This window comes from Papio anubis, chromosome 3 (genome assembly GCF_008728515.1).
Source record: "Papio anubis isolate 15944 chromosome 3, Panubis1.0, whole genome shotgun sequence".
NCBI lineage: Eukaryota > Metazoa > Chordata > Mammalia > Primates > Cercopithecidae > Papio > Papio anubis.
In genome coordinates, this window is record NC_044978.1 from 28,333,308 (window position 1) to 28,405,396 (window position 72,089).

At 35.6% G+C, this 72,089-nt stretch overlaps 1 long non-coding RNA gene across 1 annotated transcript; it reads left to right on the forward strand.

Annotated features, from left to right (window-relative positions):
- The first annotated feature begins 22,737 nt into the window (after positions 1-22,737).
- LOC108586138 lies at positions 22,738-57,571 on the forward strand. The gene is made up of 2 exons (XR_001902994.3): positions 22,738-25,607; positions 53,848-57,571. It is a non-coding gene; the product is annotated as an uncharacterized LOC108586138 (long non-coding RNA).
- The last annotated feature ends 14,518 nt before the right edge of the window (positions 57,572-72,089 follow it).

The following is a 72,089-nucleotide window of genomic DNA, read 5'->3' on the forward strand; positions in this document are numbered from 1 at the left end:
CCCAGGAGGCATTGACAGACACCTGATACAGGAGAGCTCCGACTGGCATCTGGCAGGTGCCCCTCTGGGACAAAGCTTCCAGAAGAAGGAACAGGCAGCAATGTTTACTGTTCTGCCGCTTCTGCTGGTGATACCCAGGCAAACAGGGTCTGGAGTGGACCTCAGGCAAACTCCAGCAGACCTTCAGCAGAGGGGCCTGACTGTTAGAGGGAAAACTGACAAACAGAATGGAATAACATCAATAACAACAAAAACCCCATCCAAAGGACACTCACATCAAAGACCAAAGTTAGATAAATCCGTGAAGATGAGGGAGATGAGGGAAAACCAGCACAAAAATGCTGAAAATTCCGAAAACCAGAGTGCCACTTCTCCTCCAAAGGATCACAACTCCTTGCAAGGGAACAAAACTGGCGAATGAGTTTGACAAATTGACAGAAGTAGGCTTCAGAAGGTGGATAATAAACTCCTCTAAGCTAAAGAACATGTTCTAACCCAATGCAATGAAGCTAAGAACCTTGACAAAAGGTTAGAGGAATTGCTAACTAGAATAACCAGTTTGGAGAAGAACATAAATGAACTGATGGAGCTGAAAAACACAGCACGATACCTTCATGAAGCATACACAAGTATCAATAGCGGAATCAATCAAGCAGAAGAAAGGATATCAGAGATAGAAGATCAACTTAATGAAATAAAGCATGAAAACAAGATTAGAGAAAAAAGAATGAAAAGGAACAAATGAAGCCTCCAAGAAATATGAGACTATGTGAAAAGACCAAACCTGGTCTTTTTTGATTGGCATACCTGAAAGTGATGGGGAGAATGGAATCAAGTTGGAAAACACACTTCAGGATCTTATTCAGGAGAACTTCCCCAATCTAGCAAGACAGTCCAACTTTCAAATTCAGGAAATACAGACAACACCACAAAGATACCCCTTGAGAAGAGCAACCCCAAGACACATAATGATTGAATTAACCAAGGTCAAAATGAAGGAAAATATATTAAGGGCAGCCAGAGAGAAAGGTCGGGTTACCTACAAAGGGAAGTCCATCAGACTAACAGCGGATCTCTCTGCAGAAACCCTACAAGCCAGAAGAGAATGAGGGGCCAACAGTCAATATTCTTAAAAGAAAACAATTTTCAACCCAGAATTTCATATCCAGCCAAACTAAGCTTCATAAGTGAAGGAGAAATAAAATCCTTTACAGACAAGCAAATGCTGAGAGATTTTGTCACCACCAGGCCTACCTTACAAGAGCTTCTGAAGGAAGCACTAAATATGGAAAGAAAAAACTGGTACCAGCCACTGCAAAAACAACCCAAAATGTAAAGACTATTGACACTATGAAGAAACTGCAACTAATGGGCAAAACAACCAGCTAGCATCATAATGACAGGATCAAATTCACACATACCAATATTAAACTTAAATGTAAACAGGCTAAATGCCCCAATTAAAAGACACAGACTAGCAAATTGGATGAAGAATGAAAACCCATCAGGGTGCTGTATTCAGGAGACCAATCTCATGTGCAAAGACACACGTAGGCTCAAAATAAAGAGACGGAGGAAAATTTACCGAGCTAATGGAAATTAAAAAAAAAAAAAAATGCAGGGGTTGTTATCATAGTATCTGATGAAACAGACTTTAAACCAACAAAGATAAAAAAAGAAGGGCATAATGGTAAAATAATCAATGCAACAAGAAGAACTAACTATCCTAAATATATACACACCCAGTGCAGGAGCACTCAATTCATAAGCAAGTTCTTAGAGACATACAAAGAGACTTCGCGTTCCACATAATAATAGTGGGAGACTTTAACACCCCACTGTCAATATTAGTCAGATCAAGGAGACAGAAAATTAACAAGGATATTCAGGACTTGAACTCAGCTCTGGACCAAGCAGATCTAATAGACATCTACAGAACTCTCCACCCCAAATCAATAGAATATACATTCTTCTCAGAACCACATGGCACTTATTCTAAATTGACTAAATAATTGGAAGTACAACAGTCCTCAGCAAATGCAAAAGAAAGGAAATCATAACAGTCTGTCAGACCACAGTGCAATCAAATTAGAACTCAGGATTAAGAAACTTACTCAAAACTGCATAACTACATGCGATCTGAACAACCTCTGCTGAATAACTACTGGGTAAACAAAGATATGAAGGCAGAAATAAATAAGTTCTTTGAAACCAATGAGAACAAAGACACAATGTACCAGAATCTCTGGGTCACAGCTAAAGCAGTATTGAGAGGGAAATTTATAACACTAAATGCCCACAGGAGAAAGTGGGAAATATCTAAAATCTACATCCTAACATCACAATTCAAAGAACTAGAGAAGCAAGAGCAAACAAAATCAAAAGATAGCAGAAGACAAGAAATAAGTAAAATGAGAGCAGAACTGAAGGAGATAGAGACACAAAAAACCCTTCAAAAAATAAATGAATACAGCAGCTGGTTTTTGAAAACATTAACAAAACAGACTGCTAGCCAGACTAATAAAGAAGAAAACAGAGAAGAATCAAATAGACACAATCAAAAATGTTAAACAGAATGTCATCACTGATCCCACAGAAATACAAACTACCATCAGAGAATACTATAAACACCTCAATGCAAATAAACTAGAAAATCTAGAATAAATGGATATATTCCTGAACACATACACCCTCCCAAGACTAAACATGCAAGAAGTTGAATCACTGAATAGACCAATAATAAGTTCTGAAATTGAGGCAGTAATTAATAGCCTATCAACCAAAAAATCCCGGGACCAGACAGATTCACAGCAGAATTCTACCAGAGGTACAAAGAGGAGCTGCTACTATTTCTTCTGAAACTATTCCAAATAATAGAAAAAGAGAGACTCTTCCCTAATTCATTTTACAAGGCCAGCATCATCCTGATACCAAAACTTGGCAGAGACACAACAAAAAAAGAAAATTTCAGGCCAATATCACTGATGAACATGGATGCAAAAATCCTCAATAAAATACTGGCAAACTGAATCCAGCAGCACATCAAAAAGCTTATCCACCGCAATCAAGTTGGCTTCATCCTTGGGATGCAAGGCTGATTCGACATATGCAAACCAGTAAACATAAGCCACCATGTAAACAGAACCAATGACAAAACCCACATGATTATCGCAATAGATTCAGAAAAAGTCTTCAATAGAAGTCAACACCCTTTCATGCTAAAAATTCTCAAGAAACTAGATATTGATAGAATGTATCTCAAAATAATTTTAAGAGCTATTTATGACAAATCCACAGGCAATATTATAATGAATGGGCAAATGCTGAAAGCATTCCCTTTGAATACCGGCAAAAGACAAGAATGCCTTCTCTCACCACTCCTATTCAACAGAGTATTGGAAGTTCTGGTCAGGGCAGTTGGGCAAGAGAAAGAAATAAAGCATATTCAAATAAGAAGAGAGGAAGTTAAATTATCTCTATTTGCAAATGACATGATTGTGTATTTAGAAAACTCCATCGTCTTAGCCTAAAATCTCCTTAAGCTGATAAGCAACTTCAGCAGTCTCAGAATACAAAATTAATGCGCAAAAATCACAAGCATTCCTATATACCAATAATAGACAAACAGAGAGCCCAATTATGAGCAAACTTCCATTCACAATTGCTACAAAGAGAATAAAATACGTAGGATACCACTTACAAGAGGTGTGAAGGACCTCTTCAAGGAGAACTACAAACCACTGCTCAAGTGAATAAGAGAGGACACACTCAAATGGAAAAACATTTCATGCTCATGAATAGGAAGAATCAATGTTATGAAAATGGCCATCTGCTGAAAGTAACTTATAGATTCAATGCTATTCCCATCAAGCTACCATTAACTTTCTTCACAGAGTTAGGAAAAACTACTTTAAATTTCATATGGAACCAAAAAAGAGTCTGTATAGCTAAGACAATTTTAAGCAAAAATAACAAAGCTGGAGCCATCAGGCTACCTGACTTCAATGTATACTGCAAGGCTGCAGTAACCAAAACATCATGGCACTGGTACCAAAACAGATATATGTATATATAGACCAATGGAACAGAACAGAGGCCTCAGACATAACATCACACATCTACAGCCATCTGATCTCTGACAAACCTGACAAAAATAAGCAATGGGAAAGGATTCTCTATATAATAAATGGTGTTGGGAAAACTAGCTAGCCTTATTCAGAAAACTGAAACAGGACCCCTTCCTTACACCTTATACAAAAATTAACCCAAGATGGATTAAAGATTCAAACATAACTCCTAAAACCATAAAAACCCTAGAAAAAAACCTAGACAATACCATTCAGGACATAGGCATGGGGAAGAATTTCATGACTAAAACACCAAAAGCAACTGCAACAAAAGCCGAAATTGACAAATGGGATCTAATTAAACTAAAGAGCTTCTGCACAGCAAAAGAAACCATTATCAGAGTGAACAGCAACCTACAGAATGGGAGAAAATTTTGCAATCTATCCATCTGACAAAGGACTAATATTCAGAATCTACAAGGAACTTAAACAAATTTACAAGAAAGAGAACTAATAACCCCATCAAAAAGTGGGCAAAGGATAGGAACAGATACTTCTCAACAGAAGACATTTATGCAACCAATAAACATATGAAAAAATGCTCATCATCACTGGTCATTAGAGAAACGCAAATCAAAACCACAAGGAAATACCATCTCATGCCAGTTAGAGTGGCAGTCACTAAAAAGTTAGGAAACAATAGATGCTGGAGAGGATGTGGAGAAATAGGAACGCTTTTACACTGTTGGTGGGAGTGTAAACTAGTTCAATCATTGGGGAAAACAGTGTGGCGATTCCTCAAGGATCTAGAAATAGAAATACCATTTGACCCAGTGATCCCATTACTGGGTATATACCCAAAGGATTATAAATCATTCTGTCATAAAGACACATGTGCACGTATGTTTATTGCAGCATGATACACATGCACACGTATGTTTATTGCAGCATGATTCACAATAGCAAAGACTTGGAACCAGCACAAATGCCCATCAGTGTTAGACTGGATTAAGAAAATGTCACACATATACACCATGGAATACTATGCAGCCATAAAAAAGAATGAGTTCATGTCCTTTGCAGGGAAATGGATGAAGCTGGAAACCATCATTCTCAGCAAACTAACACAGGAACAGAAAACCAAATACTGCATGTTCTCACTCATACGTGGGGATTGTGCAGTGAAAACATATGGGCACAGGGAGGGGAATATCACACACCAGGGCCTGTTGGGAGATGGGGGGCTAGAGAGGGATGGCATCAGGAGAAATACCTAATGTAGATGACTAGTTGATGGGTGCAGCAAACCACCGTGGCACACATATACCTATGTAACAAACCTGCACGTTCTGCACATGTATCCCAGAAATTAAAGTATAATGAAAAAAGGGGAGAGGAAAAAAAAAAAAAAAAAAAAGAAATCCTGTCATTTGCAACAAAATGGATGAACTTGGATGACATCACAGAAAGACAAGTACTCCATGATTCCACATCTATGAGGTATTTAAAATAATCAAACTCATAAAAAGAGAGTAGTGTGGTAATTGCTAAGGGGTGTGGGGAGGGGTAAATAGCTAATTGCTCTTCAATGGGCACAAAGTGTCTATAGTTAAACAACACTATTATTGTGTAGTAAAAATTTTGTTAAAAGTGTAGATCTTATGTTAAATGTTTCAACCACAATAATAAAAAGTAAACAAATAAATAAAAAGGACAAACAAAAAGCTGGCCTCTTGCCTCACCTCTGGGCAATGCGGGAACATTTTTAATGAGTAAGCCCTCTGGGGAAGTCAGTGAGCAGGGGAGTGTCTGGGCTGTATAGGCACTTGCAAGAATACCCACAGCTACTAAACAGTTCATTTTATTTACATCCTTAACATTACATATTGTTTATATCACAGACACACACACACACACACACACACAGCTCTCAGAAGACCGTTTCTATAGTTAGTACATTTCCACTTTTGTGTCTTTGCTCATTCTCTCCTGAGAAGCATGCATCCTTCTATTATTAGCTGGTAAAGTATCTGTATATTTTAAAGATGTTCTTGTCTGTAAAAGACAGAAAGTGACAACTTAATCTTCCTTAAAACTAAATTAAAATACAGGTATATATGCATGACCTAATGTATAAAAAACTAAAATACAAGGGCCAGTGTGAAATGATACATTTATATATATCAAAATTAACAAAGAATTAGTATTGAGAATAAACAAAATATACATTTAAATGTAAAAAGTCCACAAGCTTATAGAAAACTGGTGAAAATATATGACTAACAAATTCACGTGTTGACATTAAATATACATAAAACTGCTTGTCCAACTTGGTATTTTAAGAAGTGAAAGTAAAAGTCATGCTAATTCAATCTGCACACCATTGTGATGGTAGAAAAAGAAAAAGTAAAAACAATGCCAAGCGTTGTCCAGAATGTGGGCAAATAGGATCTCCCTGGAAATACTGGTGATAGCATTAATTAGTAAAAGCAATTTTGAAAATGTTTTTAAAATACTTAGAAAACTGGAAAAGGAATCTGTTTTACCAATAATCATTTTTATTTCTAGGAAAATAAAACTTATATTAGAACCTGGAGATTAAATATAATGTTATATATTGCAGCATTCTATCTGCTATCCACTAATTATTATTTCATTTTTTTTTTCTTTCTTTTTTGAGACTTAGTCATACTTGCTATTCGTATCTCCAGCTGGTGTATTTTCCCACATAATTACTCATGGAATGTAGCTATTTAAGATTATAATTCAGTTCCCCACATCAATAAATCATTGTTGATATAACTTTGATGAACTATTTTATATTAAAATATATTTATATTATAAACATCATATACATCATATGCAAATAAATAATATACATTGTTATATGATAAATAAAAATCAATATGTTTATATTATGTTACTGTAAAATAAATTAACAAATATGTTAAAATATGTATTAAATAGTAAAATATTTTTATGTATCATTAAATGCAAAGCAATCTCTTTATTCATAATTACATTTTAATTCAGTATTGCATTTATTCTCAAATTACTATTATAGATGACATGTACTATCTCCTCCACACTGGGTTACACAAAAACATACTACAGATTTCAAAACACGTTAGCATAGCTATCTTAAGCAAATCTGATTTGTTTCACTTAGATTTATTCAGAGTCAGTGCTATGAAACTCTGCTTACAAATAATACTAGCAAACTTCACAATTATCACTGTCTCCTGATACAAAATGATACCAGTTAGAGAGTTTTCAATCTTTACCAACCTGTGAATAAAAGAATAAAAAATTTTATGGCTGACCCACTCTGGAAACAAATATATTTTCCTTCCATATCTATTTTTCAGCTCATGAGAAAATAAGTTTGTAACATATTGTCCTGCAGAACTAGCCTAAAACTTGTTCTAAATCCATTTTAACTTTTAGATGTAAACAAGTTACAAATAAATACATGTTTATATTTATGTAAGAATAATTATTTTTACTTATAGCTTTGCCTGAAATCTCTTTAAACTATTTCCGAAAGTGAGAAATGTATCTGTGCTTGAAAATTCTCAAATTTCTTAAACTCTTAAATTCTGTCACATCTGATCATATTTATACCTATTGACTGGTTGGAGCCATATTTTTGTTTGCACTGGGGAGCACTTCATTTATGACACTTGGCAAGTTTCATCTGAAATGGTCTAGATCCCTGATTATCTTGTAACTACACCGCCATTGCTTCACTCAGGTTTTCTACTTCTTAGTCCAATTCTCATAATTTATAATTTCTTAGAAATTTATTATTTCATTAATAATGTTCTTATCAGTGCATTGGCATAAGTTAATTTTATAATCTTAGGTTGGGTGTAATTTGTTTTTGTTATCATTGCTCAAGTTATTTTTTTTCTCTCTTGATTCTGAAATTCCATTTATTTTTATGCATTTCAGATAAATGCCTTTTAATATTAAATATCTTATATATGTTAACACATTTCTCAGGAATTTAGAATAAATATTTAACACCCTTTAGAATATAAGAAAATAATCATATTTTCCTTCAAGATACGGAGGTGTCTTTTGGGGACACTGATGGCAGGATGCTACTTTGGTATTATGGCTTTTTGTTTTTTGTGGGTTTTATTTCTAGAAAATATAAGGCGGAGGGGTCTCATTACATACGAGGTACTTTGCTCTCTAGTCATTGAGTAGGGGATGCTTTATTTATTTTTGATATATAAACATTTTATATATATATGCATATGTAGATATATTTCTCTCTCAGGCTACATGAATCTTGGCTGTCTTTCTCCCGCCCCAAATCACATATTCATTTACCTGCAGCTATCACGAGCAAGGAGAGTGTGGATTCACAATATGAAAGATGTGACTCTCTTGGAATCATACTGTATACACTTTAGTACTCTTGGTCTTGAAACCTTTTCTCTTTCTTCTTCCACACCTACTTATGACAAGAACTATTAATGCCTCTGGCACACACTGCTAGTTATCAATCTAATATCCATTATAGCTTCCTTCATTACTAATAGAAACTATAAAAACTTCAATTTAGTCCAGAGATACAGTGGGTAAAGCTAAACAAAGAAAATGAAAACTATATATCAAGGACTCTTTTCTGAGAAATATTGCCATAGGACAAAATTTTGGCCAAAAAGCTGTACAAAAATTGAAAACCTGTTTAAAATAGGGTCAGCTGACAACTCTCTTCTATTTTCATTTCCTTTTTCTAACTGCCAGTAGCATGCTCTTGATTCCTGGAGGTAGAGGTGTATTCCTGAGCCCATAAAGCAGAGACTCAACACTAATGACAGTGGAACAGAAAATGGAAAAGTCTACCACATTAATGAAATCATGAAATCCTGGGGTTGCTACATCAGCCTTATCTCTGAGAGCTTTGTCTTGGAGAAAAATAAAACCCTCAATTGTTTAAGCTATTATTTGTTCAAGTTTTCTATTAGTCATAGCCAAATGGAATCCTGCATTTCCATATGTACTTTTTTTCTTATTGTTTTAAAAGTTTTCTTAAGGTGTAATTGACACGAGTTAAACTGTACATGGTCAAAATATGCAATGTGATATTTGTTACATATGAAACCATCACTGCAATTGAAATACATGCATCCATCATTTCCAAAAGTTCATTCACCTTTTTTATTCCCACTTACCCCTGCAAAATCCCCATTCCAAAACAATAATTGATCTTTATGTCACCGTATAAATACTTTCCAAAGCAATTGTACAATGATACATTCTCACGAGTAGTGTATGAGAAGTTGAATTTTACCACATTCTAGTCAAAACTTCCGTTTATGTTTTCTTTTTCCATTTTGATTTTCCATTTGGTTATAGGATTCCTTTCAATTTAATTGTTTTATCTGTTGTGAGTTATGAAACAGTGTTTATTTTTCAGTATAGAAAAATATCATTTCCCTGAACTGTTTATAGACAAGATTATTGTTTCCCCCATTGAATTTGCTTTGCACCACTGCCAATGATCAGTTGACTGTATATGGGTGGTTCTATTTCTGTACTATTTGTACTGCTGTACTGATTGCTAAGATTTTAATTGGGATTGCTTAGATATTAATTGGGATTGCTGAAATCTATAAATCAATTTGGGAAAACTCTCCTACATACCTTTGCACAGTATTTCCAGTTTTATTAGCCTTTCTGAACTTCCAACTTCTATCCTTAATTTAGAGAGACTACAATACTGCTTTCCTAGTAGTCTGTCTACTCTGTCTGCTCTATTTTCCTCTCTCAGTGAATACTGTTCTTTTGTATACATTTTTTATACATTTTATACACAAAATACACAACTGCAACTAATTACACATTTTGTCTCTCTTAGTGTTGTTTTTGTAGGGAGGGTAATTTTAATCCCTGATCCTCTGTATTCATCCATTATACATACGTTTCATTCAAGCATTTCATATTGAACTTTCATTCTCAGTAATAAATTATCTGTTTTCTCTATTTCCAGGATTCCCCCAAATTTCTTGTCCAGTAAGCATTGCACTTATAGCTTTCTGAAAAAGCTATAGATATTTAAATTAAAAAAAAAATTAATACCATACATTTGAGTAGGCCAGGTAGAGCTAAGTTATGTGCTCAGTCCATCATTTTGAAAGTGTGTATATTACAATGAACATACATATATATATATATATATCTGTATATCCACACACACATATTTGTAAATATTCATAGACATAACATTATGCTTTTTTGACAATTATGACTTATAGTTCTCATTTGATTCAAAACTCAGTAAAGTGACATTTTTACTGTATGTTTCAAAATCAGAACTTAGCAAAGAATAAGAGTTTGGATATTTTAATTTTAGTTCTATATCTGCTACTAATTATCCGTGTGTATTAAATGGTTCACTTAAGTGCTCTGGATCTATATTCCTGCTTATGAGAGTTAAACAGTCACTAAATTTCTGTGTAGCACTAAGTCACTAATTTTCTAACAGGAAATGGTTGATGATCACTTTAGGGGTGAGATCCATCTGCTTTATATCCTCCAACTGTAAGATACTTTCCTTTATAAAGATATAGATCTGTTGTTTAAATTGAGAGCAGGGACACTTTCAGAGTTTCTTCACAACAGGCTTGTATTTTTGTTCTTTTTTCAGTTTATCTGATCCATTACTTTTCCTTTTCAAGCTTTTACTGCTTTAGAAGTACTTGTATTTAATTTTACTCTATATGAATTGAACTCAACATATTACGTCTCCAAGGAAAAATTTGAAGTTTTAGTTCTCATTGTGGTATAAAAGATTGATCTCCTGTTACAGGGATTTCAAATATTGGTTGGAGAAAAGTTGCTTTGGAATTAAAGTGGTTTTCCAGAGGCCACAGAAAACATGTCATGTAGATAAGAATTTACTTATATGCAGTATGATTCTTTTCTGCTGGGGATACAGAAATCATGGTTTGCCTTATAGTGATACACTATTATAGGATTTTATGATCTCATTAATATTAAGTTAATTTGGGACTCTATAACTCAATAGATGTTTAGAAAACCTACAAAACATATAGATGATCCTAAAAATAATACTTCTGAAAGCAAACAAAATGTTAAAGATAAATTGGAATGACAAAAATGGAATCAGCAAGAGGTAAGCTGTAGGAAAAAATGCAGTTACATTTTAACTGCATTTTTAAAGAGCTTGGAATTAATCACTTGCATCCCCACAACAGGAGTGTATTAGTTTGTTCTCACACTGCTATAAAGACATACCTGTGACTGGGTAGTTTACAAAGAGTTAGTCGGCTCTCAGTAGCGCAGGCTGTACAGACTTCTGCTTCCAGAGAGGCCTCAGGAATCTTACAATCATGGCTGAGGGTGAAGGGAAAGATGGCAGGAGAGCGTGAAGGAGAAAATGCTACATACTTTCAAACAACCAGATCCCTCATGAGAACTCACTCAGTATTATGAGAACAGCAAGGGAGAAATCTGCCCCCATGATCCAATCACCTCCCACCAGGTCCCTCCCTCAACATCAGGGATTACAATTCAACATGAAATTTGGGGGGGAACACAAAATCAAACCATATTAAAGAGGAAACTGGATAAAATAAAAATCAGTGACTTGTTTGAATCCTGAATTTGTGGGGAGAATTGCCAACTGAAAATGTGAGAAACCAGCACATCTTGAAAGAAATACCCTAGATCTGCTTTACTGGAAATGAAGCAGCTGGAACTCTAAACAGGTAGGAATATTAAAAGAGTAACTTTCATCATTGTTAGTGGTTGAGTATGGATTAATATGAGACTGAGAAACTGCTGGGGGGGGTCTCAGTCTTTCTACAAAGCCCAACATATTCTCAGGGTGAAAATATAAGAAAGATCCCCTCTTGGTTCTGGCAGGTGCAAAAGAAAGGTACTCATTATAAAATAGACCAAGAGATTTTTCCATCACAAAAGCTTAAACTTTAGGGGAAGGCGTTTTTCTAATGCCTTATGACAGCTGCAGGAAGGGCATTTCTCCTGCCCCAGCTCTTTCTATCCTTCCTGTAACTAACTAAAGGAAAAAAGTAGCTAATAGGAATCAAGTCAAGGAAATTGACAGTACACTGTAGACCAGAGTAGAGGTCTGTGGAAAAAAAAATATTATACCACTGGAGAAACATTTATGAAGGTTACTATCCTGAGACACAGGGCCATTTAAACACTGGCTTAACAGGAAGATTATAAAATACTCTTCTTCAATACATCTTTTTCTACACTAACTGGGTGCCAATTTAATAACAGATAATTACAGTTGAAAGAGCTGTAGAACTTGAACTCTTTCTGAGGAGCAGTGCTTCATGGAAGTTCAAAACCAAGGGAAAAGACAAAAAACAAGGACACTAGACTCTGACACCTACAGTTAGAACAAACAGTAACACAACCCAACTCCTAGCATAAAACTTCACACTAAAGGCCTTTTGAACTTAGTTCCCAGAATTAAGTACATCATGCCCAGTTTTAAACAAAATATATATATATAACAAATGCTAAAACACAGAAGATACATGGTCTGAGGATACAAAACAAATGAGAAATAAATTCCATTATGTCAGATATTTTGGAATTATCAGACTGGGAATTTAAATAACTAAATATGTTAAGTGCTCTAATGGAAAAAAGTGGACAACATTAGAGAACAAATAGTTAATGAAGGAAGAGAGGTAGAAACTCTAACCAAAAATCAAAAGGAAATACTAGAAATCAAAAACAAGTCTAATGGAGAATGTCTTTGATGGGCTAGCCATTAGACTTTACATAGCTGAAGAAATAATTAGTGAACTTGAAGATAGATCAAAAGAGACTTCCAAGCCTTCCAGAAGAAAATTCAAAGAGATAAATAAAGAGAATGACAGAGTGACAATATCAAAAGTGTAGCATATGTGTAATTAAAATGTCAAGAGAAAAAAAGAAAGAAATATTTGAAATAATAGTATACATCAAATTGCAGATTCCGGAAGCTCAAAGAATACCAAGCAGAATAAATATCAAAGCACAAAACAAAACAACAACAATAAAAACCAAAAAAAGAAACATATTTAATCATATTCAAATTGCAGAGAAGCAAACACAACAAATAAATGCTGCCAGATTTAAAAAAAAAAAAAAAATCCTAAATGTAGGATAAGAATAAGAATTACAATAGCCTCCTCATCAGAAGCCATGCAAGAAAAAAGAATGAGCAGAAGTCTTTGAAGTGCTAAAAGAAAAAAATCCATCAACCTAGAATTTTTTTTTGCCAGCAAACTTATTCTACAAAGTTGATGGGAAATAAACAAACAAAAACAGAGGATTTATCTCCAGCGAAACTGCCTCACAAGACGTTTTAATAGAAATAGTTTAGGCAGAAAGAAAATGACATAGATCAGAACCTGTATTTAAAAAGAAGAGCATTAGACAAGGAATGAATGAAGGTAAAATAAAATATTTATTTTTCTTATTCTTATTTGATTTAAAAGGTAACTCTTTAAAGTGGTAATAGTACCTCTGTACTTGATAATTATAGGATATAGATAAGTGAAACCAATGTGTCACTATTATAAGTGACGGGAGAAAAAAGTTAGGAATACTATGGTGGAAAGTACCTACACTGCAATAGAGTGTTATTTGGAGGTGAATTTAGATTAAATAAAAATATTTATTGTAAACTCGAGGTCAGAACAAAAAAATTCCGAAGGGTGTGAAACAGGTATGAATAAAAAGCATTTAAAATAAAATCATAGAAAATATTCAATTAAAACCAGGGAAGGAAAGAGTGAAGGAAACAAAACAAATACACTGTATGGAAAACAAAAACATGAGCAATGTTATTCTAACTATAACAAGGATCATTTAAAAATGAATGGTCTAAATACACCAACTAAAAGGCAGAGATAGTTAGAGTTGATTAAAAAAAGATTCAATTATGCTTTTTCTACATGATGCTTACTTTAGATATAAAGATGCAAGTCCAAAGTAAAGTGGTGGAGAAATGTATACCATGCCAATACTATGCAAAACAAAGCTGAAGTAGCTATATTGATTTCAGACAAGTTAGACTTTGTAAGATGGAAGGTGATCAACAATAAAAGCACCAATGCCTAATGACAAAAAGGTCAATTCTTCAAAAAGACATCATTGAGAGGTGAAGCCAGGTGGGCTTCTGGGTCAGGTGTGAACTTGGGGAACTTTTCTGTCTAGCTAAAGGATTGTAAACACACCAATCAGCGCTCTGCATCTAGCTAAAGGTTTGTAAACTCACCAATCATCACTCTGTAAAAACGGACCAATCATCACTCTGAAAAATGGGCCAATCAGTGCTCTGTAAAATGGACCAATCAGCAGGATGTGGGTGGGGCCAAACAAGGGAAGAAAAACTGGCCACCCAAGCCAGCAGTGGCAACCCACTTGGATCCCCTTCCATGCTGTGGAAGCTTTGTTCTTTCACTCTTCGCAATAAATCTAGCTGCTGCTCATTGTTTGGGTCCGCACTACCTTTGTGAGCTATAACACTCACTGTGACAGTCTGCAGCTTCACTCCTGAAGTCAGTGAGACCACAAACCCACTGGGAGGAATGTGCCAACTTAACAGCTGTAACACTCACCACAAAGATCTGCAGCTTCATTCCTGAAGTCAGTGAGACCACGAACCCACCAGGAGGAATAAACAACTCTGGACGTGCCACCTTTGAGAGGTGTAACACTCACTGTGAAGGTCTGCAGCTTCACTCCTGAAGTCAACGAGACCACGAACCCACCAGAAGGAAGAAACTCCAGACACATCTGAATATCTGAAGAAACAAACTCCAGAGACACCACTGCGAGAACTGTAACCCGCACTGCGAGGGTCGATGGCTTCATTCTTGAAGTCAGTGAGACCAAAGACCCACCAGAAGCAACCAATTCCGGACACATTTTGGTGACCACGAAGGGACTATTGCCTTTCACCAAGCAGTGAGTACCATCGGACCCCTTTCACTTGTTCTTCTGTCCTATTTTTCCTTAAAATTTGGGGGCTAAATACCGGGCACCAGTCTGCCAGTTAAAAGTGACTAGTGCGGCCGCCAGACTAAAGACACGGGTGTTAGGCTTTCTGGGAAAGGGCTCTCTCACAAACCCCAACTCTTAGGAGTTGGGAGCGTTGGTTTGCCTGGAACAAGCTTCTGCTTTTCCTGTACTTTGGGGCTGAGCCAAGGGTTGACAGGAAAGCCATTCAGCTCTGAGGTCTTGACAGCAAGTTGGTTGACTCTGCGGCCATGAATGGAACTCTCAAAGTTGTGTTACCCAAGTGAGACTCACCGTCTATCCTATTTATCCTGACCCTTGCTTCCTGGGTCCTAATGCCTGCCAGACAAACTTCCTCCTGCCTCTATTCTCCAAGGCTAATTCCACTTCAAAAAACCATTTCCTGTCTCTGGTGCTTTTCTAGTTTCTCCTGTAAGAATGATTTCTAGTATAAACTTCAAGACTCTGTTACCTTCTTTAGGCACCCGGGCTCACCAATCAGAAAGACATAATTTTTCCCCAAAGCCCCATCACAGTGGGGACTACCTGGAATTTTAGGATCCCTCCTCAGACAAACAGGCCGAACAAAAGCTATTCCTAAAGCTAGGATATGGGGAGCCTCAGAAATTGTATTCTTCCTATTCATATAAGTGAGGACAAAAGTCATCACTCTTCCAACTCTGGGGATCCCTTCTGTCCCTCAGGGTATGGCCCTCCACTTCATTTTTGGGGCATAATATCTTCATAGGACACAGGTAAGGTCTCAATACTAACAGGAGAATGCTTAGGAATCTAACAGGTATTTGAGAATGCATCAGTAAGGGCCACTAAATCCGACTTTTCTTGATTCTCTTTGTGGTCTAGGAGGACAGGCAAGGGTGCAGGTTTTTGAGAATGCATCAGTAAGGGCCACTAAATCCAACTTTCCTCAGTCCTCCTTGTGGTCTAGTGTTTCTGCTGCTGCTTCAGGAAGCACAACTATTCAGATCAGCAGGGTCCAGGGACTGTTGTGGTTTCTTGGGCAAGAGATGTTTCTACTGCTGCATTGGTGAGCGCAACTATTCTGATCAGCAGGGTCCGGGGACCACTGTGGGTTCTTGGGCATGGGGAGAAATAAACAAAGCAAAACTGCAGGCGGTTTTGTCTTTCAGATGGGAAACACTCAGGCATCAACAGACTCACCCTTGAAATCCATCCTAAGCTACTGGGACCAGTTTGACCTGCAAACCCTGAAAAAGAGATGGCTTATATTTTTTTCCTGCACTGCGGCCTGTCCCCAATATTCTCTCTGATGGGGAAAAATGGCCATCAGAAGGAAGTATAAATTACAATACCATCCTGCAGCTTGACCTTTTCTGCAAGAGGGAAGCCAAACGGAGTGAAATACCTTATGTCCAAGCTTTATTTTCATTGAAGGAGAATACGCAACTATGCAAAGCTTGCAATTTACATCCCACAGGAGGACCTTTCAGCTTACCCCCATATCCTAGCCTCACTATAGCTCCCCTTCCTGTTAATGATAAGCCTCCTCTAATCTCCTCTGCCCAGAAAGAAGTAAGCAAATAAATCTCCAAAGGACCACAAAAACCCCTGGGCTTTCAGTTATGTCCCCTTCAAGCTGTAGGGTGAGGGGAATTTGGTCCAACTTGGGAACATGTCCCCTTCTCCCTCTCTGATTTAAAGCAGATCAAGGCATATCTGGGGAAGCTTTCAGACAATTCTGATAGGTACATAGATGTCCTACAGGGTCTAGGACAAACCTTCGATCTCACTTGGAGAGATGACATGCTATTGTTAGATCAAACCCTGGCCTTTAATGAAAAGAATGTGGCTTTAGCTGCAGCCCGAGAGTTTGGAGATACCTCTTATCTTAGTCAAGTAAATGATAGAATGACAACTGAAGAAAGGGACAAATTCCCGACTGGTCAGCAAGCCATCCCCAGTATGGATCCCCACTGGGACCTTGACTCAGATCATGGGGACTGGAGTCACAAACATCTGTTGACCTGTGTTCTAGAAGGACTAAAGAGAATTAGGAAAAAGCCTGTGAATTATTCAATGATGGCCCCATAACTCAGGGAAAGGAAGAAAATCCTTCTGCTTTCCTCGAGCAGCAAGGAGAGGCCTTAAGAAAATATACTCCTTTGTCACCTGACTCACTAGAGGGTCAACTGATCCTAAAAGATGTTTATTACCCAATCAGCCACAGTTAACAGGAGAAAGCTCCAAAAGTGAGTCCTGAGCCCTGAACAAAATCTGGAGGCATTATTAAACCTGGCAACCTCAGTGTTATATCATAGGAACCAAGAGGAACAGGCCTAAAAGGAAAAGCAAGATCAGAGAAAGGCCTCAGCCTTAGTCATGGCCCTCAGACAAACAAACCTTGGTGGTTCAGAGAGGACAGAAAATGGAGCAGGCCAGTCACCACGTAGGGCTTGTTATCAGTGTGGTTTACAAGGACATTTAAAAAAAAAAAAAGATTGTCCAATGAGAAACAAGCTGCCCCCTTGTCCGTGTCTGCTATGCCTAGGCAATCGCTGGAAGGTGCACTGCCTCAGAGGACAAAGGTTCTCTGTGCCAGAAGCCCCCAACCAGATGATCCAACAACAGGACTGAAGGTGCCTGGGGGAAGTGCCAGCTAATGTCATCACCCTCACTGAGCCCTGGGTACGTTTAACCATTGAGGGCCAGGAAATTGACTTCCTCCTGGACACTGGCGTGGCCTTCTCAGTGTTAATCTCCTGTCCTGGACGGCTGTCCTCAAGGTCTCTTACTATCCAAGGAATCCTGGGACAGCCTGTAACAAGGTATTTCTCCCACCCCCTCAGTTGTAATTGGGAGACTTTACTCTTTTCACATGCCTTTCTTGTTATACCTGAAACCCCCACACCCTTATTAGGGAGGGATATATTAGTCAAAGCTGGATCTATTATCTACATGAATATGGGGAATAAGTTACCCATTTATTGTCCTCTACTTGAGGAGGGAATCAACCCTGAAGTCTGGGCACTGGAAGGACAATTTGGAAGGGCAAAAAATGCCCACCCAGTCCAAATCAGGCTAAAAGATCCCACCACTTTTCCTTATCAAAGGCAATATTGCTTAAGGCCTGAAGCTCATAAAGGATTACAGGATATTGTTAAACATTTAAAAGCTCAAGGCTTAGTAAGGAAATGCAGCAGTCCCTGCAACACCCCAATTCTAGGAGTACAAAAACCAAATGGTCAGTGGAGAGTAGTGCAAGATCTTAGACTCATCAATGAGGTAGTAATTCCTCTATATCCAGTTGTACCCAACCCGTATACCCTGCTCTCTCAAATACCAGAGGAAGCAGAATTGTTCACTGTTCTGGACCTCAAGGATGTCTTCTTCTGTATTCCCCTGCACGCTGACTTACAATTTCTCTTTGTTTTTGAGGATCCCACAGACCACATGTCCCAACATATATGGACAGTCTTGCCTCAAGGGTTTAGGGATAGTCCTCATCTGTTAGGTCAGGCACTGGCCAAGATCTAGGCCACTTCTCAAGTTCAGGCACTCTGGTCCTTCAGTATGTGGATGATTTACTTTTGGCTACCAGTTCAGAAGCCTCATGCCAGCAGGCTACTCTAGATCTCTTGAACTTTCTAGTACAAGGGTACAAGGCGTCTAGGTTGAAGGCCCAGTTTTGCCTATAGCGGGTCAAATATCTAGTCCTAATCTTAGCCAGAGGGACCAGGGTCCTCAGCAAGGAATGAATACAGCCTGTACTGTCTTATCCTCACCCTAAGACATTAAGACAGTTGTGAGGGTTCCTTGGAATCACCAGCTTTTGCCGACTATAGATACAGTGAGATAACTAGGCCCCTCTACTCTAATCAAGGAGACCTAGAGGGCAAATACTCATCTAGTAGAATGGGAACCAAGGGCAGAAACATCCTTCAAAACCTTAAAGCAGGCCCTAGTACAAGCTTCAGCTTTAAGCCTTCCCACAGGACAAAACTTCTCTTTATACGTCACAGAGAGATCTGGGATAGCTCTTGGAGTCCTTACTCCGACTTATGGGACAACCCCACAACCAGTGGTATACCTAAGTAAGGAAATTGATGTAGTAGCAAAAGGCTGGCCTCACTGTTTAAGGGTAGTTGCGGAGGTGGCCATCTTAGTGTCAGAGGCTATCCAAATAATACAAGGAAAGAATCTCACTGTTACTCATGATGTCAATGGCATAATAGGTGCCAAAGGAAGTTTATGGCTATCAGACAACCACCTACTTAGATACCAGGCACTACCCCTTGAGGGACCAGTGCTTCGAATATGTACGTGTGTGGCCCTCAACCATGCCACTTTTCTCCCAGAGGATGGGGAACCAATCGAGCTTGACTGCCAACAAATTATAGTCCAGACTTATGCCACCCGAGATGATCTCTTAGAAGACTCCTTAGCTAATCCTGACCTTAGCCTATATACTGATGAAAGTTCATTTGTGGAGAATGGAATATGAAGGGCAGGTTATGCCATAGTTAGTGATGTAACGGTACTTGAAAGTAAGCCTCTTCCCCCATGGACCAGCACCCAGTTAGCAGAACTAGTGGCACTTACCCAAGCCTTAGAACTGGGAAAGGGAAGAAGAATAAATGTGTATACAGATAGCAAGTATGATTGTCTAACACTACATGCTCATGCTGCAATATGGAAAGAGAGAGTTCCTAGCCTCTGGGGGAACCCCCATTAAATACCACAAGGAAATTACGGAATTATTGAATGCAGTGCAAAAACCCAAGGAGGTGAAAGTCTTACACTGCCAAAGCCATCAGAAAGGTGAAGAAGAAAAGACAGAAGGAAAACACTGGGCAGATGCTGAGACCAAAATTGCTGCCAGGCAGAACCTCCCATTAGAAATACCTATGGAAGGACCCTTGGTATGGAACAACCCCCTCCAAGATATTAAGCCCCAGTATTCCCCGAATGAAGCAGAATGGGGACTTTCGCAGTGTCATAGTTTTCTCCCCTCAGGGTGGTTAGTGACAGAAGAAGGAAAGGTACTTATACCCAAAACCAGCCAGTGGAAAATGCTTAAAACCGTCCACCAAACTTTTCATATGGGTATTGAAAACACTAATTAAATGGCCAAATCCCTATTTACAGGGACAAGTCTCCTCCGGATCATCTGACAGGTAGTCAAAGCCTGTGAGGTGTGCCAAAGGAATAATCCCCTTGGTCCATCATGAAGCCCCTTTGGGGGAACAAGGAATAGGTCACTATCCTGGAGAGGACTGGCAGTTAGACTTCATCCATGTGCCTAAGTCAAAGGGATTTCAATACTTGTTGGTCTGTGTTGATACCTTTACAAATTGGATAGAAGCTTTCCACTGCAAGACAGAGAAGGTTCAGGAAGTGAATAAAGTCCTAATTCATAAAATAATACCTAGATTTGGGCTTCCTCAAAGCTTACAGAACAACGATGGTCTGGCTTTTAAAGCCATGATAACTTAGGGAATTTCCAGGGCACTAGGGATACAATATCACCTTCACTGTGCCTGGAGGTCACAATCCTCAGGGAAGGTTGAGAAGGCAAATGAAACACTCAAGAGGCACTTAAGGAAACCAACACAAGAAACCCATCTCCCATGGCCTACTCTTTTGTCCATGGCCTTGTTGACAATCTGAAATTCTCACAAAATGGGACTTAGTCCATATGAAATACTGTATGGATGACTTTTTCCCACAAATGACCTCCTGCTTGATCAAGAAACAGTCAACTTGGTCAAAGGTATAACTTCTTTGGCAAAATATCAAGAAAACCTTAAAAACCTACCTGAAGGCTGTCACAGAAAAAAGGAAACAGAGTTGTTTCAACCAGGATATCTGGTGTTGGTCAAATCTTTCCCCTCTACCTCCCCATCTATGGATTCTTTGTGGGAAGGACCATACTCCTTAATCCTCTCTACCTCTGCAGTTAAGGTGGCAGGAGTGCAATCTTGGATTCACCACACCCGAGTTAAATTTTGGACATCCCCTGAGGAACCTGTGGGACCGTCAGCTCAGGAGTCCCAAGATCAGCCAGACCAGCCTTGATACACGTGTGAACCATTGGAGGACTTGCATCTTCTATTTCAGAAGGAAACATCACAGACTAAAAAAGCTGCTACCACTGATCCTGAAGAAAAACACCTTCCTCCTTAAAAAAGATAAGTGAAAACCTATATAATCTTTAACACCTCTCTGTGCCCCTTTAATGGAATCCTTTTACTATTTCATCATATTATTAAGCAGCATACTAACCATACTCTTCGCAGTAAGGCTATATACTATAGCTCCTGCCGGGATGAAAATAATATAGAACACAGAGAGCCACTCAGTTTGTTCCCAGTACCCCTTTCCAGCCACTCACCGGAGCTATCTTGGGAAGCACTCTAGGAGTATGGGAAAAGGAAAACAATAAGCACACACCATTTTATCATAAACAACCAGTTCTGTCTATCCAGCCAAGGTATATTCTTCTTATGTGGAACGTTGACCTATATCTGCCTCCCCACTAACTGGACAGGCACTAGCATCTTAGTCTTTCTAAGTCCCAACATTAACATTGCCCCAGGAAATCAGACCCTATCAGTACCCCTCAAAACTCAAGTCCATCAGCACAGAGCCATACAACTAATACCCCTACTTATAGAGTTAGGAATGGCTACTGCTACAGGAACCAGAATAGCAAGATTATCTACTTCATTATCCTAACTACCACATACTCTCAAAGGATTTCTCGGACAGTTTACAAGAAATAATGAAATCTATCCTTACTCTACAATCCCAAATAGACTCTTTGGCAGCAGTGACTCTCCAAAACTGCTGAGGCCTAGACCTCCTCACTGCTGAGAAAGGAGGACTCTGGACCTTCTTAGGGGAAGAGTGCTGTTTTTACACTAACCAGTCAGGGATAGTACGAGATGCTGCCCGACATTTATAGGAAAAGGCTTCTGAAATCAGACAACACCTTTCAAACTCTTATACCAACCTCTGGAGTTAGGCATCATGGCTTCTCCCCTTTCTAGGTCCCATGACAGACATCTTGCTATTACTCACCTTGGGGCCCTGTATTTTTAATCTCCTTGTCAAATTTGTTTCCTCTAGGATCAAGGCCATCAAACTACAGATGGTCTTAGAAATGGAACCCCAAATGAGCTTAACTAACAACTTCTACTGAGGACCCCTGAACTGATCCACTGGCCCTTTCACTTGCCTAAAAGGTTCCCCTCTGGAGGACACTACGGCTTCAGAGCCCCTTCTTTGCCCTATCCAGCAGGAAGTAGCTAGAATGGTCATTGCCCAATTCCCAACAGCAATCGGGGTGTCCTGTTTGAGGGGGGGGATTGAGAGGTGAAGCCAGCTGAGCTTCTGGGTTGGGTGGGGACTTGGGGTACTTTTCTGTCTAACTAAAGGATTGTAAACGCACCAATCAGTGCTCTGTGTCTAGCTAAAAGTTTGTAAATGCACCAATCAGCACTCTGTAAAAATGGATCAATCAGCACTCTGTAAAATGGACCAGTCAGTGCTCTGTAAAATGGACCAATCAGCAGGATGTGGGCAGGGCCAAATAAGGGAATAAAAGCTGGCCACCTGAGCCAGCAGCAGCAACCCGCTGGGGTCCCCTTCCACACTGTGGAAGCTTTGTTATTTCGCTCTTTGCAATAAATCTTGCTGCTGCTCACTCTTCGGGTCCGCACTACCTTTATGAGCTGTAACACTTACTGCAAAGGTCTGCCCCTTCACTCCTAAAGACAGTGAGAACCACGAACCCACTGGAGGGAAGGAACAACTCTGGACGCGCTACCTTTAAGAGCTGTAACACTCACTGCGAAGGTCTGCAGCTTAACTCCTGAAGTCAGTGAGACCAAGAACCCACCAGAACGAACCAATTCTGGATATACCATGATCTTAAATATTTATGTATCACAACAGCTTCAAAATACATGAAGCAAAACTGATAGCAGAAAAAGATAAATCCAGTATTACAGTTAGAGAATTCCACATTTTCCTATCACTAATGGTTAGATCAAGTAGGGAGAAACTGTATAACAACAGTCTAATAAGAAAAATCAAGCAAAAAGTGAAATATTTCATTGTCATGAGTTGGAATACCTCAATATTGTTAAGATATCAGTTGTTTATAACTAGATGTAAGGATTAAAGATAATTTGAATAACTATTCCAGAAAGATATTTTACAGATATTAATAAAATGACTCAGAAAGATAAATGGAATTGCAATTAAAATGATTATAGTTAGGAAAGCTAAAAAAAAAAGTGAACAAGAGTCAGCATAGCATCGTGATTAGGATCGTGGACCCTGAGCCCCACAGTTGAGGTTTGAATCTGGCTCTTCTGCTTACTATTTTACCAGTGGTAGTTAGGCTTTTATCACTTGGAGGCTACCAAAACTGAGTAGACAAAAAGCTTATTATATTTTTGAAGGGACTATCTTTTCTAAAGTATCTGAAAGAAAACATGACAATTCAGGACCTAAAACAAAGCTTGTGTCTGCAGATGTCTCTGCATCATGTGAGCTTTAAAAAGCTTCACACAACCCACAAAGTAGGTGATATGGTAAGGCTTTGTCTCCCCACCGAAATTTCATCTTGAATTGTAATCCCCAGGTGTTTAGGAGGAGATCTGGTGAGAAATGATTGGATTAAGGCAGTAGTTTCACCCATGGTGTTCTCATGATAAAGAGTAAGTTCTCACAAGATCAGATGCTTTTACAAGGCAGTTTTCCTGCTCTTGCTAGCACTCTCTCACCTACTGCCATGTAAGATGTGCCTCTTCCCCTTCCACCATGATTGTAAGTTTCCTGAGGCCTCCTCAGCCATGCAGAACTGTAAGTCTATTAAACCTCTTTCCTTTATATATTAAACAGTCTCGGGTATTTCTTTATAGCAGTGTTAGAATGGACTGATACAGTAGGTATTTTGTAAAGTCCCTTCAGATACAGCAAAAGTAATAAGGAAAAAGAAAGAAACTTCAGGAGGGCAGAGTCAGGGTCTTTGTAGAACAAGGTTTCTAGTCCCGAAAAGAGGGCCTTAGAAAGGATTTTCCTGCCTCCTTCCTCACTAACTTTTCTGCCAAGAGACATTCAGAATTTCAAAATTTCTATAGATCAGTATTGCTCTCCTTCTTCACTTATCCAAGTGGATGTATTTATTGTCAATATATTTTTCCTGTTCCATCAATACCAAATGGGTATGAGATTGACTGTAAGAAGACGGAGCAAACTCATGCCTTTATTCCATAAGGGTCTAAATCAAAGTGGTACCATCTGAGCCTAAGGAAGTGATAATCGCACCTACCCAAGATTTCCTGAACTTTAAATCTGATGCAGTGATGTAGTTACTGAACTGGACTTTGTGGAGTTTTTTTTTCCACTGGGGGTGAAGTGGGTATATTTTACCTTTGGTCATAAGAAAAGTGGATTGTCATTGGAATTAATGCAGTTCATCGAGTATTTTCAACTACGCTCTCTGGGTACAAGGATGATCTTCTTAACTTTATTAATACTGGGTGGTGCTGAAGATACGACATGTGCTTTAAGATATGAGAATTACTTCTTGGCCAGAATATTTAATTACTGGTTTGAGATCCTTCAGAGACTTCTGTTGCTCTGCACAGCAACCAGGAACATGCAAATTGTTTATCACCCCAAATGAATTAAATGAGCATAAACTACGCATATGTCACCAGATATCATATGCAAAAAGGCATTTGTCATTTTAAGCACTGGTAAAGATTTTGTTTTTTTTGCCACAGCATAACCTGGCCTATGCTGATTGATACAGGAATGATAGATAGATGACAGGTAGGTAGATATACTTCTATCTATATATGTGTATGTATGTGTATATACATGTACATATTTAGTTCAATAGAACTGTATATGCTTACATGTAGGTATGTTTATAGAGATAGGTGTGTACATATATTTAAGATTAAGAAATTCGAATATATTTATAGCTAACCGGAATTATTTTTTAGAGACAGAACACAGAATTCTTCAGAGAAAGACCTGTAAAACTGCTAGAATTGTGCCTTGCAAAAAGAGAGGGTAAGGGATTTAAAGTGTAAGTGTAGACACTGGACTCTATAGCTGTCTGGAGAGTTTATCTGTAACAACATAATGCAGCTGTGAGGAAAGAGAAAAGTGGTGCATTATGAACTAAGCAGCTATTGCAGGGAGCACACAATAGCCTTGATAAGAACAGTGAATATAGAGGTGAAAAAAGTGGCTCAAGAACTATGTGGGTGGAAATTTCAGAAGTTTGTAGAAATTGAGTCTATGTGTTGGCATAGAAGTACTTCGAAGTGCTTCTGAATTTCTAGTACAGGTAACTGAGAATTTGTAACATTGTTGATTTAGGTTAAACACAAAAGGAAGACAGGTTTGGTGTGAGAAAGAAGGAAGATAAACAGTGTACATGGAAAACATTCAGCAGCATGAAGTATTGCTGGCTGAGTAGAACCAAACGATCAAGTTATTTTGAAGGTGAATTAAAATTACTAATACGATTCATTATCATCAGGCATATCACATAAATTTCATTGATTCTTCTTTCAAATGAATGAATACATTTCTTTCTACATGTTTTACTTCTTTAAACTTATTTTATAATCATTGAACAAAAACAAATGCATAAATAAATCTAAGTATGTTACTTTTTTCTTTTCCTTGCTTTTGAACTGTTTTATACCCTCGTCACTCCTTCTCTTGTAAAGCTAGTTTTCATTCATTCACCCTTTTTTTCTAACCATCAGAACAATCACATAAGAACAATTATATTTCTCAATGTATAAAATATCAAAGAATCAGAGATTAGGAACTTTGTCCAGTTCCTAATCTGAGACAGCTAACAAAGTTCAGAGGATGATTTCAAGCTCAAATCTGTACAATTCTGGATCCCATAATGGTTAACAGTAAGCTGTGCAATCAAACGCCTTACAATACTTTGTATTTTTATCATTGAGAAAGGCTTCCACTAGCATTTAGCCATTTATGCCATCTTGATGAGTGTTTACAAGTTTTCTGCAAAGTTCTGCATCACTCTGAAGAGCAGCACATACTTCACTAGATAAGAAGCTCTTCATCTAATCACTCCAAGAGGATTACTTATCATATGGCAAGCCAGCTATTGTCTCCATAGTTTCTATTATCCTACCACAGCTGTCTTGTTGGAAACAGCTGCCTATATCAAAAGTAAAGCCAAGATTGTAGCAAACACATTTACTTTTGCTCATGAAGATATCTTGTTCTCCTGTCATAATGAATGACAATTGTATTAACATTTGGATAATGAGTTTTTAGACATAATGGAACTGATGTGGTCTAGGTGTTTATGTCTTCTATATATATATAGAATATATCCCTATGAGTGCTTGTTAAAAATAGGATTATTCTAATATCATTGTAACCATTAACGCACATGACATTTTACATTGTAAAGTGTGAAGAGCTTTTTTACCATAAATCTCATTGGAGAATGTAGAACTCATAACAAACCTCTGAAAGCTATTATGTAGGTAGGTAGCATACGTATTTGGAGATGAAGAACAAATAATTAATTTTATCGGGCAGAATATTTGCCTTTAAATTGCGGCTGTATGTGAACCATTAGGAAAAGCAATCACTCTAAGAAGACTCTTCTTTTTGAGTTAGAAGTACAACAAACAAATATGTGAATTCAATCAACTAAATAATAAATTTTAAAAAAGAAAAAGAGCAGCTATATGAATGGACAGGTCAAAAATTAAAACTTCTCAAGTGTTATTCTTTTATAGAGGTAGCTTCATTTCATTTTGCCAGTTTAAAAATTAATCTTCACATTGTATATTCATTCTCATATTAAACATGTTATGTTAAGCAGGCAAATATCCAATTCTCAACTTATATTAATATTGAAATTGACAGAGCTATCACAGAAGAAAATAAGTACACTATGTATAAGTATCCCAGCATGGAACAATAAATGATACATTTAAACATGAAGAACAGATAGCCTAAAGGTCTGTGTGACCCCATGCCACTTATCTCCAGAGTAAAACCAATCAATGTTACAAAGGTAAAATTATATATTTTGGAAGATAACCAGTAGTGTCGTGTTTAGTTTGGTGTTTCCAAATTTAGGGAATAAAAAATAAATTCGCATATTTGGAGATTTTCTATCACACATTTTTTTCACAAAATAAAACCACAATATGGGCCGGGTGCAGTGGCTCACGCCTGTAATGCCAGCACTTTGGGAGGCCGAGATGGGCGGATCATGAGGTCAGGAGATAGAGACCACCCTGGCCAACATGGTGAAATCCCATCTAAAATACAAAAAAAAAAAAAAAAAAAAATTACTAAAAAATTTACTGAAATACTATATATATTTATTGGCTGGACGTGGCGGCATGCGCCTGTAGTCCCAGCTGCTCAGGAGGCGGGGGCAGGGGAATCGCTTGAACTTGGGAGGTGGAAGTTGCAGTGAACCAAGATCTCACCACTGCAATCCAGCCTGGAGACAGAGAAAGACTCCATCTCAAAAATACAAAAACAATCAAACAAACCTCCCCGCCCCCCCCCCCCCGCCAAAAAAAAACCACAAAATAATTCACAGTAAAGAATACTCGATCTTATAGAGTCTCACTCTGTCGCCAGGCTGGAGTGCAGTGAGGTGAGATCTTGGTTCACTGCAACTTCTGCCTCCCAAGTTTAAGCAATTCTCCAGCCTCAGCCTTCCGAGTAGCTGAGATTACAGGCGCATACCACGCCCAGCTACGTTTTTGTATTTTTAGTGGAGACGGGGTTTCACGATGTTGACCAGGCTGGTCTTGAACTCCTGACCTCAAGTGATCCATCTGCCTCAGCCTCCCAAAATGCTGGGATTACAGGCGTGAGCCACTGTGCCCAGCCAGCTCAATTTCTTTCGCACTGTTTTTTCTAAGTTTTCCTTCTTATCATTGATGAAATTTGTGAGAAGCTATTTATTATCATTTAACTATTACTATAAATAAATTTTATTTTTTAAACTTTCTTGCTTAAATAAGAAATGATTTCCATAGTATTTTATTCAAACTTTAATTTGTAAATAATATTCTAAATCACACTTGCTGAGTATTTTCATGATATTTTCCAGTGCATTTTGTATACTAATTTTACTGGTGTTTAAAGTACTTGATTTATGACACCAATAAATATAGAACACATTAGGGTTAATTGTGGGGGAAATATTCCTAAATTGTTACTATGTTGTACAATTTTATTTATACCTCTTATTGGTAAAATATTTCTAAACTTTGTTCACGTTATTATTAATCATATATATATATAGGGAGATGGAAGTCAAGTTTCATTTTTAAAATATTTATATGCAGTTAATATGGTAACACTTATTTCAAAACACAGTGACCTTCCTGGTGCTATCCAATGCTATTTTTATCACAAATTTATTCTCCATATGTGGGAAAGATAGTTTCTGGAGTTTATATTCTGTTCTTTTGGTTTCTTCATCCTGCCTTATCATGAAAAGGCACAGTTTAATAAATCTAACTTTATCCTAGGGCCTAGTAAACAATATTTTTCTCTGCAAAAGTAATTTAGCTACATTTGGCCCTCTGTCTTTTCATTTTTTGTTTGTAAATAGCTCGTCAAATAGAACCAAAAAATACATTAATAAAAATCATTAGGATTTTGACTGATTGCATTGCGTCTATAAGGTAATTATGGAAGTATTCTTATCTTTACAAGATTGAGTTCCCAATAGACAATCAAATCATGGTGTGTTTTTCTATTTATTTAAGTATATAAAAAATTTCCTGCAATGTTTCTTAATTTTCAATAGATAGATAACTTAAAGAGTTTTCGTTACATTTATTTCTAAGTATCTTTTAAAATAACATTTAATAAATGTTTGTATATAAAAATATCATTTATGCAGAAATGTAACAGACTAAATTTCTGCTTGTTTTAATTTGTGGATACATATTTTGAATTTTCTATTCACATAGTTATAGTACCTGCTAACATGGTCCTTTTGTTTCTGTTAAAATTGTAATTTTTAAAAATATGGAATGTTTCATATACTTAATATTTGGTATCTGTGATGCTAGTGAGTATCTTTGTCTCATTCATGATATCTGACAGAACGTTTAAAAATGCCCTATCAAGTATGTTTGCTGTAGTATTTTCTTAATAGAAATTCTATATCAGATGAAGAAATTGAGAGTCCGTTAGATGATTTTCTGTATATCTTGAAGTATTTCTGATTTTTGTTTTTTAATGTGATAAATTCTCTAATTACATTTTAGCATTAATAAAAAACTTAACAGAGCATGAATAAATCCAATTTACTTATATTGCTGTGTAAATATATTTTCTCTATTTAAAAGGGACCAATTTCTTTATATTCTATTTAGGGACATTTCATCTATGTTCATGAACAATTGACCTCTAATTTTCCTTTCTTGTAATATCCTTGTCAGATTTGATAGCAAGTGCATGATGGACTGAGAAAACACATTGGGACATTGGGAGAAATACTTCTTTATATTGTTTGGAGGAATTGTTGTAAGATTTGCATTAGTTTTTCCTTAAATGTCTGTTGAATTGACCTGTGAACAAATTGAGTCTAGAATCTTGTGAAAAGGTTTTTAATTAAGATTTATTTTACTCAGGCCAGGCACAGTGACTCACACCTGTAATCCCAAAACTTTGGGAGACTGAGGCAGGTGGATCACTTTACACCAGGAATTTGAGACTTCAGCCTGGCCACGGAGAGAGATCCCATATCTAAAATAATAATGCTAGAAATGATAATAAAAAGAAAATAAAATGATTTATGTTATTTAAAACTTATAAGACTTTATCTTTTATATTTTTGGACTGTTTTTAGTAGCTGCATTTGCTAGGAATAATCACTTTTATTTCTATTTTAAAATTTATTCATCCAATTTTCTTTATATTTTGCCTTTATGGCATTTAGGATGTATTGTGATGCCTCCTTTGTCATTACATATTACGTCTTTTCTTTTTTTGATTCCTGATCCATATACTGCATTTTTCATTAAATTTTATTATTTTTAACAAAGTTTCTTTAGTGTTCTTTTTATATTGCTTTTATATATTTTAGTTAGATTACCTGACTATAAGCTACTTCTCCTTCCTACTTTTCATTCATTAGTGTTCTTTTTCTTATCTTGTTGAGAATTATGCTTAGGTCAATGACTTTAGCCTTTCTTCCTTTCTAATATATGCAGTTAAGGCCCTAAAATTTCTTTGGGCCTTGCTTCTTCTCAACCAATTTCATTAGTTTTGCTGTATTCTATAATTTTTAGTTAAGTTTTTATTGAAGTATAATATTTATGCAGTAAAGGGCTTTGAATTTACTTATCTTTCATATAGATATTACTTTTTATAAATGTGTACATCCATGTCAATATAATACAGTTCAGAATATACAATATTTCCAGAATTGTCAAAGATTCCTTTGTACTGCTTTCTAAGCAATGGGGCCTTACAGAGATAATCAATAGTTTGATTTCTACCACTATTTTATGTGTGTGTGTGCTGGAACTTCAAATGAATATAATACACTCTTCTGACTTCATTGCAATATAAATTTTCTCTTTGTGCTAGATAATCTGTGTGGATAATATAATCATGTGTTAAAGCTATACTCAACTACCCTAACTCTGTTCAGCTTCCTGACCTGCATATAGCTTTGCTAAAAATGTATTTAGACTCTCCCATAAATATATTTCAAAATATGATTTTTTTAATCTAAGAGAATAAAATTCCTTTAAAACTTTTAAAGTTTCCTTTAAGGCTGTGTTTTTTTCTTTTCTTTTCTTTTTTTTTTTTTAATCATTCATTAATTTAGAACAAGGGTCCCAAGAAGCACTTATTCCGGCCTCTAGATAGAACATTGCTTCATGGCAAATTCATGAAAACTCTGAGGTGTTCCTATTTAATTATAGGTCAGCTTTCTCCTTTTCACCTCATATTGGTCAGACTGTCATTCATATATATTTTTAGATTCACAAGGTTATTAAAGTGTTAACTGAAGCTTAGATGGGAACTACCTTCTGTATGCAACAGTGGACATTTTAGAAGTTGCTACATGATCCCCTTGGTAAGCTGTTATGTCATCACAGGCAAAAGTAAGTGCCTTCCCTTTTAGAACACAGCCATTATTTGGTGATGCTTTTGTCAGAATCAAAATAAATCTGTCAAAATTGAAGAAATCATACCTGCCACGAACCAAATTGAGGGACTTATTTGAAATAAGTTGTAAAATAGGCAATGGGGAGGGGTTTGATTTCACCATCAAGAAGGTGATACACTTTAAATCACATTTCATTGTTAGACAAAAGTCAGAATGCCATTCTAAGCAGCACTAAAACCTTTTTTTGTTATTGTGATGGAGAGCTCCATGCAGCTTATAAATCAGATATAAATTTAGTGCACAAAGGCAGACCATATACCCTCTTCACGTATCCAAGTGCTGTACAAGAAGAACAAAATGCCATCAATCTTCAAAATCTATAGTACTGTAAGGTAAATTGCTAGTGCCTCATTCCTGCACTCAGATTTTTCATCTCAGGTGCCAGGGCAGTAAAGTCTATAAAGAGAGCATTATTCAGAGTCTCTTATTCCTATTCTTTGTCAGTTCTTTATAACTTTTATTCAAAACTTACTACCATCCTCCTTCCTGCCTCTAGAGTTATATTCATTATCTCTGATTCCAAATTACTGAGTGAAGGATCAAAAGTCTGTGACTGAGGCAAAGCAAACAGATTTCAGTGACTCATCTGATAGAGCACAGCAAACACATAACCAGGGTGACCATGAGTCCCAGTTTGCTGGAGGCAGGTCTGGTGTATGCCTTTTGTTCCAGGGTCCCAACTGTCACTCTTTGTCCCACAACCCCTCAGTCTGAAAAGTGCTACCTATGGTTTAAATGCTGGTATATGTAGCCTCCCTAGCCATAACTTGAAATTTATATGGGGTCTATGAGAATTCCTCTGTCTAATATATAATTTATTAATTAGGTGCTTGAATTAATATATGGACAACCATTCTCACATATAATGTGAATCATGGATTCTATTGGAATCTTTTCTACTTTTAACAATTTCCTGTTTCCAGATGAAAGAATAATGAGACAGCGGAATGTTTTTCTTTATGTTGCATGTACTTCATTATTAATGGAAAAATCCCTATAAACTTCAGTGGGATACATTCTTAGAAACTTTTTAGTTATGCTTTACGTGTTTATATTATCAGGCATACTGAAAAAGAGATTGCAATCATGAGGAATTTTGGATAACAAGTAAATTTGAATTTTATTTTTGAAATATTGATAGTCACAGAAAAAGCCCTTATTTGCTTAAATTAATAAAGTTATTTTATATTTAAACATTATTCTATTTCAAATTTGTGTAATGTAATTTACATAATCAGTTATATATATTTAGAGTGCTGAATAAAAATTAAACTATATCTAGCTATATTCACATAAAATATTTAAGTAAGCACCAAAGAATAAAACATTACAATTCCGAAAGTTGAATAGTTTTCCTATGGGTGTTTAATCACATACGCTGTTGTTGTTAGGAAAGCTAAGGTTATACAATAGCAAAATGCTATAAGTGAAAAGTACATCATTGACATTCGATGATATTGAATTTAATATACCAACTAGGTATTTCTAAAACACCCATGTAACACCTTTAAGTCTTTTCTTGAATAATATACTTTCCTACCCACTACAAAGTTTTTGTTTTAATGACTTCTCTCCGGTGCCCAAATCTGAGAAAGCAGGGAGGCCTGAACGTGTGAGAGTGTGAAGCCACTGTGTACCAAGTGACAGTCAGGAGTTTGTGGACTTGCCAAACAAGGAGATGAACTTAATTGGCCAAATCTTGCCCTTAATTGAAATCACGCTGAAGTCAATGAGAATTGCTTTAACTTAGGGCGACATTAAATGCTCAATATTGATGTTTCCTCTTCATTACTGTAGCTCAAACATCAGTCCTGGAAAGTACAAGGGAGCATTTTGAACCCGCTGCATACACACATGAAGCCAAAGTAACAAAAGCTGTTCTGGTGGAAGAATCAGGTCATAAAAACTTACTCTCTGAATATATAAGATAGTCCCATTCCCAAAACATATTTTTGCCTTTTGTCATGTAAAATAACATGTTTTGCTCATTTTTCTACTTTTATCTACCACCTCTGTATATATGCATATTCAGATTTTTGTTTTTGTTTTTGTTTTTGAGATGAAGTCTCGCTCTGTCACCCAGTCTGGAGTGCAATGGCGTGATCTGGGCTTGCTGCAACCTCCGCCTTCCGGGTTCACGTCATTCTCCTGCCTCAGCCTCCTGAGTAGCTGGGACTACAGGCACGTGGTACCCCGCCCAGCTAATTTTTGTAGTTTTAGTAGAGACGGGGTTTCACCGTGTTAGCCAGGATAGTCTCCATCTCCTGACCTCGTGATCCACCCACCTTGGCCTCCCAAAGTGCTGGGATTACAGGCATGAGCCACTGCGCCCGGCCTCAGCTTTTATTACAACTATTACGGCTTTTTATCAGTCTCCTTGAAGTTATCTCTCTTTTATACCTACCTTCTACTCCCTAGTGCATTTTTTCTTACATTTTTAGCTGTGACACTTTCACTGTGGGTTTTCCATTTTTGTGGTGACTCAGAGAATGTCCCTTTTGACATCCTTATCCTATTCTTATCTCTCCCAGCAATATTCACTCTTGCTTGTTACTCAGTGCTTCCTACCCAGTGGCTTTTTTATGTCTTCCAGCTGTGGAGAGCATGGAAAATCCTTTCTGTTTTTCAGATTAAGCCACAGTCTGAGGCAGGCACTCTGTCCCTGGCCTCAGGGAGAGTGATCCCCTCAGTGTTCCTGCCCTTCCCGTTCATCCTGTATTTCTAGATACAGATTTTGTTCGTGCATTTCTACCAAAAGTAGTCTGTTTTCTAATTTTGCTCCCTTGTCCCAACTGCAATAGATTTTCTTCAGTGTCCTAAAGACTGCAGTGTTTGTTTTCCTTCCCCTAACAAGATGAAGATTTTTGGCCGGGTGTGGTGACTCACGCTGTAATCCCAGCACTTTGGAAGGGCAAGGCGGGCAGATCATATGAGGTGGAGTTTGAGACCAGCCTGGGCAGTATGACGAAACCAAATCTCTGCTGAAAATGCAAAAATTAGCCGGGCGTGGTGGTGCACGCCTATAATCCCAGCTACTTGGGAGGCTGAGGCAGAAGAATCACTCGAGCCTGGGAGGTGAAGGTTGCAGTGAGCTGAGATCGCGCCTCTGTACTCCAGCCTGGGAGAAAGGGTGAGACCAGGTCTCAAAAAAAGAAAAAAAAAAAAAAAAAAAAGGAAAAAAAGAAAAGAAAGAAAGATTAAGACTTTTGTTCCATAGGACAGATAGGAAAGGAGGCTTAGGGTGACCTTCTTGCACCTTCCTCATTGGCTGCTTTTCTCCCTTCAGGCCTAAATCACAAAAACAAAACAAAACAAAACATTTTCTTTAAAAAGTGAGGAATTTGGTTTGAAAACTTTAGGAATTAACTTTAGCTTTGAGTTCCAAATTAGAAACTCTGCTCAAATTTGAAGCGAAGGCACCAATTAGTTATCCATCAAAGATAGTGATCAAATAAAGAATAGGTGCTATTACTTTTGTTTACACAACCCAAAAGTATTACTTGATTAAAATAAAATGTATTTTTATTTCCAGAACACTCTATTAAGTAAAATTATTTAAATCATTTAAGGAATTAGCTGGTATAAATTATAGTCTAAAATATCTATGTGCTTTGATAACTTAATTACATGAAAAAATTAAAAGTGTGATAATCAGGCTAAGTTTCTGTCCTTTATTGAAAATGTATATTAAATAAAATATTTTCTTTGTAGGTGTTAGACTCCTCTTATTCATGTATAGATTGCACATCCAAAAAATCTGTCATTGGTCTTTTTAAAATCTTGTGAGAAATAATAGAAATGTCTTTTAAAATATTTGTTCAACATGTACTGAACAAATATTTAGTGAGAACTTATAAGCCACATTTTTCTAGGTAGAAGGATTTGAATCAGTGAATAACAAGAATACGAAGGCAAAACATCTACTGTCATTTGCTCAATTATATTCTAGTAAAAACAGAGTGAAAACAACTAAATATAGAATATGATGTCATATATTATCAATATGAAGTGATATAAAAGCAGAGTAACAAGAGTGTGAGAGTAGGAAAGGCTTCCATTTTAAATGGAGAGATGATGCCAGAACGCTCTGAGGATTTGTCATTTGAAAAGATATAAATGGAATGAAGGAACACATCAGGAGATCTGTTGAAAGAGGATCCAAATACCCTAAGGCAGGGAGGTGAATGTGGCAGAAAAAGTGAGCAAGGCAAAAATTTTAGAATATAAAATATTTTAAAATATTGTACTTCATTTTTAAATAACATGTTTATCCATGTTAATATATCCCTTTGTATTTTTAGTGTGTTATTTATTTGTGTAGATTTAGGAGGCAGAAGTGCAGTTTTGTTACATGGATATATTACACAGTGATGAAGTCTGCGCTTCTGCTGTAACCATCACATGAATGCTGTACATTGTACCCAATAGACAATTTCTCATCCCTCCTCATATTCCTCCCACCCTCCTATGTTTCTGAGTCTCTGATGTCTATTATTCAACTCTGAATGTCAATGTGTAGCCATTGTTTAGCTCACACTAATAAGTGAAACATGTGGTATTTGATTTGCTGTTCCTTAGTTATTTCACTTAGAATAATTTCCTCCAACTCCATCCACATTGCTGCAAAACACATGGATTTCATTATTTTTTATGACTGAGTAGTATTCCATGATTTATATGTACCACGTTTTACTTATCCAGTCATTCATTGATGAACACTTAGGGTGTTTCTATATCTTTGCTATTGTGAATAGTGTTGTAATGAACATACAAGTATAGGTATCTTTTTGATATGATGATTTGTCTTCCTTTCAGTAGTGGGATTACAGGATTGAAGGGTAGATGTATTTTTAATTCTTTGAGAAATATCCATACTGTTTACCAAAGAAGTTGCATTAATTTACATTCCAGCCAACAATGTCTATGTGTTTCCTTTTCTTTGCATCTTCACCTGCATGTGTTCTTTTCTGACTTTTTATAATTGCCCTTCTGACTGGTGTAAGATAGTATGTCTTTGTGGTTTTAATTTACGTTTCTCTGATGATTAGTGATGTTGAGAAATTTTTCATATGTCTGTTGGCTATTTGTGTGTCTTCCTTTGAAAATGTCTGTTCACATCCTTTGGCCACTTTTTAATTTCTTTCCTTGTTTAGTTGTTTGAGTTCCTTATAGACTTTTTTTTTTTTTTTGAGACAGAGTCTCACTCTGTTACCCAGGCTGGAGTGCAGTGATGTGATCTCTGCAAGCTCTGCCTCCCAGATTCACGCCATTCTCCTGCTTCAGCCTTCTGAGTAGCTGGGACTACACGTGCCCACCACCACGCCTGGCTATTTTTTTTTGTATTTTTAGTAGAGATGGGGTTTCAGCATGTTAGCCAGGATGATCTCAATCTCCTGACCTTGTGATCTGCCCGCCTTGGTCCCCCCAAGTGCTGGAATTACAGATGTGAGCCACCACACCCAGCCGAGTTCCTTATAGATTTTTGATAGTCCGTTGTCACAGGCATAGCTTGCAAATATCATTTTCCATTTTGTAGGTTGTCTATTATTTCTTTTTACCATGTAGAAGATTTTTAGCTAAAATGAGTCCCATTTATCTATTTTTGTTTTTGTTACATTTGCTTTTGAGAACTTAATCATAAACCCTTTGCTTAGGCCAATGTCTAGAAGTTAGAAAATAATTATTTTACAAAATAAAATATTCTCATGTAATCTTTATAACAACCCTAAAAGGTAAAGCTATTACTTATTTACAGATGAGAACACAGAGACATGTTAGACATTTGCCTAAGGTTGTATATCTTGTAAATGTGTGAAGCTGGATTAAAATCCAGACACTCTGACTACACAGTCTGATATTAGCCACAATCCTATGGACTGCTTCAACTGTTCTTATGTGAGAAACATACATTCACCTATCCAAACTGAAAGAGTAGACTTGGAGATACAAAGAACAGTGGAAGTGAGACTTTTAATGGTGGTCTTGCTAGATTGGGTGTCTGGTAGGCAGGCACACCTGGGGCAGTTACAGCAGGTAATTTATCTCCTAGCTCATAAGTCCCTCACCCAGTTCCTCATGGGTTGAGTACTATGGGTTTACAATCCCCCCGGACATCACCTAAGTTTTATTATCTCCCTTATAAGGCTGTACCCCTGTCCCCTTCCCGACTTAAGTTTCAATTTCCCAATGACAAAACTTTCTTTATTGGCTGACCCGTCCTCTACATTCTGTTTGCTTATCATGACCTTCTAGGTGCATGAGCTGTGCAGTTTGTTACATCCTCAAGCTGGATATCAGTACTTAGATTTATCATGCCTTGAAAATTTAGAAATTAAAATGTTTTCTCACACGTAATCCTTTTTTTTTTCTTTCTTTCTTTCTTTTTCTTTTTTTTTTTTTTTTTTGCCTATTCACTAACTGCTCTTTTCAGGTAATTGTTTTGTTAGAGCCTCTAAGACTAAGCTCATTACTTTCATATACTTGCAATATACTCTGTAGTAACCAACCTCTTCACACTCTTTCAGGTATGTCTGAGGCCCTCGTTCTCTTTCCCAAAACAAGCATCACATTTTGCAACTGAAACTCCTATTTTTGACCAACTGAAGCAATTTTAAAATTGCCTTTTAATAAAAGGCAATTTTAAGCCTTTTATTTTGAAAGTTTACTGATTTGCTTACTGATTTTTTCATTTATTAAAATTACGGTTTTCCAAATATACGTATTTGAAATTTAGTTTTTCAAATATACGCATTTGAAATGCAGTTTTTCAAATATACACAATTGAATTTTAGTTTTTTGTCATTCTAGGAAAAGAGGAAACATAGACATGTGTATAATTTTTTGTTCCTAAAATTAAAGTTTAAAAGTTTCATGATACATTTGGAAAGAGTACTTCATCTAAGGTTTTATGAGTAATGAATGAGAAGTGGAAGACAGAGAAACTAAAATGGCATGGGATCATGAAGGAATATTGATACAATGCAATAAAGCAACCTTTGAAGGATCATAACTGAAGAATGAAACTTTTAAATCTGGTTCAGGCTGGAAATCATTACTGGGTGATGCATGGCTTAAAAAGAGAGAAGGTTGGTTTGAGAAAATCATTAAAGTGCATTTTTGCCATATTTCACGCTTGAGATAATAGGGCTCTGACACACAAAAGCCAAGGGGACAGAGGTAAGAAAGGTCCTAAAAGCTCAGGACTGCTACAATCTATAAGTTTCAGTTCCATTTTAATCTAGAGGAAAAGTGAGAAACAAAAAGTGATGTTATGTTTCTATCTGAGGTAACATGAGTGGAAAATAAATTAAATGACTTGACTAATTTTCCTTTCTGTTACACACTACATTTTCATCTAGAAATTTGGTTTTCTGACTTTATTTATTCCTGTTACTACCACCTATAAATATCACCTGTGCCAAAAATTAATGTGAAATTAATCTAGAAATGTGTTAAAATGCTTATAGGGCTAGAGTGTGTTTTTCAGGTAGTAGTAAGGAAAGAAAACCCAATTTTCTTTTAACTGATAAACTCTTGTTTTCAAACACAATATAATCTACGACATCAGTTATCTGTTGCTATGTAACATTACTGCAACACTCAATGGTTTAAAACAAACATTTGTTTAGCTCAGGAATCATTGATTCAGTGTGGGCATGTCAGCTCTAGAACGTCCTTAGCTATGTACCTACTGCAGTCATCTGACGGATTAGCTCAAAGATATGATGAGGGTTGTCTTTGTGGAGCTTGTCTGGGCTCTTTTGCAAGTCTTGTGCCTTGGACGACATAAACCAGCTGATTGACTCTGTTCCATTTGGTGGTTAGCTCAAAGATATGATGAGGGTTGTCTTTGTGGAGCTTGTATGAGCTCTTTGGCAAGCCTTGGGCCTTGGATGACATAAACCAGCTGATTGACTCCGTTCTATTTGGTTTCTCATCTCCAGGAAGCTAGTCTTTTCTTATTCATATGGAAGTTACAGGAGTCCAAGAAAGGGAGCAGAGACGTGCAAGGCCTCTGAAGTCTGAAGTGAGGAGTTACATAGCATTACTTCTGTGTCATTCGCTCTGGTCAAAGCAAATCACCCGATCAGCTCAGATTCCAGGAGTAAGGAAAGAGTCTCCACCTTTTAAAGAAAAGAGTTGCAAATCACTCTGCAAAGAGTTTGGGCATAAGGAAGCATGGATCATTTTGGCCACTCTTCTAATCCACTGTTAGTGGTCTTACATTCTTACATATGTGTAAAGAAACTCCCCAGCAACTTGCTGCTCTGAGATTTTCCTTACAGTATCAACTTCGTCTATATCACTATAATACTGGAAGCAATTTATTACAAGAAGTTTCAAGTTGCTTGCATATAATTTTACTCTTCTGCTATCTCTGTAGCATGCTTAAAAACTTACACCCTTGGGCTTTGTCTCTTCTGGTTATTACTAACCTGCCATAAAGTGTATTCTGTACTGCCGTAATGCAGCAGTTAATTAAATTTCAGTACTAGTCAACTTCAACCAAGGTCATCTGAAGTCAGCTTCTATTTTGACAGGAATCTATTAGCATCGTGAAACACCAAGCAAGTTAATAGCTACATTTAAAGTTTGATTATTTTCATTTTTTTTCGTTCCTTACATCTTAATACATGGAAACACATATCAAACCTTAGAGTTATGAATTAGAATGTCTTTCCTAGTAAATGACTTATTGATGCTGAAGTGATTAACCTTTCATTAAAACTTGATATAAAATTCTTCCCTCCATATATCTATGTTTATTACTCAAGCCCCAAAGGAAAATACATCAAACATAGGACAGCTTGGTTATTTAAAACACTTTTACATTACAGAGACTCATAAAGTCTGGAATTTTCTAATTTCTCCTCAAGTCTTTCTGCTTCATGGTAAATTGTAATAGACTCCCCAAATGGACATATACTTTTTGAAATGTATCCCACTGTCTGCCTTTAGAATAGATAAATGAAACTAGCTTCTATTCTATATTTCCTACATGACATCTAAATAGAGAGGTGTAAATAAGTCTTCTCTTTTGGCAAAATGTTTTACCCTTTGAATCGATGCAATGTCTAACTTTATACATCTCTTCACAACAACTCTGTGACCTAATTGACACATACTGTATAAGGAACCCTGTTATTTTAGGAAAGAGTAGCCTGAATGTAAATGTAGTGTCACAATTTCTGTAACTGAGAGAAGTTATGTGTCTCTATCCAGAGGACTCTTTCAAAACTTCTATCCTATTTATTCCTTTAGGTCCACAGGGGTTGTGATCCTATGATCACAGCTAACACAGAAACATCACCTTTTACCTTGTCCTCTGCTTTGACTCTGCTTCTCTTTGATAAAATTTACTTTTCCGGGCCTCTAAAGTCCAGCAAATCCCCCAGCTAATATTTCAGTGAGCTAAAGATGTTCAGAGCTTCCTGCACATCCTGCTATGCTGATATTGCAGCTGGTGCCAGTTCAATGCTGGTGACATCTGACAATATCTACTAAGAGAATATTGACCAGCACCAAGCTGTACTGAATTTGCTTCACCAATATGGAGAGAATTCCTTCCCCTGTGCCATAAACTGTTACATTTGTAAAAACAAACTAATTTGCTAGGCTTTAGGAAGTTTTCATGTGATATCAACTTTTTTGTTTGTTTTCTTTCTTTCTTTCTTTCTTTTTTTTTTTCCCAAAATAACCAAAAAAAGACTAAAAGAAAATCTCCACCTCTCCACTGTGGTCAACTTTGCCTTTCCCATTCCCATTCCCTGCTCCCCCCACAGCCAACATTTTTAATAGAAGTAAGGCTGGCCTGGCAACAATCTGAATTGTGGAAAACTGTACTATACTTAGAATCTGATGACTGATGACTACTGTTAAATGGAGAAATTTATAGTACATATTTTTCTTTCCTAGGTGATTTTGCCAGTCACAAAATCTAGAGTATTCAAGAGAATCCAAATGAGCTTTGGGAATATATTAACTTTTTACTCAAGTTTCTTGATAATGAAAATTAGTTTAAACATGATAGCCACTACCGAGGCTAGATTCCATCAATACTTTGTAAGCTGCTTCCACATGTGGCAAGAGATTCCCTTTAACTTGCAAGGTAAAAAAAAAAAATGAGGCTTAAAGTACTATTTTTCCTTGTTTTGAATAGAACAGAAGCAGCAGAGAAGTAGTTCAGCAAAGCACTGTTAGAACAAGTTATAATTTCCAGATATAAAATGCGTTCAATAATACATAATACAAACTGGGATCTGAACTTTTAGTATGAACTGAATGAAAAAAGACAGTTATTTCATTATTAATATGTGAGGGCAAGTGATAAACCTGTCAATATGTCAGGTAATGGGACTACATCAAGGGGCAAAACAGACGTGATGCCTGCCTGCCCTTTGTACATGTACATATTAATAATAAAAACAGACGTTAATGAAATATGAGTATGCTTATTATAAATGGAAAGAGCATGCATGACAGAGGTGGGTAATAGAGATTAGATGTAATCAGTAACATTGCAGAAGGTATAGTGGAAATATACTGATGTGTTTATCAAGAATTACCTTTTCCTTTCTGCAGACCTGTCTTACCTGTAGCTCAGATAATGATCAAATGCGTGGCCATATCACCTGAAGTGGGCTACTTGGAAATTCATTGAACAATTTCTTGTAAGGTTAGAGGCAATCAACATGCTTTTCTCTTTTATACTGAATCTCTCTCTCTCTTTTTTTTTTTTTTTGGAATTTTACTTGTAGTTCTGGGATACATGTGCAGAATGTGCAGGTTTGTTACATAAGTATACATGTGCCATGGTGGTTTGCTCTCTTAAGTGTAGGGATTCAGTAAATCTGCGTTGAGGTCCCTTGAAATATAAATTTAACATGTCCTAATGGGAATAAAATGGACATTAAGAGACAAATTAGGACACAGGGCCATCATAATGCATCATGCTGGCCCTGAGCTTCTCTTTCAAAGTATGAGCCAATAGTTTCATGAGTCAATACCTCCCATCATTAGGCTTCAAATTGGCCATCTGTCACCAGCAAACAAAAAAGTCCAACTTAATACAAAAATTCATAATTGTAAACATTACAAGTAACATCATAATACATGAGAATGGTTGTGAAAAATGCATGATTATAAATGCTCCTCCAGTGATACCATGAGATGCCATTGATGTTTGCTTTGTTATAATGAAGGATCTGTTTAAAATTTCTCTCTCAAAATATCTTGGCCTCAATTCATCTACTTACTGATGAAGGTATTTGAGGGTGATTAAAAGAAATATATCCAGAAATGATTTTGTTAGCCAATTCTTTAAATTTTAGCTGACAAAACCACTCCCTAACATAAGGTAAAATGAAATAAGGAAGAATAAACCCAGGAAAACTGATATGGAATAATGATTTGGAAGATTAGGAAACATTTTTCTGGCGGTAGAAAACAGGTTCTGATGACTAGAAGAAGGCAGACAATTGCCTTCTTCTCAATCTCCCAAGTCAGTATATTTATAAGAAATTATCACTGTCTGCCACACTCCCATCTACTCCTTCCATTAAGTCACTTATCTTCAGGAAAGAAGGATTGTGTCCCTCTTTGATGAAATGTAAAAAGAGGAACACTACAAAACTTATACTTTAGTTACTCTCCCTTAGATTTCTATTTTTGAATCTACTAGATGCCACCAACATTGAATCTACTATGTGTGACAGGCTTCACTCTTCCTTCAACTGATGAACCTAAACTTTATCATTATAGTGATATAGAGAGCATTATAGAAGACTTCCAAGCAATTGAGTTTCAATTTCTAGTTAATGTAATAAAAAGTAATGATTAATGTATACAGAACCCTCCAGACCCCAGAGACTGTTTTAAGAGTTTTCTTTACATTATCTTATTTAATACTCACAGAAAACCTGTATGCTAAGTACTCATGATTTCTATGTTTCACATGAGCAAACCAACGTCAAGCAGAGTAATGAGTTGAACAGACAGAGCCAAACTGTGGCAGGGCCAGAATTCATATCCAAGGAGGCTGACTCAGTAGTCCATACATATAACCATTACCTTAAATCACAACACAAAATATAAATCTATGTTATAGGATTTAAAATTCCCAATTAATTATCCCTCTGCTTTCCTAGTTCTGAAACTTTGCATAAGTGAATGTAGGAATTAACTGGAAACCAAAATGTCAATTTTGTTTTTGGGAAATATGCATTGATGTATTTCAACTTGATGCAACATGTGATCTTCTGTTTTTACTTGAATCAAGCCTATCTAGTTCATTATAAAATGCAGATGAATAGCTAACTGAATGCTTTCCTGCATAGAAAAAGGGCTTAGCAAGTCATTTACTAACATTGCCATTGTTATTATCATTATCATTATTACTTTTGGAAGATTTGTTTGATATTTTCTTTATCCTCATTATTGTGAATATCAAGAAGATATTAATTATGCTTCTCTTTCACTGAATATTTTGGCTTCCTGAGAATTTTTAGTCTAAAGACTGGTACTCTTTTCTACCATTATTATTATTACTATTATTATTTTGGATAATTTCAGACATCTATTTTCTGAAGTCTAACATCCTAGGACTCGTAGATATTTCACATTGTCAATCTATCATCTGTGTCTATTATTTTTCCTTTGACTATATGCTCTGCAATAAAGCCAAATAAATAAGCAATGATTTTAATATAATAAATATATAAACAATATAATACCTTTCTTCTATTAATGTTCTTCTTTGCTGTTATTATTTTAATTTAAACTAGCATATTTTTAGTGTTTGAGTATTTAGGAATTTTCTTGGCTCTAGAAGCTTGGCATTTAGGCTAACTAAAACTGAAATTAGTGACAAGAATGTGGGGCTTTCATAACAAAATCCAAAAATAAGTGATACCGGTTTAATTACCAAATGAGAAACAAATAAAAAAATTACAAAAATCAGGAATTATCATATCATCTTTTAGGCATACATGACAAAGCTTAGTGATGTTTTGACTTTTCCTTCCTGGTGTCTTTATGGGTATTCTTAGGAGAATTTGGGACCTACTTTCATTGGAAATGTAAACCATGAGAGTAAGATCCCAAAAGATCTACTGGACTTTTTCATTATTTCTGAGTGATAGCCACTACATTTTGCGCTAAATGATGACATGTTTTTAAGATATTCTGTGATGAGTAGAGTGCTTTTGAAGTGCTGGACTAAACTAAAAAGGTATCAAGATTTAAAATGCACATAAAGAGATACAGAAAGAGATAATAAGACAGTCATTAACTTGGACTCTTCACTGAATGATGTACCGTACATTATACTAAATGTTGTAAGAAATATGCTTTATACATTTTGTTATTTTATGGGCATACTTTTGTTTTGATTTGTTTAAACATTTTTGTAAGATATCCTAGAGCCTTATGACAAGCAAAGGCAAAATGTACCAGACGGAATTAAATATTTACATAATTTTAATTCCCATTCAGTACTTGCTACATTGAAGGCAACCTTTTTTGAGACGGGAGTCTCATTTGTCGCTTCAGGCTGGGAGGTGCAGTGGCCGATCCGCTCACTGCAGCTCTGCCTCCCGGGTTTCTGCCATTCTCCGCCTCAGCCTCCTGGAGAAGCTGGGACTACAGGCGCTCACACCTCAGCCTGCTAGTTTTTTTATTTCTATTAGAGACGGGTTTCACTCTGCAGCAGCTCAGGGATGGTCTCGGGATTCTGGACTTGATCCATCTGCCCTGGCCTCCCAAAGTGCTGGGATTACAGGCTGTTTCTATCAAGCATACCGCCATTGAAGGCAAATTACAAATAATTATTTTCTAGTTATAAACGTCAACCAAATATTTGGAGACTCAGATAAAAATACATTAAATAAAGGAAATTTATTAATAAAAAGTTTTTTCTTAAGTCACACAAAAGTGTTTTAATCTTAAATATTAAAAGAGTATTGCCACTTATATCAGCAGAATTGAACTTTACTTCCATGATAAAATTATCTAACAATATAATGAAAGTTCTCAGCTTTTTACATATCCAGAATCATTCTATTGCAAATCTATAGCTAGTATATATATGTACAATTTTTCTAAACATCAACAAACTACCTTCATATTGAAAGTACTAATACCACTTTTCTGTAGGCATACTTAAGAATATATCAAAATATTATGTTTTAAAAGTCTTCAGTATTCAGATTTTTAGTCTTATCAAGCATAATTTAATTTTGAAATTACATGCACATTTTAGTGTTTAGCAATATGTAAGAAGGTAAGCAACTGTAATGATTTGTCGTTTTCCAACACCATCACTTATTTTTTGAAAAAAATAACTAAATTGCATAATAAAATATTTATAATTTAAATGCATCAAACATCACTTAGTATATATGATACAACGTGCTTTGAAACACTCTTATATTTTTTAAAGTTTTAAAAAGCCATCAAGATACAATATTGGGATGCTTTAAAATTGCTTTTCAGAAATGTAATAAGAGGGTTTGTGTGTACAAGTATGTGGGTAGGATGTTTAGAGAGAGTTAATAAAAGGATTAATTTAATTTAATTTTTTTTAGTCACTAATCTAATATATGGTCAACTTCAGAAGCTTGTGAAATAAATTCAATGTGTCTTTCTCTTTCTAGGAAACATATTTTTCTCTGCCTTCTCTCTTTCTTTTTGGAAGAATATTTTAAATTTTATACGACATTCTCTTTTATATCTTTTTCTGCCAAATGCTATTAGTAATGCCTAGCTAAGTTTCCATTTTTTCTATGAGGATGTCACTATTTCTTCACACTTGAATTGGTAATTTTTAGTTTGCAATGTCTCTACATGTATGGCCAGCTCCATTTATTTTTAATTAATTATTTTCTAATTATTTTTATTTCTACATTTGTCTTTCACTTTATGGAAGAAGGGAATGGAAAATGTGTTGCTGTATTGATCACATATTAATTACTTAATAAATGTCCATTTATTTGTATTCTAATGAGCATATTAATAGCAGGGGTAGAAATTATTTACTGTCACCAAAATGACTTTGGATACATGTCTAGAACAATTAGTTAATAAATTATCAATTTTATAATTTTTATTGCCTATATGTGGCAAAGACCTTATTATATGTAGCAATGAGGGAAGAGATGGAGCCTTTTCTGGCTATTTCATGGTTTGAAATTTGCTTGGAGAATGTGCTTTCCTTTTTTTTAGAATTAATGGGAATCAATATTATCACTTTATAAAATTCAGATATTGGGCAAAGTGGGTTCCAAATTACATAAGAGAAAATAAAGAATGTAACTTCTTTATAACTAAATAATAGTCATAAATGGGTGTTTCTATCATGTGTCTCTCTGTCTGCTTCATGTGTATTTATTGATTATTCCAGACTGTTACCTTTTTCTTTTCCTTCTCACTATCGATATTATTCTTGGTCAGTAGGTGTCTTTGAAAAGGTGCTTATAATAAACCATCCCTTCTTCTGAAACAGAAAAACAAAATTAGTTTTTCTGTTGGCCACATATGTACCAAGGGCAAAACCGTTTACAAAGAATTGCCTAATGTAGTTTCAGTATGAATCTTCTTACCGAAGGAAAATAAATATTTTAAGTTATTAAGGGGAGAAGAGCATTAACTAATAAAGTGGTTGTAACTCTTGTGCAATTTTATTACTCTTTTATTCATTTGGTGCTAAGCTTTAAAATTCAATTGTTTTAAATGATTCTCAGTTGGTCATATTTTCACTCTATTTTTCTTTAATATTTTGTTTTAAAAACTAAACCTATAGCAAACTTTAAAAGGTTTTACTGTGGTCACTCTCATATTTAGCATCTAGAATCAACCTTTGCATTTTATTATACTTGTTTTTTCACATATCTATTCATCTACCTAATCTTCTATCAATGAATACAGTTTGCATTGTATTTCAAAGAAAATTGCTGATAGTAGTTCAATTCCACCTTAAATTCAACATATATATTTAAAAATAGAGTTCAATATTTATTTATAGGTATTAAACAAAGTTTACATTATGTGAAACACACAAATCTTTCTTTTACATTATCTTATTTTTGTCAGGTGCATATACTTTAATCCAGCTCTTCATCATTGTATAGAATATGAACAAATGTTCACATCAGTCTTTAATCTTTAACCCATTTCATTCCAGAGACAACCATTATCATTATTTTTTCCACTGCCAATTAGGTTTACCTGTTCCAAAATTTAATGTATTAATAAATTGAATTATACATAATGTATTCATTTGGGTGAGATTTCTTTCACTCACCATAACATCTTTCAGATTTACCTATATTGTTGTCATTCTAGTAGTTACTTCCTTTTTAATTCATTGAAATGAGTAGTATTTCACTGTAAGAGTATACCACAATTTGTTGATCAAGTCCTGTTCATAGACACCTAAGTAGTTCCCAGTTTTGTGGATTATGAATAAAGATGTCATGAACACTCTATATAAGTTTTGCGTGAAAAAATCTTTTTTCTTTCTGGTGAGTAAATACCTGCAAGTGCAATTGTGTATGATAGGGTAAGTGTATTTTTCATAAGAAGTGTCTAGAGCTTTTTCCAATGAGATTTTGCCATTTTACATTACCACTACCAATGCATGAGAGGTCCTCTTGCTCCAAAATATCATCAAGTCAGTCTTCTAATTGTAGTTCTTCTGGTGGATATATGATATGATTATACCCTATTTTAAATATATGTTTAAGAATCTTTGTGAATTTGGATTTAAATTCATAACATAAATATGTTATTATATTTTCATCTAAATATGAAACACCTTTTAAACTAATATATCAGTTCTATTTTTATTATTTTCTCTAGAAATTAGCATTCTACAAATTTTAATCCCTCATATTATTTCTTAAGTAAATATTTGTGTATTTTGCTCATATGTTTACCACTTCTTATTTTTGCAACATCTCAAAACTTATGTCAGAAATTACTTTGTTTTTTTACATTAGACTTCTAGATTTAAAATTTTCTTTAGTGGGATTAATTTTGCTCTCTCTTTTTCTCTCTTATAATCCATAAAGATAAAAAGTCATGTAATCATGACATAAAAATATTATATGTGAAATAGAAAAATCACAAGAATAGTTGGAGATTGTAACATTTCTGTCTCAACAATTGTTAGAACAAGTAGTCAAAAAGAGTAATTCTACAGATCTTAGTACTAACAACCAACTTTACCTACCGACTTTTATAAACCATTACATCCAACACCTTAAAAAATACACATTCTTTTTAGTGCACATTGCTATTTATGAATATAAATAATATATTGAACCATAACTGGACCATACCTAAGTTACATATTTCTAATTAACTTTTGGGTAAGCAGACGTCACAAATGGCTTATAAGCTATACTGAAACAAATAGAATACATGAAGAACATAAAATTCATGAGTCGCATCTAAATTATCCTTTAAGGGGGCATCGATAGCCTTATGTTCTTTTATCAGAGAAAAACTTGAAAACCAGAGATTTTTATTTCGTAAAGGTAGAAACAAAAAGGGAAATTAAACCAAAGTAAGTAGAAGTAACTAAAAAATTGAATATAAAAACAGAAATCATGGATAGTAGAGAGACGAAGAGAATAAACAAAACCAATACTTTAAAAAGGTTGGTTAACATCAAGACCCTTAAATATGACTAATAGAGAAGAAGAGAGAGAACAGAAAACACTAATATCAAGGATTAAAGATGGAATATCACCAAATATTCTACAGACATTGAAGGAATACATTTATGCCAATTTTTGAATAACTGTATGCTAATTACTTCAACAACTAGATGAAATGGATAAATTTATTAGTAAAGCACAACTTACTCATACTGACACAAATATAAATAGAAATTCTAAGTAGTCACATGTATATTTAATAAATTAAATTTGTATTACAAAATATCTCCACACACAACAAAATAACCCAAGACCAAGATATTTCACTGTTGAATTCTGCCAAATGTTTAAGGAAGTAACACTTTTAATCTCACACAATCACTATTAGGATACTGGAACATTTTCCAAATAATTTCATGAACCCAGCACAAAACTAATACCAACACCTGACAGAAACGGCAAGAAAAAATTTCCAGAGAACCATCCCCTGTAAATGTAGATGTAAAAGTCCTACAAAATTATTAATGCAAAGAATTTGGCAACATATTTCTGACAAATGACAAATTAATTTGTATCCCAGAAATAGAAGATTGGTTACATCCATTTAATATACCACAGTAAAACGACATATAACACGAGTCATATGATAACCTCAACAATGAAGAAAAATGTGTTTGACCAAATTCAACACACTTTCATAGCCAACAATGTCAGAAAATTTGAGAAAGATGAGCACTACCTCAAGTCGAAATAGAGCTGTCACATAAAACCTCAGCTAATAATATACTTAATGATGAAATATTGAACAAGACAAAGATGCCCTTTCACACTACTTCTGCTCAATACCATATTGGGATGGTGGAGGAAAAAAGAAAGCGCTGTTTTGGAACAAAATAAATTGCAATAGTAAATATTAAAATAAAAATATTGATTGGAAAGAATTAAACCTTTCTGTAAGTGAGTTCAATACGGATGTGATAAGAAAATTGAAATTGAAAACTAATAGAGCACAAAATCTATTGCATTTTATTTATCATAATTATACAATCATATTCAAACTTTCTCCTTTTTTTACCTGAATAAAATTTAGTTGAAAATATATTGAATATTTATTGGTTACTATAACTGTAAAATTAATTTTAGGCATGTTTAATCCTCTCATTCCATATTATATAAGAGCCTGTTTAAAATACCATTATTCATATTGCATAACCAAAAAGAACATAACATTTTTAGGATAAAATTATAATGCACAATGGGAAATAAATATAAAAACAGAAAATTCAATTAATACGGTTTATGCTTATAAACTTTTCAGAGGATGTATCTTTACTTTTCATATCCTTTGTGTATATTTAGCTTGAAGAGTTAAATCATAAGAATGAGCTAAAGCTTTCATAATATTTGAAGTTTGTGAAAAGAGACAGGGAAAAATATATAATGCCCATCATAATGACAACATCGATTACAGGAATCAATGTAAAGATGTAAATAATTTATCTTTGCTATATTCAAGTTGAGTCAATGTCAGAATGCCTGATTTGGGAATCTTACAAATAATGATTTAAGAATAATTTGAGGCCGAGCGTGGTGGCTCACGCCTGTAATCCCAGCACTTTGGGAGTCGGAGGCATGGATCACTTATGTGCCGTAGATCGAGACTACGCTGGCTAACATGGTGTCCCCGCCTCTAAAAATACAAAAATTAGCTAACACGCAGGGCGGCTCTATAGTCCTGTAGCTACCGAGCTGAGGCAGGGAATGGCTGAACTCCGGAGGCGGAGCTTGCAGTGAGCCGCAGATCGCCACTGCACTCCAGGGCCCAAGGCTATAAGACTCCGCCCCCAAAAGAAAAAAAAAAAAAAGGATAATTTGAATAATAAGATAATTTATTAAATAGAAATTACTCTCTCTGGTCCTATACTTCACGGGATTTAGAAGGAGAATGGCAACCCCAAACAATTGATGAGGATGTTACAGGCAACTGAATGACAATTTCTTGGAAATCGTGATTCAGATGTTGTGTATGTATGTTGACCAAAGTAAGATTTAAGTGTGACACAATGAATAAATGATATGTGCAGAATATTTTATACTTTTTTCATTAGTAATACAACGAGACCTTTCATGTATCTAGCTCCCAAGAGTTTATTGAAAATGCTTATAAATTCATCTTGTTCTTTAACGTCTGTAAATTAGAAAGAAACGTTTTACTCTTGTCAATCTTCACTTGAAATACCCTCTTTTTAAAAAAACCTGAAGTATAGAGATTGCAAATCGCATTTGAAAATATCTGCAATTGCCAAAAAGATAAAGAGAAATAATTCTGTATATAATTAAATGTTGTGTTGTACTCGCGGAAGGTCGAAGGATACTATACTGTAAACTTGCATGGATATGAAATTGAATATGAGTGGTATTGTTAAAAACATGACACATGGTTGATACCTAATTACTTAATTCCTAGTTACCTCTTTTCATTAAGGCAAAGGGTGTATATTTGTGTGGGTTTTCCAAAATAAGCTTATATTAATATGTAATTTGAAACTGACCAAAGAGCTATGTAGGTTAACGTTAGAGAAATATGCCTATGGATCAAAAGTAGAGAGTAGTACATAGGAACTGAAACGATGGAATTAATTGTCTCCAGATCTAGAAGCAAAACAAACAGGGAGGGTTCTGATTCCAATATAGTAATTGATATTAAAAGATCCACATATGTTTTAAGCAACTGAAGTGAGGTTCAATGCATGAATCTCTTGTATAAAATAGTAGTTGCTTATTGATAAATTAAAGCCCCTCAATGTTAAAAAGCTGCATATGTTTAATAGCACACACAGAAGAAGAAACAGGCAACAGAGAGAAAATGTGGGCAGAGCCTCACAAGTAGCCACTGACTGGACATGCAATATGCAGTATATCACCAAGAAAACAACCTCACATTAGCAACATCAGGCAGGGAAGAAAAGATAAAACTTGGTAGGCATGGATATTAAGTCCAGAGAGAAAGAGAACTAAATTCCTGTATTAATGAACCTGAAAACTGAGGTTTAAAATGCAGGAGGACAATAGTACTAATAGTGTCAAAAATATTCAACAATCAGGAGATAAATTCTCTTTTAATTAAATGCAAGTTACAGAGCCATCTCCATGTAAGAATCAGATAGAAACAGTGAGCATTTCTTTGGCAATACGATAATTTATTTTTAAATAATTTCTTGCAAGAATATAAAAGTGCCCATTGCAGGGCACTTGGGAATAAATGGAGGAAGAGGGATGAGTAGAAGCAAGATTTCAAACAACTTTCTGAATGCTTCCAATATTTTAACATTAACCTAATGTTAAAAATAAATTGAATAGTAGGTCCAGAAACTAATATTCACAGTAGAAACTGAAAGTTTTCCTTAGTATAAGAGTTGAAATCTTAGAGAATAGGATAAATATGTATATAATGACAAAACACATTCATAACTAATTGCTCATCAATATGGAACTGGGGAAAATTGGAGGTTCAGAGATTTGATAGTGTATTCTCAAGAGAACCATTACAAGGCATTTCAAAAGAAGAAAAGGGGGAAATCTCAGAAAGAAAAGTGAAATTATTCTCTGAGACATTTATTTGCTAAAGAAACTCTTTCATGTGTTTTTATCTTATAAAGGTGTTAATATTTTCCCTGACAACTGCCTTGTCCCTTTCTTTTACGATTAGGAGAACAACACTGATAGGTTCCTGAAAATTATGTCAGATTTCCTGGAAAGAGACTAGTATTATTTTCAATATAGAATACTTGATACGGTATTAGAAGAAACACAAATCCAAACATTTAGGTGGGAGACCAGTAGGTTATATATGTATCCTGAGGGACATCTATTACTTAGAAGCATGAAGCATGTCTCAGGGAAGACGAATCTTTCTTTGGGAAAGGAAGGTAGAACAACAATAAATGGATTCCATGGAGGGGAGAGAGATTAAACGGATAAATGATACCTCTTGGGTAGAATTATACAACTTAGGAGGAGAAGATAGAAGATATTTGTTTGAAAAATGAATGTTTCTATCAACGTGAGAATTTGTAGAATTCCTAGGTTTCACCATGAGGGATGCTCAATGAAAAATATGGAGAAAAATTTTAGTAAAACAAATGTCTGTGCCTAAAGGCAGGAGAGAAAAATAAAAGGACACAGATTTTGGGCCATAGCAAAGCAATGCTCTTAGGAAACAGTTAACATTTTAATAACTTTAAAAGGCTCTCTTACAGATATAGTTGAAAAATAAATGGGAAGTGGAACATAAGTGAAATATGTCACTGCTGAATAAAAATAAAGGATAGAAATGAATGCCTCTGATATTGTTGAAGTAGCACAAATCGCTCGCTTATGGTAAATTTTAAAGATGAAGTAAAGCAAGGTCTTAAGAACAGACCTTGGCAAAGCAGTCGTACTCTGGGGCACAGGCACTGAGGAAGTTAAGAACACTTTCTATTTCAAATCACTTAAGGCAGATACGAACACAAAGGGATAAAATATTTTTCTTGAAGGAAAAGTCGTAGGTTAAAAAAATGCAAAGCATGAATCTCAATGGTACAATGGTAAAAATTGTCTAGGGAACCCTATGGATAGAGAAATTCAGAGACAATGAAGTCAAGACAGAGAATAATGTCCAAACCCTCTTTAGAAAGTTTCCTGCTTAAAGCTGGGGTGCATTGTTCACAGAGAAGTGAAGGCTGTGCCTGATAGAGTGCACGACCTCTGTTTAGTTATAGCTTTCTAGGTATATGAGATAAGTACAAATTAAGCATATTATGCAGTTGAAAATTCACATTGACAACCTCACAGTCACTCACTCTCTTTCTCTCTTTCTAAACAGAACCCTGATTTCATTTGTCCATCTCCTGATGAAGATGAGTTTCAAGAGGAGACTCACTACTCTAAGCTAACCATTGTAAATCCATTCTCATTTTGTGACAATAATTTAGGATCACCATAAATGTAAACCACCTCTAGCCAATGAGACATAAGCAAGATCATCTGGAATGAACTTCTGGAAAATTTTCCTCAATCTCAGAAGGAGATTTATTCCCTCCCCCTCACCAGAATTTCCAAGGCTTTACACCTTAATGAAACTGTCACAAGTCCCCAAGGGGAACCAACTGCTACTTCTAATGGGGAGGAATGCTTGCATCTATAGGTTCCATTAGGTGCCTGCTGTATGTCAAATATTTTTCTATGCATTTCACATGCATTTTTAACACTTAACCTCCATATCCTTAGGACTATCTCTAGAAATGTAGATGCTTAAGAAAATTACCTTTTACACAGAGTTTGCTAAACAGAGAGTGGAAATCAGACAGCTTGAACTTAAGAATAGAGTAAAATGGATATTAAGATACTTGAAATATTGATTAGGAATATGTATCATGTCAAATTCTGGGGTAAAAGAGAAATATAAGTCGAAATTTCCAACTTTTTTCTATTTTTAAAACTTGAATTAATAATCTCGGGTAGTAAGTTTCTTTGTTGCTGTTAAAAAATAAAAAGAAACTATCAGTTACACTCACATGAAGCAAAGATTCTCTGTAGTCCAGAAAACTTTTGGAATAGCTTCTAGAAGCTGCACGAATCAAAACTGCTTTGAGGTCTTTGCTACTTACATAAAGGGGAGACACATTTACCTTTAATAGAAATGGGCTTCGTGGAGAGGAAAAGGATGGAGAGTAAATTGTCGCATAAGCATTATTTGCCCCTCTTGGACTCCCAGACTGATTTTGAGCCTCTATTGTCATTTTGATGTCTGCAATCAAAATCTAGGGAGTTTTCCAAAATCCCTAATAAAATATCAAATATTTGATATCATTCCTTCCCCAAGGGTAACAAATATTTTCAATATTTGACGTTGTGCAGTTAAACATATTGCTGCCTTATGTAGAAAAGTGGGTTAAATACTTCTCTCATTGTTTTAGAATTATTTCCCCTTCTTCCATTTGCTATATTTGATCTCTATAATTCTGGTACGTGTTTGACCATAGACTAGTGATCATGCCACCTAGGTCTTTTGTAACATTCAACCCTTCAGAATGTAACAATGGGAAATAACACAGGTGTTAATTGGACACAGAGAGATTTGAAGGAAGCTCCCAAATTAGAGTAAAAGTTGCAATCTGTCCACTGTGAACAAGCGTCGTATTTTCTGCTACCCATATCATAACACAGAGGCCTATGTGAAGTACATAGACTAAAATTAGTTCAAGCTAAAGGGATTTACTTTTACCAATAAAATTGTATTTCTCGAAAATGCGTAACTCTGACACAGATTTGAGATGCTGCAGGGCCCACCTCTTATGAGCCTTTTTTGTTACTTGCAATGATAGAATCCCCTTACGTATTGGCAGAGTGTTGTGCCAAGGCATCTTTCTAGTTTACTTCAGGAACCTCAAGGAGTAACAAACGGTGAAGAAAAAATATTGACATTAGGAGAATAAAGACCAGAAACTTTTTCCTTGTTGTTGTCGATGATGTTACTTGTTTGTTTTCTATTAGAGACATTAACTAAAACACTGCTCAGAGTGAAATCCCAAAGCCGAAAGAACATTTAATGAGAGAATTTTAATATGTACACTGTGGCTTGGGTGGAAAAATATCAGAAATGGTTAACAAAATGTTTTCTCTGGATATGAAAAGAATAGAGAACTATTCTGACATTCAGGATTGAGATATCTGGGAACAGCACTTTTGCTGTAGACCAGAGGTTCCCAAACTTTTGCAGCTAGCAGAGCCCTTATTCTGGCCTGATATTTTAAATGGTTCCTCGCCGTAAAAGAAATACGAATCAATTTCATTTATTAAGTAGTTAACCTAAACAGTACAACTATTTTAAAACAATACCTATAAATTGTAAGAAAATATTTTATTTCATCATTAAAAAACCACAATGTCATATACGATGGATATATTTACCTTTTGCACACTTTATAGCTTCTCGAATTTTGGAATTAGATTGGACACCAGTATCCCGAAAATCTGTTTTGTGGTAGCTTTCCTCAGTATGTGATTTTTATTATAGCAATTTCTGAAAACACAGATTTGCAAAGACATGATGCCATTGAAAAGAATTCAACGTTCATTAGTATTGAACTGTGAAGTATCATGTGATGTAGGATATTTAGTAACTCTGTTGAGTGTTGCTGGGTTTTTCTTGAAAATATAAAATGCAATGCATTATTCCATGGGAACTGGGTGAATTCACTGTTGCAACCTGAGCACCTCAGCACACATTCTGGGAACTTCTAGCACAGGCATTGCTATTAACACTCTGTATATAAACCAACACAGCTAACTCTTCCTCCAGAAATGTTCAACTGTCATTAATACCAATGCCTTGCCACAATAGATATAATATATATAAATATAAAATTGGAACAAATAATTATACTTTTAATTTTAAATTAATTATAATGAATCTGGTGACTTAGCATGTGGTTATTAGTTTTAACCTTATAAGAATAAATCACATTAGTAATTAAACTTCTAAAAATGAATTTCCTGAATTATGTTTATTTATTTACACGTACACATCCCTTGTATCATATGATATTCCAATTCTTTATTAGAATAATTTTCAAATTCTATTAAATGTTAATATCTTCAGTACATCTAGAGCTTGCCTTGTGTACACATATACGCAAATATATACATATTTTGTTAGATGGCTAAGTTTCTTGAAAATTAACAGTCTACTGTATGATTACTGCGTGGTACGTTAATTTTTAAAATAAACACATTTAATGCTTGCTATGTGCCAAGGAGTATTCTAAATGTTAATTTGTTTCTGCCTCATAACAACCTTATAAGTTACTGTAATTTACATCGTTAAGCTGAAATTGAGTAAAGCCATACCTTTTTATAAGATGCAAAGATGATAACTAACAATTACTTATTTTTTGCTAGATGTGAGAAACTGTCTTAAATGCTTTAAATATATTAAATACTTTAATATTTACAATTACGACCATGCACCACATAATGACATTTCTGTCAAAGAAAGGTGGCATATACAACAGTGGTCCCATAAGATTATAATGGATTCGAAAATTTCCTACCACCTAGTGATGTCATTGGTGTCATAGTATCATAGTGCAAGGCATTACTCACGTGTCTGTGGTGAAATAAACAAGCCTACTGTACTTCCAATAAATGTACAGCACATACACTTACGTACAGTACAAAATACTTGATCATGATAATATATGACAATATTACTAGTTTATGTTTTCATTTTATGTTTAATCATTTTTTAGAGTGTACACCTTCCACTTATTAAAAACTAGCTAAAAATAGTCTCAGGCGGGTCCCTCAGGAGGTATTCCAAAAGAAGACATTGTTATCACAAAAGATGAGAGCTGCATGCCTCTTATTGTCCTTGAAGGCTTTCCAATGGGAGAAGACGCGGAGGTGGAAGACAGTGACACTGATGAAGTTGACCCTGTGTAGGCCTATGCTAATATGAGTGTTTGTATCTTAGTTGTTAACATAAAGGTTAAAAATGAAAATTAAAAAAAAAAACAAATACAGATAGAAAAAGCTTATAGAAAAGATACAAATAAGAAAATATTTTTGTATAACTGAATAACGTGTGTTTTACTTAAGTGTTACTACAAAAAAGTCAGAAAGTTAAGAAGATTAAAAAGTTTGGCCAGGTGCAGTGGCTCACGCCTGTAATCCCAGCACTTTGGGAGGCCAAGGTGGGTGGCTCAGTTGAGGTCAGGAGTTCTAGACCAGCCTGGCCAAGATGGTGAAATCCCATATCTACTAAGAATACAAAAAATTAGCCGGACGTGGTGGCACTTGCCTGTAATACCAGCTACTTGGAAGGCTGAGACAGGAGAGTCGCTTGAACTCAGGAGGTGGAGGTTGCCGTGATGTGAGATCGTGCCATTGCACTCCAGCATAGGTGATAGAGGAGACTTTGTCTCAAAAAAAAAAAAAAAAAGTATAAAGTAAATGTTACAGTAAGCTAAGATCAGTTTGTTATTAAATAATGTAAAGTACTTGTACAAGTTTAGTATAGCATAAGAGCATATAATGTATTATGTCTATAGTATTGTAATGCCCTAGCTCTTCATATTCACCACTTACTGACTCACCCAGAGCAACTTTCAATCCTGTAAGCTCCGTTCATGGTAAGTGCCCTACACAGGTGTGCTGTTTTTTATCTTTTATATCATGCTTTTACTATACCTTTTTTGTGTTTTGATTTATTTAGATACATAAATATTTAACATTGTGTTATAATTGCATATAGCATTTAATACAGTAACATGCTATACAGGGTTGTAACTTCAGAGCAATAGGCTATGCCTTATAGCTTAGATGTGTAATAGGCTACACCATCTAGGTTTGTATGAGTACGCCCTATGATGTTTGTACTATGACAAATTTGCTTTAAGACCTATTTCTCAGAGCTTATCCCTGCCCTTAAACAACACATGACTGTACATTAGGAAACTGAAATAGACAGATTAATTCTGTGCCTTAGGCCACAAAACCATCTAGTGATAAAGAAAAATAAAATCAAGTAGAATGAGAGAGAGAGAAAGGGAGGAGGAGAGAGAAAAGGAGAGGATAAGAGAGGAAGGAGAAGTAGGAGCAGCAGGAGAAGAAAGATTTGTGGCAGTTTATACAAATGCATCTAATTTTAAATATTAGAAAAAATCAAGGTCACATACACTGATAACAAAAAAGATAAATTCACTTTTTAATTATTTCACTTAACCATTTGATTACTTCTCCTAGTAAAGCATGGAATCCTTATTCAATTTTATCATGAGATTGCCCATTCTTAATTTATTGCCTGCTTTTATTTGTTGTATTTGTTTTTTCATGAAGTAATTTTTAAGAAACTATGCTTATTAGGCATGGTGAGAGTTTGGTTTATATGTATTATTTTATTTATTAAATTCTAAGATCAATTATGTGAATTATTATCCCCATTTTATCAATGAGAAAGTTAATCTTTCACAGGTTAATTAAGTATTTTTTCCAATAATTGTTGCTTTGCATTATCCGAAAACAGCAATTTCTTTAAGATCCCAAAGCTCGAATTTTATCCACTACAAGATACACAATACAATTTAAATTACTTTATATAATAATATTTTTTGTTTGTTTGCTTATTTGCTTTGAAATTACTAGGATATATTTGTAACTGGCTATTTTATTCTAAGAATACAGTTATAATATTCAGTCCTAAAAAAATAGAATTAAAGGATCGAAGTAACGTTGGTGAGATCATCTAATGTTTCTTCTACCTTTTATAAAGGATTCTAAGAGATTTTAATATGTGACTATTCATCATACTTTCAGAATCTACAGGGAAAGACCAGGCACACCTTTCTTCAAATTGCTCTGTCATTTTTTAAAACACCACTTACATTCCAAAAACATATGTTCACTTTCAAACAAATCTCTCTCGCTTAATTTTAGCTCTTTTCTTATTTTGCTTTCCAAGGACTTGAAGAGAGAATCTCTAAATCATGTCTCTTCATATGTAGGACAAGTGTTTCCTTTTAACAGGTTAAGAATTTTTCCATTTTGAAACTTTTTCTCACAAGTCTTTTGTTCTAACTTTTTAATCTACTCTGTATCACCATTTTTAGATTTATAATATCAGAAGCCAACTAGAAAATTACCAAACAATGTCTAAGTGTAATGGGAGGATATTAAGATTTCTACATAACAGTTATATACCCAGTGCGCTGTGCTCTCTCGCTCTCTCTCTTACTTTCATGTTTTCTCTATGTTTTTTGAACATAGGTGGGTTTTCTCTACACGTATTTATGTAGTACATGACAATGATAAATGATTTACTCAGTTTGAATTATAATTTTAAATTTACAGTAATAGTAACAATACCGGCCAGAATAATGAGCCATCTATTTGGTTGCTCTTTTATGTGACATATGCATATGTTAGTTACTCTATATACATTTATTTCTCATATAAATGCTGCAAATCTCTGTTATTATTCCAATATTAAATAGGTAGGAAACGAGATTAAGAGAGGACAATAAAATTGCCCGTGATTGCACAGTTACTAATGCAGCCTGGATTTGAACCCCTTGTATCTATGAATTTAATTTCCTTGAAATAGCTATGTACTCAGAAGAGTACTCAGAATCTTTGCTTCCTGTAATGGTGGATAAAACAATGTATAATATGGGTCAGTGTTCTCCTTGAGAACAACCAAGCTCATTCAAAAACGTATTTTAATCTTCTTGAAAATACCAAAGATCTAATCATACAATGAAGAATTTCTAGGCCATGATTTGAGGAATAAATCAAGCAAGCAACAAACAAACAAAAAAAGTCATACTAATAACCAAGGATTCTGAAAGCATTTATAATCAAGGAAGAAAGACCTACAAATGAATCTGTTTTTAGTCTATGGAACTTGACAAAAAATGGATATGAAACCTTTTGTGATTCTGATGAACCATTCAGTATGTTAACCTAAGGCCCAAAGATCTTTGTCATCAGTTAAGGTTTAACTGGATTAAAGCAGGCTGCCATGTATTAAAGCCTGACTTTATATGGTCTTTTAAGGCTTCAGCTGAAAAAACAAATCCCAAACTTACATTAATATGATCAAAGATTGCATTAAATATAAGTAAAGGATATCATCTTTGAAAGAAGATATAATCACACAAAAGTGAAATAAGCAAGGATGATTAAAAGTATTTTTTATACAAGGTCTAATATGGAGTACAAATGACCAAACATAAAAGGAAACAAGACACTGTAATTAAGAATGAGCAGAATCCACAAATTGAAATATTTTCCCAAGGACTGTTTGGAAATATTGACCGCAGCCTACAAATGCAAATTATGATTACTATGCAGTAAGAAATAAAAAGCACGTTTTCATAATTTCACTAGACTTGAAAACAATAAAACCATTTTAAAAGGAATAAAATATTAAAAAAATAAGCCAATGCACACCAAAACACAATAACCAGAATTAAAAACTGAATGGATGTGTTTCATGGAAGTTTAGGCAGGGCTGAATGGAAAACTGGTGAACTTGAAGATAGAGCACATACAACTATCTACACTGCAGCACAGAGAGAAAACAAACATAGATTTGCCATAAAGCAAGTTTCAAAAATTTCAAAGGACTAAGAGCATAACAAATGTTCTTGCTGTATACATTGTAACTAAGTTGAAGATACTTATATTCTTAAAACTTAAGAAAACAATTTAGAAACACTATGTGGATTCAATAAAAACCTAATAGAAATAGGAAAATATTATCGTTTAAAATACTATTTCAAAGAAGTTAAAAGAGGGTTTATGAACTCAATTATGAAAGTAGAAAAAAATTATTTAGAAAACCTCACAATGAGATTAGAAGACAGAACAATTATAGACTATTTTATATCAGTGATCAGCCAACTTTTTGTTTAAAGGGCCAGAAAGTAAACATTTTAAACTTTCTAGGCCTATGATCTTCATTGAAACTATTAGAATATGCAGCTGTTTCCTCAAAACAGACACAGACAATACATAAGCTAAAGAGTGTAATCGTGTTGCAATAAACTTCGATTACAAAAGTATGTGGTTGTGGTGGGCTGAATTAGAACCAAGTGTCCTAAATTAATGATTTTTGAACTTGAAGGTTCAAATAGCTATCAGTCATTATGGGAGAGATTTTAGTGGGTGGAGTATTTAGAATTCAGTACTTGACACATTAAGCGTGAGATGACGATTTAACATCTAATAGAGATATTGAGAATGGCCTTTGGTAAAATGTTATGCAATTCATGAGAGAGATTTGGCTGGATATATACATTTGAAGTCATGAGTATTAAAATATGAGACCATGCTGGAAAGTATGCAGCTAAACAGCTAATCTTCCCTTCATTCAGTTTCCTCTTACTAAGGAAAATAAAGGAGGCAAATTACTTGGTAAATGTCCTTATAAATATAATAATGATAATTTTCCTGAAAAATAAACATGATTTTGCTAGCTGAAGGCTCTACCTGTGATTGATTTTAAAAGGATATACCTGATTTAGAATTGATTACAGTAAACCTCTCATCTATGAATTTATGTGGGAGGCCCACGGGATATGCCGTATAAATTATTTAATAATCTGAATATAAATGATTTAATTTATTGACCACAATGACTCCTTCTTTGTAAATAATCTCAACCTCACACATCACTTAGAGACCACTTGTGTTAATTTTTTAATTAGTTCAGAGCAGGTCAAGTGTGGAATAAAAGAACCATTGGAACTGTGTTGATAGTTTTAGAGGTCTTCCTACTTCATTTGTGCCTCAATATTTATTAATTACCCTGATACTGGGTAGTATTTCTGCTTCATATGAGCCTAGTTAATAATATGATCCTGTGTATTCTTTATAATATCATTATGTATGATAAGATTAATACAAGGGTAAATTTAGACAGAGAAGAGAACCAAGAACTGATATCCCAAAGGTACTACCATAGTAAATGTCAGACAGAAGAGAGGTAATAGGAAAAGAGGACTGATATGGAATAATCAATAAGGTAGAAGGAAAATTAACAGTTATGCTAAGTTAGAAGCCAAGTAAAGAGAATGTATCAAGGAGGTGAGAATATTGACTGTGTCAAATGTCACACATAGTTATTGCAATTTAGCATAACCTATAAAGTACTTTGGTGACCTTGGGAAAAGCAACTTTGGTAAAATGGCCAGAGTAAATGCTCAATTTAAGACATAATGTGAGAGACTATTTGAAGACAGTGAGCATAGACAATTATTTCACATGGAGTTTTGCTACAAAGAGGAGGAAGTTTATTAGAGTTGTGCGTCAAAAAGTTTTATTTAAGATAGGAAAGCGTGTTTAAATACGTTTCTATGATGACTGATATATACGTCATCAGAGAGGGAAATTTTAGTAATATAAAAAAGCAAGTAGAGAAATGTTACAGCAATGTCTGTGTAAGGAAGACAAAGGAAATTTAGGACATAGACTGAGTAATTGGCATTACATAGGTAAATGAAGATTTCATTTCTCATGAAGGGCAGAAAGTTACTTTATACTAATATGGATAATGGTTATGAATAGGTGTAGTGGTGACAGTCAACATTCTCTTGCAATTGCCTCAACTTACCAAGGGAAGTAAGAACAATAGGCATTATATGAGGGTAAAGGAGGTAGAAAATGTTGGAAATTTTAGGAAAGAAAAGGCAGTGTAAGATAACATCTAGAACAAAAGGAGAGCAAATAGTATAGCTTGGTTGTGTGGCAGCCCAAGAACCCACTTTTGTTTTTTGGTCATATATTTAAATATTTATGTGCATTTTCTTTAGTCGCAATCAGCAGTGCATAGTTGCAAGATAAGAGAAATAAGAGATTGAATGAAACCATGATGTTATTCTGTCAAAAAATGAAAGCGTAAGCTAAGTCCCTGGAATTCAACAATAGTTACGAGGGAGTAGTAATAATGATTGCATATGGAATTGAAGTAGGATGAGAAGGATGGAGAGCACCTCCAGTAGTGCAGGACCATGGAAATGTGGAATGGACAATAGTTTGGAAGTTCTAGTTGAATTAGGGGACACTGGAACTAAGAAAGAAGGAGGTGGTATTAGGAAGTATTATGCATGAAATGGTGATTCCATAAAAGCATTACAGTTATTAGTAATGACAGCACCTCAGGGATGACTCTGGTGTTGAATGGAGGAATTTAGGGTACTTAATTCTAGTTGTTGTGAATATTATCTACACATAAACTGAAATAGATAATAACTAATATTAGAATTAGACATAGTACTTTGATCAGTTTGACTCATCCAGAAATTCCAGTGAATGATCAGTTATTCATAGATGGAATGATAGATGATAGTAGTCAGTTATATAATCTGATGACAGGAGAATGAAAAATGGAGTTTTTAAGGATAGGCACAAGTAAAATGATCTGAAAGGATTAATTATGAGCAAAGAGAATGCCTGTGTTCAGGCTCAGAGTCAAAAATGCTATGACATAAAAAACAACCACAACAGGAATATGCAGGTATTTTCTCTCTCTGGAAAAAGCCAGGTGAATGAAATAGTTGGAAAGAAGAGTGAGGATCATTTTGCAGATAATGGACTACGAATTCCAAAAGAAATAGTGAAATATTTCACAAGGTAGGACGTGAGAAAGGAGGAAAAAAATGAAGGATAAATACACACATCAGAAAAACATTAACATGGGCCAGCACGGTGGCTCACACCTGTAACCCCAGCATTTTAGGAGGCCTAGATGGGCAGATCATTTGAAGTCAGGAGTTCAAGATCAGCTTGGCCAACATGATGAAACCCCGTTTTTACTAAAAGTACAAAAAAAATTAGCTGGGCATGGTGGCACATACCTGTAATCCCAGCTACTTGGGAGGCTGAGGCAGGAGAATCACTCCAATTTGGGAGACGGAGGTTGCAGTGAGCCACTGCAATCCAGTCTGGGTGACAGAGTGAGCCTCTGTCTCAAAAAACAAAATAAAATAAAATATACAAAAATTAGCCAGGCATGGTGGCAGGTGCCTGTAAACACAGCTACTTGGGAGGCTGAGGCAGGAGAACCACTTGAACCCGGGAGGTGAAGGTTGCAGTGAGCCGAGATTGTGTCCCCACACTGCAACCTGGGCACAGAGTGAAACTCTGTCTCAAAAAAAAAAAAAAAAAAAAAAAGGAAAAACATTAAAATATCTTATAAAACTATTTTTGGTGATAATGTGAAGCAACAGAAACACTGCTGTTAGGAGTTTAAATTGGTATAGCCACTTTAGAAAACAACTGGATGCTCTCTGGTCATCTAATAAGGTTGGTTATAGAAATAACTCTTGTGCCAGCAATTCCATTTCTAAGTATATGCCCTAAAAATGCATGCATATGTGCACCAAAAGGCATGTGAAAAATATAGCAGCATTGTCTATCATTTCCCCAATCCAAAAAATTTCCATGTGTCTATCAAGACTTGAAATAATAAATTATTTGTGGTGCACTAATATATAGAATAATGTGTAGCAAGTAAAAAGTACAATGAGAGCTGCAAGCAACTTGTATAAAACTAGCTAATATAATATTAAGTGAAAGAAATCAGACACAAAATAATATATACTGTGTTTGATATCTATTCATATATCATTAAATTCTAGAAAAAAATCTATGCTCTTTAGGAATACATTGAAATTTGGTAAAACTATAATAAAGACATGAAAGTGATTGTCAAAAACATTAGAATAATGATTGATTCTTGTAGACAATTAGAGGGTTGTCAATGAGAAAGGTCATTTGAGTGGCTTCTGGGTTGCTGACAATATTCCATTTCTTGACTGACTTGGTAATTCCAAAGGAATTTCTTTCATAATTATTCCTTTTACTGAAAATGCATTATGTGCTTTTCTACATGTCTGACATTTTACAATAAAATTAAACATATGAAATAGTGCTGAAATTGGGGGACCAGTGTTTTAATCCTAATTTGGTAGTTTCTTTTGAGTATAATCTGGGTAATATCACTTAAAATTTTATCTCTTCTTCTCATTTTCTCTTTTGAAAATGTGTAGATGGGAAATTGAAATCTCCATCTCTCAGTCTCATTGTCTTACTGTGTGTAATTTATACTGGCACTATTCTCATTTCACCTCATATTCATTCATTCATTCATTCATTCAAGAAATATGTGTTGAACATCTATTGCTAGCCATTATTTTAAGCACTGGGTGAAAAGTGATACCTAAACACAATCTGGGAATGGTAATATTTTTTAAAGTGTGTATTTACACTCACATACAAAATACAAGAATAACATAAATCTAAATCTACCTTTCTTGACTAGGAGGCTCAGGTAAGCAGACAGTTCAGCTGCTGTATGTATGCCATGAGCGGAGGACATCATGCTAGACAGCTAGATAACCCAGATATTTGTTATTTGTTTTCCTTGGAGAGGGAAAGAGAGAGAGAAGTATAGTAGGAAATAGGAAGCCAGATATTTATTTCCACATAATTTAAAGTTTTCAATAATATAAAATCACAGACCAAATTGGGTAGATGTGCAATGGAGTTTAGAAACCATTAGATGTCATTTCTTTTTATTTTTACTATTTTATTTTATTTTAGAGACAGAGGTAGAATCTTGCTGGAGTCTGACATGTCGTAGTGCAGTGGCAGGATCTCGGCTCACTGGAAATTCTGCCTCCTGGGTTCAAGGGATTCTCCTGCCTCAATTTCCCGAGTAGCTGGGATTACAGGTGCAGGCCACCATGCCTGGCTAATTTTTGTATTTTTAGTAGAGGCGAGGTTTCACCATGTTGGCCAGTCTGGTCTCGAACCCCTGGCCTCTTGTGATCTGCCCACTTTGGCCTTCCAAAGTGCTGGGATTAGGGGTGTGAGCCACCGCACCTAGCCTCGATTTTAACGATCAGTAAACTAAGCCCGAGAGATGTTATGTAACTTGTTCAAATTTTAAAAGATATGTCTCAGCAGTGCCAGGGGAAGCAAAACAAAACAAAAACCACAGAATATTGGACTTGTTGAAGCACTTTTACACGTTTTGCAGCATTCATTTACATACAAACAATGTGATAATTGCATTATTCATATTTATTTATTAGAGTAGGTCCAGGGGGAATTATAACAGGCTACATTTTGCAAACCTAATTTCCAGACTAACACAACAAAAAGCTTCTCCTTCAATTATTTAAATTAATGAGGTTTTACTCTGTGTTTATAACTAACCTTCAAAACAAATTTATGAATTGCCTTACTTTAAAAATGACTTTGGGTCTTTATGTCTTTACATGAAATTATACCTTGAAATCATTCAAAGATGAAGAACTAAATTATCTCCTTTATTTCACAGCAGGTGACTAATATTTACTGAACCAGAATGCTGATTTCTGGTAAAGTGAATGCACTCAAGAGTCACTAAAGTTAAATTAAGTACTTACCATCTCGTTAGACACTTACCTGTGTGGTATCAGTCTCTCCCTTCCCCTTCCATTTTACCTACCTCTACCCGCTCTTCCTCCTGCTTCTTTCTTCTTCCTAATGAAATAAACACAGTTAATTGTGTCCTTGTGTACCTCCCATTTCTTCTAATTGCCTATGCAAAAGAAGCATCTTTATCTTTTTCTGTTTTTTTTTTTTTCCCTGTGAGAGGATCTTGACATCAAAACTAAAAACTCAGACTAAACCAGATTACATGAGCAGTGCATTTTCCAGTGGCAATATTTTCAAAACAAGTAACAGAATACATGAATAAAAGTAACTGGCAAAATAAGATTTCTAAAAAAATAATTTTAATTACAGACAAACAATATGAAGCAAATGGTTCAGGATTAGATAATTCAACAGAACCACGATGGTAATTTTGTGTGTCAGTTTCTCTGAGGTCCTCTTGGCTTTGTCTCCAAGACCTAATGCTGACTTCTGCTACCCTAATCAACATGATTGCCCATGATAATGGCCAGTTAATTCCCAGGGTAAAAAGAAAAAGGGAGAGAACTCTCCTTAAAAGTTATTTCTTTCTAACAAAAATTTGCAGAAACTCCTTATTGCAAATTTCCCATCGAAACTGTTTGGAAAGGACTGTGTTGTATGCAGTACCTCAGCTGTAAACAAGGCTGTATGGCCATCAGTTGCTGCCATGATACATTTACCAAATTTCACTCAAAACTAGGAAGATGCTGAATATGGACACCAAAGGTTACTAATTCACATCACCTGCCATCAAATCTATGTAAATCTAGATATTACTGAGGTAAATGACACAGATTTATCTTATAAACACCATTTCCAAATGTACTGCAGGATAATAGGCAAGTTCACACAATCATTCTTTTATTGACATTGGTAGTAAATAACAGAAAGTAGAAACATCAGAAAATAACCCTTTCCCTCTGATACTGTTTGGATATTTGTCCTCAACAAATCTCATGTTGAAATGTGGCCCCCAGTATTGAAGGTGGGACCTAGCGGGAGGTGTTTGGGTCATGGAGGTAGATCCCTGATGAAAAGCTTGGTGCCTTCCCCAGGATAAGGAGTTCATACAAAAGCTAATTGTTTAAACAGTCTGGCACCTCCCCTCTTTGCTCATTTTCTCGCAGTGTGACATGCCTGCTCCCCCTTCACCTTCTGCCATGAGTAAAACCAAGTAGATGCTGGTGCTATGCTTGTACAGCCTGCAGAAACATAAGTGAAATTAATCTCTTTTCTTTATAAATTTCCCAGCCTCGGATATTCCTTTACAGAAAGCAACACAAATAGACTAGTATACCCTCTGATTCATTTGTGCCTTTAAATTCACTGTTTTGATAACAATTGCAATAACTTACAGTGTTACATATTTATAAGTGCTTTACATTAATTAATTAATCTTTAGAAAAACCCAATGAGATAGAGCCTATTTCCATTTTATAGATGAGCAAACTAAAATGAGCAAACAGGGAAAATAATTGTTGAAGATCATGATGGCAACCACTCTGCCAAGAATGAGAAACGACCCAAATACCTACAGAAATGCAACTTCTGAACTGGTGGCTATATTGTGGTGTTTATGTATAGGTATATATATACAGGCATATATTGGCAACAAAATCACAGTTCTTTTCAATAGCAATAAAAGCAGTGTTACTCAGCTACTCGGGAGGCTGAGGCAGGAGAATGGCGTAAACCCGGGAGGCGGAGCTTGCAGCAGTGAGCCGAGATCCGGCCACTGCACTCCAGAGCGAGACTCCGTCTCAAAAAAAAAAAAAAAAAAAAAAAAAGGAGTGTTATTATTGCTAGGTGGTGTTGTTTATTTTGTGGCCTGTTAGGAGACAAAAGATTTAATAAACATTTTGGACAGCACTTATGTAACATTTGTTAAATGACTGATAAGGCTAACTCATTTAATGTTCATAAAACATATTGAGTGGATATTGCCATAATTTCTATTTCACAGATGAGAATATTGCAGCATGAAACATGTCTAAGTGACCTGACCAAGTAAAGATGATATTGCAGTTACTCAAGAGGCAGTCTGGCTAGAGTCTGCGTATTCTTAACCATAGCGTTATATGGCCTTACATGGCTGAGGATAATTTTTGGAAGCATTGCTTTTCCATTCACCCCTTGGGAATCACCTGGTGCCTTCCTTCTTTTCCCAAACTTGGTTGTACACTGTTGCAAGTTTCAGAAGTGTGATATGTCATATAAAATTTAAAGTAAATTCTTTACTTTTAAACTTGAGCCTACAACTACTTACACAGACACCATTATATGTTTAACCTATTAAAAGCAAGTTTTTGAAAAAAAAAAAAAAAAAACTCTGCAAAGGAGGAGGTGGATAGTATATATCTGATATTTCTTTTTTTCTGAGTAGCAAAATTGTAAATTCGACTGCTTCCATGATCCATCTTGTTTCTTTGACAAATTATAAAAACATTTTGGAGGATTATTTAACATGGATATTATAACATGAATAAGAATTGCTGATGACTGGGAAATAATATCACATAAACATGTACATTTGTATCATTATATAAAAATTGTGCTTTTCATTCTCAACTGAGCATCAATGTTGCTGTCAATCATTCTTTACATCTCTTAGCTTATTTTGTCAGCTGATCTTTCAATTTTCCATGAAGTTATTTTAAACTTACTCCATTCTTGTATGTCCATGAGAAAGCTCCTTGTTCCTGTGATATATCCTTTAGTTCCCTAACTTTGAAATAAAGGAGAAATGGAGTAATCTACTGTGTAGAACAGGGGTTAATGTTTAGACATTTTATGAGTAATATCTTTTCAAATAATAATATAATCTCAGATAAATTGGCACTAATGAAGAAATCTATCTTCCATTTTTCATTTTGGAGTACGGAAGATTTTAAAATCATTCTCTGAGATGTGTTTTTATATTTCCTAATTAAAAACTTCTCTGAGAAATACCAAATTGCAAGCAACTTTAAATTATAGCACAGAATTGCTTTACATAACATAATTGCTATTTTCTTCCTGTAACATCTCTACCCACCCATAATCTTTGTAAGCCATTTCCATAGAGTCTTCCTGAACAGCTCATCTGGACTTACACTTGATGTAATGACATTCTACTTTTCTCCCATGTCCCATGAAAATGTGTTAAGTATCACTAATATTTTTAGGTGTTACATACCTGAGGTGTAGCCAGGGTTTCATGATTGTGATGGTTAATATTGAGTGCCAACTTGATTGGATTGAAAGGTGCCAATTATTGTTTCTAGGTGTGTCTATGATGGTGTTGCCAAAGGAGATTAACATTTGAATCAGTGGACAGGGAGAGGCAGACCCACCCTCCTCGGTGAGCACCATCTAATCAGCTACCAGCGAGGCTAGAATAAAGCAGGCATAAGAAATTGGAATGAGCAGACTTGCTGAGTCTTCCATCCTTCATCTTTCTGCCATGCTGCATACTTTCTGCCCTCGAACATCAGACTCCATCTTCTTCAGCTTTTGGAATCTGGAACTTACACTAGTGATTTACCAGGGTCTCTCTGGCCTTCAGCCACAGACCAAAGGGTGAACTTTTCGGCTTCCCTACTTTTCAGTTTTGGGGACTTGGATTGGGGTCCTTGCTCCTCAGCTTGCAGACAGCCTACTGTGGGACTTCACCTTGTGATTGTGTGGGTCAATAATCCTTAATAAACTTCCTTCATATACACATCTATCCTAACTGCCCAAGGGGCTCAGCTTGCCCACTACCTAAACAGAGCAGACTTCTCAAGACAGGGGAATTGCAATAGAGAAAAAGTAATTTACACAGAGCCAGCTGTGCAGGAGGCCAGAGATTTATTATTACTCAAATCAGTCTCTCTGAGCATTTGGGGAGCAGACTTTTTAAGGACAACTTGGTAGATTGGGGGAAAGCCAGTGAGCCAGGAGTGCTGATTGGTTAGGGTGAAATCATAGGGAGTCAAAGCTGTCTTCTTGCACTGAGTCAGTTCCCCGGTGGGGGCCACAAGATCAGATGAGCTAGTTTATCAGTCTGGGTGGTGTCAGCTCATCCATCAAGTGCAGGGTCTGTAAAATATCTCAAGCACTAATTTAGGAGTAATTTAAGGAGGGTCAGAATCTTGTAGCCTCCAGTTGCATGACTCCTAAACCATAATTACTAACCTTGTGGCTAATTTTGTTAGTCCTACAAAGTTAATCTAGGCCCCAGGCAAGAAGGAGGTCTGCCTTGTTAAAGGACTCTCATCGGCTTTGTTTAAACTACGAAATATAAATTAAGGTTTCTCTCAAAGTTAGTTCAGCCTATGCCTAGGAATGAACAAGGACAGCTTGGAAGTTAGAAGCAAGATGGAGTCGGTTAAGCTAGATGTCTTTCACTGTCTCAGTCATAATTTTGAAAAGATGGTTTCACTGTTTGTCCTGTCCCTCTAGGGAACCCTGACTAATACAGATATTAGTATCACAGAGAGTGGGGTGGTGCTATAAAGATAGCCAAAAACGTGGAAGCGACTTTACAACTGGGAAACAGGCAGACGTTGGAACAGTTTGGAGACCTCAGAATAAGGCAGGAAAATGTGGGGAAGTTTGGAATTTCGTAGAGACTTGTTGAATGCCTTTGACCAAAATGCTAATAGTGATATGAGCAGTGAAGTTCAGAAGGAAGTGGTCTCAGATAGAGATGAAGAACTTGTTGGGAACTGGAGTAAGGTCACTCTTGCTATTCAGAGACTGGCAGCATTTTGCCCCTGCCTTAGAGATCTGTGGAACTTTGAACTTGAGAGAGATGATTTAGGGTATCTGATGAAAGAAATTTCTAAGCAGCAGAGCATCCAAGAGGAAGCAGAACATAAAAGTTTGAAAAATTTGCAGATTTGATGACATGATAGAAAAGAAAAACCCATTTTTGGGGGAGAAATGCAAGCCTGCTGCAGAAATTTGCATAAGTAACAAGAAGCCAAATATTACTCACCAAGATAATGAGGAAAATGTCTCTAGGGCTTGTCAGAGACCTTCATGGCAACCCTTCTCATAACAGGTCCAGAGGAATAGGACGAAAGTGGTTTTGTGGGTGGAGCCCAGGACCCCCATGCTCTATGCAGCCTCTGGACA